Source organism: Loxodonta africana, chromosome 5, assembly GCF_030014295.1.
Source record: "Loxodonta africana isolate mLoxAfr1 chromosome 5, mLoxAfr1.hap2, whole genome shotgun sequence".
Taxonomy (NCBI): domain Eukaryota; kingdom Metazoa; phylum Chordata; class Mammalia; order Proboscidea; family Elephantidae; genus Loxodonta; species Loxodonta africana.
The window spans coordinates 134,698,608-134,770,696 of record NC_087346.1 but is presented as its reverse complement, the minus strand read 5'-3'; the positions used below and the strand labels follow the sequence as shown (position 1 = coordinate 134,770,696).

Sequence of the window (72,089 nt, the reverse complement as noted above, 5' to 3'; positions counted from 1 at the left end):
TACCAGAACCTGCCCAGCACTGATTCCTGGCCTGTTGTGCTGGCCCTAGTACGTGCCACAAACGACCCATCCTAGCCCCTCCCCTTCAACCAGACCTACCCTGCTGCACCATATCTGAGTGACTGGCCCTGCGCACTGGACAAGGAGGTGAAAAATATCATGACCTTAGATGAGCAAACAATAAAGAACACACATCCCGTCTGCTCAGACATAACCTAAGAAAATAAAAAAACAGGACAAAGCAAACAGATCTACAATCAATAAATGAAGAAAATAACTACTGAATATCCTGAAGGCAGCAGACAATATCAAAACATATTAAAAAACAGGACAGGATGGTTCCAGTAGGTGTCCAAAATAAAACAGTAGATGACTTTCCAGTAGAAGAAAAGGCAGGCACTAGAACTACCAGACAGGGAATTCAAATCTCTAATATTCAGAGCTACCCAAGAGTTGAAGCAAAAAGCAGACAAAAATGAGTAAAAAATAGACAAATTCATGGAAAATAAAGGCAAAAAACCCAGAAAAATTCAGGAAAATAATAAAGGAACAAAATGCCAAAATAAATTCACAACTAGAAATCACACAAAAGCAGCAAGTAGAAATCCAAAAGATAAACAAGATTTCAGAAATGAAGGCTTCTGGCCAACATGGCATTATAGACAGAAGCACCACACCATCCCTCCACAGCAAAGACCTAAATAACTAAGTAAAACAGAGACAAACGTCATTCCTGGAACCTGAATGAAAAGATAAAGAACTCAGCCAAACACTGAATGGAATAAGAAACTGACAGAGAAGAGAGGGCGAGGAGGAACACGTGCAGCGGTACTCCATCAACTAACACAGCACGGATTTGCCGTCTTGGACTCTTGTCAGAGATTGGCAGACAGGGATCATGGGAAAGCAGCTTCACGGAGCTCCCAGCAGAAGGCAGAGCACCTGGTAACCAGTGATATATACTTTCCCACCCCCATCCTCTCCCAGCTGCTCTCCCTCCATGCTTCCTGGCTGGCAGTGGTGGCTCCACCAGCCGGGAAGTGCAGCATCTGTGCTGTTTGGATTTTCCCTGTCCATGTGGAGATCAGCAGACAGTATGGGAAAGCAGCTTTTTTTTTATGTGGAGATCAGCAGACAGTATGGGAAAGCAGCTTAACTAAGTTCCCAGCAGGAGACAGAGCATCACATAACCAGGGATATATGCTTTCCTAACACCCACCCTTCTTCTCCCCTCCCCGCCTTTGGCCACCTCTGCATCCTGCCAGCCGCAGTCTTTTGGCTGGAAGGCAAATGCCTCGTCCCCGGGCCGCTTGGATTCACCCCATCTACACTGACCAGCTCCCTGAGTGTCATTCGTCTGTTGTTACTTTTTTTCTGTTTCTTTTGGTCTCTTTTGTGCCTCCCACCACCTCCCCCTCCTTCCTCTCAAACACCTGGCTCCATGTGCCATCTTTCCTTCTTATTGAAAGTTTGTGAAGCACCACTCGCCTGGGGAAACACTCCGCCGGCTAGCAAAACCATGCTGGTTGGATTCCTGGGGCTTTTTTTTTTTTTTTTGATTTGTTTTATTCTGTTTGTTTTCTTTTTATTTTCATGGTTTGGGAGCCCCTTCTAGCCAGGCTGCACTTCACAGCTTAGGAGCCACTTCTCCAGTCTATGCAGCCCCTAGGGGGATTTCTTTTTTCTTTCTCTCCCTGCTTTTTTCCTTTCTTTCTTCATTTCTCAGTTCTTGTCTCTCTGTACTTACCATCCTTTCCTGTCTCCTGAATACCTGGTGCTGTGTGACATCTATACCCCCTCTAGCCAGGCTATACTGTGCGCCCTGGGGACTACTTCTCCTGTCTTTGCAGCTGCACTTGTGGGACCCCTGGGGGCTTTTCTTTCTTTCTTTTTTTTAATTTTATCAGTCATATTTTTCTTTTTCCCTTTTTCTTTTGGTTTTTCTTCATATCTCGGTTTCTGATCTCTCCACTCCAATGGCAAGCTTCCTCAGCACTCTTCTGTTGCCTGTTTGTTTGCTTTTGGCTCCTGTTTCTCTCTCCACTCTCTCCTCTTTCCCATAACGATATTAGCTCCACACATCACAACTTTGCCACTCTTTCCTGCCTACTTGCCCGTGTGTGGAACATCACACCGCTGAGCAGCACAGACATGGCCTACCGGAACCTGCCCAGCACTGATTTCTGGCCTGCCCTGTTGGTCCTAGTACATGCCACAAACAACATATCCCAGCCCTTCCACTTCAGCTGGACCTACCCTGCTGCACCATAGCTGAGTGACTGGCCCTGCTTATTCGACAAAGAGTTGAAAACATCACGACCACAGATGAGCAAACAACAAAGAACACACAGCTTGCCTGCTTAGGCATAACCTAATAAAACAAAAAAGCAGGATGAAACAAACATCTATAATGAATAAACAAAGAAAATAGCTACTGAATGTCCCAAAGACAGCAGACAATATCAAAACATATTTTAAAAAAGGACAGGATGATTCCAGCAGGCATCCAACATAAAGCACCAGATGATTTTCCAGTAGAAGAAAAGGCACTAGAACTATCTGCCAAAACCCAGAGCTACCTGACAGGAATTTATATTTCTAGTATTCAGGGCTATCCAAGAGTTGAAGTAAAAAGCAGACAAAAATGAGGAAAAAGCAGACAAAAATGAGGAAAAAACAGACAAATTCATGGAAAATACAGACAAAAAATGGAAGAATTCAGGAAAATAATACAGGAACAAAATGCCAAAATAATTCATAACCAGAAACCATACAAAAACAACAATTAGAAATCCAAAAGATAAACAGTAAGATTTCGGAAATGGGCAGTGTCATAGAAGGGCTGAGGAGCAGGTTTGAAATGACAGGATCAGCAAAATTAAAGACAAACACTTGGATACAATGCTGTCTGAGGAAAAAAATCAGAAAAAAGAATTGAATAAAATGAAGAAACCCTGATAATTATGTGGGATACAATCAAAAGCAACAATTTACGAGTGATCAGAGTTCCAGAACAGAGGGAGAAAATGGAAAACACAGAGAGGATCATTGAAGAATTGCTGACAGAAAACTTCCCTAATATCATGAAAAATGAAAAGCTGACCATCCAAGAAACTCAACAAACCCCATATAGGATAGACCCCAAAAGAAAATCACCAAGGCATATCATAATCATGCTTGCTAAAACTAAAGACAAAGAAAAAGTCCTGAGAGCAGATCGAGAAAAACAAAAAGCCACATACAGAGGAGAAACAATAAGGCTAAGTTCTGATGATTTATCAGAAACCATACAGGCAAGAAGGCAACAGGATGACATATACAAGACCTCAAAAGAAAAAAATTACCAACCAAGAATAATATATCCTGCAAAACTCTCATTTAAATATGGTGGTGAAATTAGGACATTTTTAGATAAACAGAAATTAAGGGAATATGTGAAAACCAAACCAAACTTACAAGAATTATTAAAGGGAGTCCTTTGGTCTTAGAACAAACATCAGACCACAGGCTGAATCAAAGATGCAAGATTGTATCAGCCAGATACCAACCTAGGAAACGAACTCCCAAGTACTACCCAAAACCAAAAGAATTGCAACAGGAAACCAGAGACGTTAGTCTATAAAAGACAACAATGTCGGAACAATAAAAGGGGGAATAAACAGTGTAGGTTTAGAATTTTCTAATGGAGAGGAAGGCAAGGTGATACCAAGTAATAATCAATTGGTTCAAACCTAGTAAGATAAAGGTAAATTTCAAGGTAACCACAAAGAAAATTAACAAACCTACTCATCAAAATAAAGAAGAAAAACATAAAGTCTCGATAAAAACAAAATCTACAAAAACAAAAGACAAGGAAAAGAAATCTACAAACAAAAGGAAACCAGCACAGGATGGTAAGAGTAACAAAGAAAATGTCAGTACCACAAAAAAAAAAAGCACTACAAAATGACAGCAACAAACTTACACCTATCAATAATGACACTGAACGTAAATGGCCTAAATGGACCCATAAAGAGACAGAGAGTGACAGAATGGATAAAAAAAAACAGGATCCATCAATAAGCTGTCTACAAGAGACACACCTTAGAAACAAAGATATAAATTTATTAAGAATCAAAGGGTGGAAAAAATGTATCAACCAAATAACTATCAAAAAAGAGCAGAAGTGGCAATACTAATCTCAGATAAAATAGACTTTAAAACAAAATCCACCATAAAAGACAAAGAAGGGCAAGATACAATGATTAAAGGGACAATCCATTGTGAAGACTTAACCATAATAAACATCTACGCACCCAATGACGGGGCTCCAAAATACATAAAACAAACTCTAACAGCACTGAAAAGAGAAATTGATAGTTCCACAATAGTAGTAGGAGACTTCAACACACCACTGTCAAGATCTAGAAAGAATCTCAACAAAGATACAGAAGACCTAAAGGGCACAATCAGCCAACTCAACCTCATAGACATATATAGAACACTCCACACAACAGCTACAAAGTACACATTCTTTTCCAATGCATATGGGACATTCTCCAGAATAGACCACATCTTAGGCTGCAGAGCAACCCTCAACAAAATCCAAAACATTGAAATAATACAAAGTATCTTCTCTGACCACAACACCATAGAGGAAGAAATTAATGACTGGAAGAGCAAGAAAAAAAAATCAATTACATGGAAACTGAATAACACCCTGTTTAAAAACCACTGGGTAATAGAAGAAATCAGAGATAGAGTACAAAAATTCCTAGAATCAAATGAGAATGAAGTCACATCGTACCAAAATCTTTGGGACACAGCAAAGGCAGTCCTCAGAGGTCAATTTATAGGAATAGGTGCACACATCAAAAATGAAGAAAGGGACAAAATCAAAGCATTAGCTATGCAAGTTGAACAAATAGAAACAGAACAGCAAAAGAAGCCCACAGCCACCAGAAGGAAGGAAATGGTAAATATCAGAGCAGAAATGAATGAAATAGAAAAACAATAGAAAGAATCAACAAAACCAAAAGTTGGTTCTTTGAAAGAATCAACAAAATGACAAACCCATGGCCAAAGTGACAAAAGAAAAACAAGACAGGACACAAATAACACAAATAAGACATGAAACGGGGGGCATTACAACAGACCCAAGTGAAATAAAAATGATCATAAGAGAGTAGTATAAAAAACTATACTCTAACAAATTTGAAAACCTAGAGGAAATGGACAAATTTCTAGAAACACATTATCTACCCAAACTAACACAAAATGATGTTGAAAGTCTGAAAAGGCCCATAACAAGAAAAGAGATTGAAAAGTCAAAAAAAAAAAAAAAAATACCCTGGTTCAGATGGTTTCACTGGAGAATTCTACCAAAGATTCACAGAAGAGCTTACACCAGTACTACTAAAACTATTTCGGAACATAGAAAAGGATGTGATACTTACAAATTCATTGTATGAAGTCAGCATAACCCTGATACCAAAATGAGGCAAAGACACCACGAGAAAAGAAAATTACAGACCAATATCTCTCATAAATATAGATGCAAAATTCTCAACAAAATTCTAGCCAGCAGAATTCAGCATCATATCAAAAAAGAAAAAAATACTCCATGACCAAGCAGGATTCATACCCGGTTTGCAAGGATGGTTCAACATTAGAAAATCAATCGACGTAATTCACTACATAAATAAAAGGAAAGAAAAGAATCACATGATCATCTCAACCGACTCAGAAAAGCCATTTGACAAAGTCCAACACATATTCATGATAAAACCTCTCAGTAAAATAGGTGTAGAAAGGAAATTTCTCAACATAATAAAGGGCATCTATGCAAAGCCAATAGCCAACATCATTCTTAATGGAGAGAGACTGAAAGCATTCCACCTTGAGAAAAGGAACAATACAAAGATGCCGTTTATCACCACCGCTATTTAAGATTGTGCTGGAAGTACTAGCTAGAGCAATAAGGCAAGAAAAAGAAATAAAGGGCATCCAAATTGGTAATGAAGAAGTTAAACTGTCCCTATTTGCAAATAATATGATACTATACACAGAAAACTCAAAAGACTCCACAAGAAAACTACTGGAACTAATAGAAAGATTCAGTAGAGTCGCAGGATACAAGGTAAACATACAAAAATCAGTTGGATTCCTATACACCAATAAAAAGAACAATGAAAAGGAAATCAGGAAAACAATACCACTTACAATAGCCCCTAAAAAAATAAAATACTTAGGAATAAATCTAACCAGGGATGTAAAAGACCTATACAAAGAAAACTACAAAACACTACTGCAAGAAACCAAAAGAGATCTACATAAATGGGAAAACATATCAAGTTCATGGGTAGGTAGACTCAACATTGTGAAAAATGACTGTTGTACCCAAAGCGATTTACAAATACAATGCAATCCTGATCCAAACACCAACAACATTCTTTAAAGAAATGGAAAAACTTATCATTAACTTTATATGGAACGGGAAGAAGCCCCAGATAAGTAAAGCACTATTGAAGAAGACGAATAAAGTGGAAAGAGTCACGCTACCTGACCTCAGAACCTACTATACAGCTACAGCAGTCAAAAAAGCCTGGTACTGGTACAATGACAGACACACTGACCCATGGAACAGAACTGAGAATCCAGATATAAATCCATCCACCTAGGGTCACCTGATCTTTACCAAAGGTCCGAAGTCCATCGAATGAGGAGAAGACAGTCTTTTTAACAAATGGTGCTGGCAAAACTGGATGTCCATCTGCAAAAAAATGAAACAGGACCCATATCTCACACCACATACAAAAACTAATTCAAAATTGGTCAAAGACCTAAAAATCAAGCCAAAAACTATGAAGTTCATATACGAAAAAATAGGATCAACACTAGAGGCCCTAATATATGGCAGTAATTGGATACAAGCCACAATGAACAACACACAAACTCCAGAAGATAAGCTAGATAACTGGGATCTTCTAAAAATTAAACACTTATGCTCATCAAAAGACTTTACCAAAAGAGTAAAAACAGAACCTACAGACTGGGAAGAAAATTTTGGCTATTACGAATCAGACAAAGGTCTAATCTCTAAAACAACAAGAAAACCCACCACGGCTACCACAAAAAGACAAATAATCCAATTAAAAAATGGGCAAAGGAAATGAACAGACACTTCCCCAAAGGAGACATTCAGGAGGGCAACAGACACATGAGGAAGTGCTCATGATCACTAATCGTCAGAGAAATGCAAATCAAAACCACAATGAGATACCGTCTCACCCCGGCATTACTGGCATCAATCCAAAAAACAGGAAATAACAAATGTTGGACAGGCTGAGGGGAGATCAGTTATGCGCTCCTGGTGGGAATGCAAAATGATACAACCATTTTGGAAAACCTTATGGCGCTTCCTTAGAAAGCCAGAAATAGAAATACCATATGATCCAGCAATTCTACTCCTAGGAATATATCCTAGAGAAATAAGAGTTTTCACAGGAACAGACATATGTTCATTGCAGCATCGTTCACAGTAGCAAAAAGGTGAAAACAGCCTAGATGCCCATCAACAGATGAATGGAAAAACAAACTGTGGAGTATTACACAACAATAAAGAATAACATGAATCTGTTAAGCATCTCATAACATGGATGAATCTGGAGGGCATTATGCTCAGTAAAATAGGTCAATTACAAAAGGACAAATATTACGTGAGACCACTACTGTACTGAAAAGGTTTACACACAAAAAGAAACAATCTTTGATGGCTACGAGGGAGGGAAGGGGAAGGGTGGGGAGGAAAAAAACACTAAATAGATGATAGATAAGTGGTAACTTTGGTGAAGGGCAAGACAGTACACAATACTGGGAAAGCCAGCACAACTTCTACAAGGCAAGGCCATGGAAGCTCCATAGACACATCCAAACTCCCTGAGGGGCTGTGTTGCTGGGCTGAGGGCTGTGGGAACCATGGTCTCAGGGAACATCTAGCTCAATTGGCGTAACGTAATTTATAAAGACAATGTTCTACATTCTACTTTGGTGAGTAGCGTCTGGGGTCTTAAAAGCCTGTGAGCGGCCATCTAGGACACTCCACTGGTTTCACCGCTTCAGGAGCAAGGAATAATGATGAAAACAAAAAATACAAGAGAAAGATTAGTCCCAAAGGACTAATAGACCACATCTACCATGGCCTCCACCAGACTGAGTCCAGCACAACTAGGTGGTGCCCAGCTACCACCACTGACTGCTCTCACAGGGATCACAGTAGAGTATGGCCCCCAGACACTCTTTCAGATCGGTAATGAGGTCACTCCTGAGGTTCACCCTTCAGCCAAAGATTGGACAGACCCATAAAACAAAACAAGACTAAAGGGGCACACACCAGCCCTGAAGCAAGAACTACAAGGCAGGAGGGGACAGGAAAGATGGTAATAGGGAGCCCAAGGCTGAAAAGGGAGAGTGTTGACATATCATGGGGTTGTTAACCAATGTCATAAAACAATATGTGCACTAACTGTTTAATGAGAAACTAGTTTGTTCTGTAAACCTTCATCTAAGTACAATTAAAAGAAAAAAGGAAGAAAGCAATGGGCCATTAAAACAGGCAGGAAAAAAGAAGTGACCAAAATGGACATCAAAAGTGACTCTGAAACTTGCTTTTGAATGTCAAGTAACTAAAGCAAATGGAAAAAATGCTGAAAGAGGTGAACAGAAGATTTCAAAGGGCAACTCAAGAAGACGAAGTAAAGTAGTATAATGACATGCAAAGATCTGAAGTTAGAAAACCAAAAGGGAAGAATAGGCTTGGTATTTCTCAAAAGAACTCTAGAAAAAAATTCAAGGCTGGAGTTGCAACAGTGAAGGATTCTATGGGCAAAATACTGAATGGTGTAGGAAGCATCAAAAGAAGATGGAAAGAATATACAGAGTCACCATACCAAAAAGAATTGGTCAACTTCAACAATTTGAAGAGTTAGCATATGATCAAGAACCGTTGGTCCTGAAGGAAGAAGTCCAAGTTGCACTGAATACCCTGGTGAACGACAAGGCTCCAGGAATGGATGGAATGCCAAATGAGATGTTTCGACAAACAGATGCAGCACTGGAAGTGCTCACTTGTCAATGCCAAGAAATTTGGGAGACAGCTGCCTGGCCAGTTGACTGGTAGAGATCCATATTAGTGCCTATTTCAAAGAAAGGTAATTCAACAGAATGAGGAAATTATCCAACAATATCATTAACATCATAAGCAAGTAAAATTTTGCTGAAGACCATTAAAAAGCTGTTACAGCAGTACATCGACCGGGTATTGGCAGAAATTCAAGAGAGATTCAGAAAAGGATGAGGAACTAGGGATTTCATTGCTGATGTCAGATGAGTCTTGGCTGAAAGCAGAGAATACCAGAAGATGTTTATCTGTTTTTTATTGACTATGCAAAGACATTCGACTCTGTGGATGAAAACAAATTATAGATAACATTACAAGGTATTCGACTTTGTGGATGAAAACAAATTATAGATAACATTACAAAGAATAGGAATTCCAGAACACTTAATTGTGCTCATATGAAACCTGTACATAGATCGAGGTAGTCATTCAAATGAAAGAAAGGGATACTACGTGTGGTTTAAAGTCAGGAAAGGTGTGCATCAGGGCTGTATTCTTTCACCATACCTATTCAATCTGTATGCTGAGCAAATAATCCAAGAAGCTGGGCCAAATGAAGAAGAACACTGCATCAGGATTGGAGAAAGACTCATTAACGATCTGCTATATGCAGAATTTTATTTTTTTTATATGCAGATGACACAACTTTTCTTGCTGAAAGCCAGGAGGACTTGAATCACTTACTGTCGGAGATCAAAGACCACAACCTTCAATATGGATCACACCTCAAAATAAAGAAAACCAAAATCCTCACAACCAGACCAATAAGCAACATCATGGTAACTGGAGAAAAGATTGAAGTTGTCAAGGATTTCATTTTACCTGGAACCACAATCAACACCCATGGAAGCAGCAGTCAAGAAATCAAAAGCGGCATTTCTCTGGGCAAATCTGCTGCAAAAGAGCCCTTTTAAGTGTTGAAAAGCAAAGATGTCACTTTAAGGACTAAGGTGGGCCTGACCCCAGCCGTGGTGTTTTCAGTTGCCTCAAATGCATGTGAGAGCTGGGCAATGAATAAGGAAGACCGTAGAAGAATTGACTCCTTTGAGCTATGGTGTTGGCAAAGAACGTTGAATATACTTTGGAGCCAAAAGAATGAACAAATCTGTCTTGGAAGAAGTACAGCCGGAATGCTCCTTAGAAGGAAGGCTGGTGAGACTTCATCTCACATAATTTGGACTTGTTATCAGGAGGGACCAGTTGCTTGGTAAAATCAAGTTTCCGCAAAAAAGAGGAAGACCCTGGGGGAGATGAATTGACACATTGGCTACCTTACGGGCTCAAGCATAACAATGATCATGAGGATGGGGCAGGAATGGACAGAGTTTCATTCTGTTGTATATAGGGTCTCTTTTTTTTTTTTTTATAAGTTGGAACCGGCTGGTCAGCACCTAACAACAACATATATATACTCAAGCTGTTGCCGTCATGGTGATTCCAACTCATACTGACCCTACAGGACAGAGTAGAACAGCCCCATAAGCCTTCCAAGGAGTAGCTGGTGTAGTCAAACTGCCACCCTTTTGGTGAGCAGCTAAGCTCTTAACTATTGTGCCACCAGGGCTCCATATGTAGAGAGAGAGAGAGAAAGAGAGAGATTTATCTCAAGGAAATGGCTCATGTGGTTGTAAATGCTGGCAAGTTCCAAGTCTGTGGGTCAGGTGTCAGGGTCAGGCTAGAAGCTTCTCCTGACTCATGTAGCTCCAGGGGCTGACAAACCCAAGATCCACAGCTAAGATGGCAGGCTGCTGGCCCAAGAACCCAGAACTGGAGATCAGATGCTGACAAGCCAAATATAGGGTCCAAAGCAGAGCAAAAGCCAGTGAGCTTTGCCAGAAAGTGCACAAATATTGGATGTAGGCCACACCCTCAAGGAAACTCCATTCCAACTGATTGGCTACTCATAGCAGATCCCACCATGGAGGTAATCCACTATATCCAAAGTCATCATGGAAGTGATTACATGTTTATACGACTGCCAAACTACATCAGAACTGCCAAACCACTGAGAATCATGGCACAACCAAGTTGACATACGACCTTTACAATCACATTACCCAAAGGGGTGCAGTTTGTGTTTACAAAAAGGTTATTTTAAATGTATTGAGCATATCAGCAGCTTGTCAGGTAAATCAAATTAATATATTCCTGACACACATTTTAAGTGTAATTCTAATCTATGTCAATGCATAAATACATATTCAATAGAAGTTATCGATGTAGATGGACAGACTTATCCTATGTTCTACATATGTAGCATAGCAGGGTTTGTGGTGTGTGTATTATTATGTTGATACAATCCAGATTTATCATTTCTGTTGCATATACTTGTGTTACCATTTACAGTGACAAAGCCCTTTCCTTATGGTATCTTTCTAAATTTACCTAACAATCAACAACCTTTTCAACACATGTCTATCAACTTCAAATTCAGCATCTTCACCAACTTTCCACACTGAGATATAATGCTGTAACATAATCTGTGAGTTAGGTAAGGCGGATCTGAATATTGCTCCCATTTAAAAGGCGATGGCTTAGGTGGTTTATCTAAGCCAGTAAGTGATAGAAATAAATAGATGGATAGCTAGGCAGATGAAATCTTTAAATACGTCTTAAATTCTGAAGTGTACACACACACATACAATTCAAGTAATATTGACAGTTAAACTAGGTACTATATTTCTACCTCTTTCTCTCACCCTCAGATTACCCCAGTTAAGGCTGGTCATACTTCCTAGACCCTTTTTCTATCCATTTAAAACCTACAGCTATTCTCTGATATTTCGTAGTACTGCAGTCACTCATAGTTAGCCTGGGATAAGGATTTATAACAAGTTTATGAAACAAAAGTAAATATATTGTTTAGATTATATTACAGCATTATATCTCAATGTGGAAAAGGCGCTAAAGATGCTGAGTTTGAAGTTGTTAGACATTTATTGAAAAGGTCATTAATTGTTTGCCACTATGAGTATTACTCTTGAGAGGACCATTAGCTACATATGCTAGGAGCTAAGGCAAAGTAAAAGATCACACTGCCAACACTGACTTGTGAGAAAATACACACCCTTTTTTTTTTTTTTTGCCGTAGCTCTGCTGATATTTGGTTTTATAACTTTTATCGTTTATGGCAGGAGCCCTGGTGGCAATAACAGAAAGGTCGATGGTTCAAACCCACCCAGCGACTGTGCAGGAGAAGAGACTTGGCCATCTGATCTGCTCCCATAAAGATCACAGCCAAGAAAACTCTCTGGGGCAGTTCTGCTCTCTCGCATGGGGTAGATATGAGTTGGAATGGACTCGATGACACGCAATAACAGCACTGTTTATGGCAGTTTAATAGAAGGGTTGCATTGCATGTGGAGTGAATATGAGATGCCCTAGAAGACTGCTGGGCGCTGGGGAGATATTTCTGTGCAGGCTGGGTGCTCGGGAATTAGTCATGTCTTTCTTTGTCATTTCTTTCCCAGGCCTGGTGGACCCAGACTTAGCAGAGAACAGAAAGGAGATTCAGGCCACCTGAATGGGTTTCAGAGTTCAATTCAGAACTGTGACTTCCCTCCTTAGCTTTAAATTATTATTGTTATTTATTTATTTAATATTATTGTTAATACTCCTGGGTGGTGCAAATGGTTTGTTTTTGGCTGCTAAACGAAAGGTTGGCAGTTTGAATCCATAAAACGGCACCATGGAAGAAAGCCCTGGCAACCTGCTTCTGTAAAGATTAAACCTGTTGCTGTTGAGTGGATTCTGACTCATAGGGACCTCATAGGACAGAGTGGAACTGCCCAGTAGGGTTTCCAAGCAGTGGTTGGTGGATTTGAACTGCTGACTTTTTGGTTTGCAGCCATAACTCTTAACCACTGTGCTACTAGGGTTCCCTGTAAAGATTATGGCCAAGAAGACCCTATGAGCAGTTCTACTCTGTAACACTTGAGTAGCCATGAGTTGGAATCAACTTGACACAGTGGGTTTGGTTTTTATTATTAATTAACTTTAAAGAATGTGATCAAATGTTACATAATGTAACACCTGACCTCTTACTTTAAATCTCTATGGTTAAAAAAGTCAAGTGAAGTGCAAACTATTTCAGCCATTAAGGATGAACAAGATTTCCTGAATGTGGTTTTCCTTTGAAAAAGGCCGGCTGGCAGGGTGGTAGCTGACAGGGGAGATGGTGCCCAGGGTCCCGTTTTAGCCTTTTTCTGTTGAGTAGAGGTCTTCTGGAGCACCTGTACCAGGGCCAGTGCAGCCTCCAGCCTCCAGTGCAGCCTTAACTGGCCCAACTACCTCCACACCAGCAATGGCGTTTGCTTGGGAAAGTCAGAGATCCACTTACCACTGAAATATTCAGGGAGTTATTTGAACTCCAAATCCCAACCCCTCAACCCAGAAAGGAGATATTTCTTTGAAGGTTTATTGTTAAAAAAAAGTGGACATACAACAATCTTAGAAGTTGTTGTTATTTGCCATCAAGTCAATTCTGACTCATGGAGACCCCACGTGTGCAGAATAGAACTGCCTCATAGGGTTTTCACACTGTGACCTTTCAGAAGCAGATCACGAGGCCTGTCTTCCAAGGCACATCTGAGTGGGTTTGAACCTGCAACTTCTCAGCTAGTAGTAGAGCACTAATGTATTCCTTCATATCATCATTTAACAAATTTTTGGGGCCCTAACTGCGTGCAATGTTCTGTGTTAGGGTAGAGCAGTAGAGAGGACTGTTCTACTCCTGCTCTCAGGACCTCTTATTCTCTGGAGGAGGAAACAGGTTGTTAAAAAAAAATTTGAACAAGATCATTTCAGAGTGGCTGAAGTGCTATGAAGGAAATAAAACAGGGTGACAATAGCTGGGGCAGAGAGATGCTCTTGAGACCTGAATGATAAGGAGGAGTGCCCTTGTGTAAATCTGGGAGTAGGGAGCGAACGTCCCAGGCAGAAGGGATGGCAGGAGCAAAGGTCCTGGGGTGGGAATGAGTGTTGGAAGCAGAAAGAAGGTCAGTGTGGCCAGAGTATGTGAGCCAAGGGAGGGAGGGACAGGAGGCGACATTAGGGGGCTAGGCAGAATTTGAGGGTTGGGGAAGTATCTGGAGTTTGTTCCAGAAGCAGGGGTGGGAGGAGTCATTTGTGGGTTTTCAGCAGGCGAATGAGAATGGACTGTGGGGGGCAAGGGTGAAAGCAGGTAGGAAGAAACTGAGGCAGGCCACCCTGTCTGCCCTGAGGAGGCAGGGAATGGGGGTCCCCACTGATCCTGTGTAGGTCAGGAGCCTCAGTTCACTTCTGATACCTGCAGTGAGCCACATCTTTCTCCACGCTGGTGAGATGACGAGGCCTGGGGCAATAATCTTGGTCCCTGCTGGTTTCCCCAAGGCCCTCTGTGGCAATAGCTTTTAGTCTTGTTTGTATTATGGTATGTCCTTGTAAAGCCTCGGGCTTGGTGCTGATGACCTCAACTGCTTAGAACCTATGCAGTAAGAAAAAGTTTTCTGATCCCCCAAAGTAGACGTTATTAAGTCTAGGAAGAAGTCATGCACGTAAGTAGATCTATCAGGCCCTTTTCAGGTTTACTAACTCTTGCTTTACATGTGGTTTTAAACACTGTGTTAGTTGAAGGGATAAATGAATGAGGTGGCCTAATATCCAAAAACAGATTAGAAAGAGCAAAATGATGAAGATGATGATAATGATGGCGATGATGATGATAAAGAAGGGATGGTTACTGCCAGATATAGTTTTAGTGAGAACTCGGCCAATGTCTCTGAATGGCCTTACTGCTGAAGCTACACAGCCAGGGAGACACAGAAAAATTATTTTAAAAATACATACACATAGGTGTACACTCACAGGAACACTTTTAGATTTTTTGAAATGTGCCTGTCTGAGCCTAGTTAGTAGAATGGAAAAAAGCAACTCTGAGACACTTAAGGAGTTATGGGACAGTCACTGGATTCTGTAAAATGATCACAGTTCATCAGCTTGCTCCCAGCAGGAAAGTGTGTGCCTTTCTGTTTTTAAAGCTTTTCACAAAGTTTGTTAAACATTTTTGCGGCCTTTCGAAGGCTAAGCTGAATCTAGGGGAATTTACCTCTAGGAAATTCTAATTCTCAGATGGTGATACTGTAGAGAGACAGCGTAGCTTTGAGGTAAAAGCGCAGATGCTGGAGTCCATGGTTTAAACTGCCTGATTTTAAATCCTGGCTTTGCCACTCCCTGTGTGACCTTCGGTAAGATCCTTAACCTCTCTGTGCCTCAGTTAGCTCCTCAATAAAATGAGGATAATCAACTTACCGCATCGGGTTGCTTGAGGATTAAATGAGTCGATTTGTGGAAAGCACTTACAACAGTGTCTGGCACAGAGCAAGCAACATATGTGTTAGCCCTGTGGATGATGATTATGTGACATGAGACAGAGCCAGTAAGTGGTGGACCCTGTATTCAAATTCAGCAGTCTGACCCAGAGCCTATCCTCTTCACCATACCCCCCAGTCTTAGTTACCTAGTGCTGCTGTAACAGAAATACCACAAACGGGTGTCTTTAAGGAACAGAAATTTATTTTTTTTTATAGTTCATGAAGCTTGTTATTGTCATTAGGTTCCATTGAGTCAACTTTTGACTCATAGTGACCCCACATGACAGAGTGGAACTGTCCCGTAGGGTTTTCGAGGCAGAGAAAAAGAGGAAGACCCTCAATGAGATGGATGGACACAATGGCTGCAACAATGAGCTCACACATAGCAATGATTGTGAGGATGGAGCAGGACAGGGCAGTGTTTCGCTCTGTTGTCCATAGGTTCGCTGAGTCAGAATCGACTCGATGGTACCTAACAACAACGTCAATCTTTATGCAAGCAGATTGCCAGATATTTCTCCTGCATAGCTCCTGTGTAGTTTTCGAACCAGCAATCTTTCTGGTCAGCACCCGGGTGCTTAACCATTGTGCCACCAGGGATAGAATGCTAGAAGTCTGACTTCAGCGGGGGCCTGGGTTTGCAGATTGATCTGCTCCATCTTCTTCAGATAGCCTGTCTTCCCTCATACGTGCTTGCTTGCTTGGAAACCCTGGTGGTGTAGTGGTTAAGAGCTACAGCTGCTAACCAAAAGGTTGGCACTTCGAATCTACCAGGTGCTCCTTGGAAACTCTACAGGGCACTTCTACTCTGTCCTGTAGGGTTGCTATGAGTTGGAATTGACTCCATGGCAGTGTGTGTGTGTGCGTGTGTGTGTGTGTGTCACTGTGTCTATCCTACTCTTTATATCACTCAGAAGTGATTAGGGTTAGGACAGGTCATTCACTGATAAGCCCTAATCAACATAACAAAGAATTCTATTTCCAAATAGGCTATATCACAGGTAGAGGGCTAGGATTCTAACATATATTTTGCGGGTACACAGTTCAATTAATAACACCCCCCATACAGCTCAAGAATTTATCAGAAAGCAAAGCACCGTAACCAAGAAAGGGAACATTACCAGCACCTCAGATACCATTCACAAACTAGGAACAGGAAGATACTATCCCAGCCCTGTTACCAAGACTCACACACCCGTCACAAAAGAAAGCCTCCAGGACTGAACCTGTGTTTGCCTTTTCAATCGGAACATAAAAGGGAGAGCGTCTTTCTCTTTTCAAGCTTTTTGAAATCTGGGTCTTTCGACATTAGCTGCTTGTGGGAGTGATATGAAGGCATGTGATGGCAATTAGGTCTGTGCCTCACATCAAAGTCCACAGTCAGTGGGGGAGGCTCATCGGGATGAATGTCCAATTAAGGCTGGCTCCCTGGACCCCATGTTAGTGGCATCTGCAGCCTGCCTTGCCTCGTGCCAGGGGCTGGAGGCAGAGCTGCCCTCGAAGAACACCATGTGGTGGTGGCTTCCTGCCTGCGATTTCCCTGCACTCTGCCTTAGAAGTCACTCAGTGGAAAGGTGCTAGGAGACCACTGTCTCCAAGGGTCGGTTTTTTCAAGTCCAGCACCCACTAGCAAAACCATCATCCTTCTAATAAGAGCAGGCCAGCCTGACCGGATTTCTAATGCCCCGCTCATGTGTCCACCAGCCTTTGGGCTTATGTGAACAGCTTCCTGAGGCTGCTGAGTCCCAAGATTCCAGATAAGTCTAATCAATGCTTCCCACTCCTTTTCTCCCAACCAGTGGTTCCCTGTGAAAACCACAATGGCAATCACACATAGAGTACTTACTACATACCAGTTCTGTGTGCTTTGCATATTTTAGTTCAGTTTAATAGATCCGGGACCATTATTCCCATTTTACACATGAGGAAATAGAGGTAGGGAAAGCAAGGGGCAGAAGAGGGAATTCATCTCAGGCTGGTGGACACCAAAGTCTGTGAGTTCCACAGGGCGTGGCTCTGCGGGTTCCTGGAAGCAGCGCTCCTGACTTCCTTCCCCTGAACAGTGGACAGAGCTCTTGGCTTTGGAAGGAAACCCAGCCTAGTTCCAGTGGGGTGCTTCCACTTATTAGTTACAGCAGCTGGACAGCTAGTAAGCTCGCTAAACCTCACTGCCCTCAGCTATAAAAACAGGACAGCGCTGCAGAGGGACAGGGCGTGCATGGGTTTTAGAGTAAGACCCTGTGTCATGCCCCCTAACCCTCCAACAACCCCTCAGCTGTAAAGGGAGCTACTCTGAGCCCCAGGAAAGGCTTTTGTGTGTGTGTGGATTGGTGACAACGTCCCTCACTTTGGACAGATTGAATGCTTTGTCTTGCAGTGCCTGACACATAACTGGGTAGCTGCTATTATAAGCATCATGATGGGCTCTCCCCGGGACAGACAGGATGGAAGAAGGATATGAAGAGACACAGCGAACACACAGGGCAGAGCAGGACCCTGAAATAGGGGCCCAGGAGGGAGCCGTTCTCAGGGCAAGAGCAAGCTCTGGCCCCTTCCTCAGCAGTCAGATACAGTACAGCCCTTTCCCATTGCAGACCCAGCTGGCCAAGTCTCTAATTTGTTAAGAGTCCAGCCTACCAGGACAGAAAGTACTTCCAAAGAGTGATAAGGCCAAACAATCCTGCCTTTGTTTGGGAAGGAGTTCCCAAGTGACTTCTATCTCAAAGTCCCTGGCCTCTTCAGCCTCAGAGAAGCTAGACTAGAAGGTTTAGGTTCTTGAGGAGGAGAAAGCAGGAGACAGACCTGGAGCCCACGGAGCCCTCCGCTTGCTGGGCTTTTGGTGGCCAGAGCTGGAGAGGGGTGGGAGGGCGCGCGCCAGCCGGGGGCCAGGGCGCGAGGGGCTCCACTGGGCGCCAGGACGTTTGCTGCCATTCGGGCGATTGGGAAGCGTCTGAGGCACTCCCCTGGCTGGGACGCACAGCAGGCGAGGCCACGATGGGCTCATTAAGCTGGCAGGTAGGCAGTGCCGTGGCGATGGCGGCGGTGGCGGCGGCGGCAGGCCGTCCTGGAATGTGCGAGAGGCGTGATGACAGCAGCTGCCGCCGGCCTCTTTGCGCAACACCTTCGCTATATATACCCAGAGCACTGCACTTTACCTGCGTGCCTCCTTCAGACCATTACCTGAGACAGGGGCGCTGGTGAGTATCGCTGCTGGAGCAAGCCAGTTTTCTTCTCCCCTCTCTCTCTCTCCAGCTTTAAGGGACCTTACTTTACTTTTTAGCTATCTGTCCATGCTGGACCTCAAGGAACTAGGCTTTGAGGTGCAGAAGAGAAAAAAATAATAAACGTTTCCAAAATTTCCAATTGTTTTCTTCTTAATGTTACTGCCACTGCTACTATTACTGCTACTGTTGTTATACTATTACTAATAAAAAAAATAACTAACGACAGAGTAATTCATGGGTCACGCTGGTGATTCTAGAATTAAGTTCTGTTTGGGGAGAGAGGGTGGGGTAGTGGAAGGCACCACCTAGGGGTCGAGGCATTTGAGTTCTTTTTTTTGGCTGAGTCACTAAGAAGCTGTGTGACCCAAGGCAGGTCCCTGTTAGCCCGTGGCCTCAGTTTCCCCTTCTTTGCAAAAAGGGGAATGGATCTTCTCGGTCTTTGCCACATTTTGTGTGGCAGTCCAGTGGTGATTCTTCCTCTCAGGACTTCCACGTGCTTGTTTGCAGAGTTATTTACCTAAGGTGACTGTGGGAGACAGTCTTAGTTTGCTGTTCGCATCTGGGCAGGAAGAATCAGCCAAGAGTTTGTTTTTCAGCTGTTTGGGGAGAAAAGAGCCCACAGGTAATTTCTCAGTGTTATCAGTGCTGAAGGGTAGTAGGCAGGTGGGCTAGAGAAGTGGCTGGCAAGGAGATGTGCACAGAGGCAGTTGGTTTGGGGAGGGGGACTGAGCATCGCTGAGCCAGGAAAGAGATGGACATCGATTAGTATGGGCTTAATTCAGGTTGTCTGGGACAACCTGAATTGTAGATGGCACCGGAGGAGGAGAGTTTGAATCTCTTGCTTTCCTTGGTGAGGAGGCAGCTTTCTCAAACATGTTGATTTCCTGACGACAGCAAATGAATTCCATCTCCTATAATCCCTTGTCTCTCCCTGTTTAGGTTCACCCGACGTTCCTGTGTTAAGGGGCTTGCTCTAGGCCTTGTTTTTCTTTCTTTCCTTTTTTCCCCTGTGCTGACAATTCTGTAACTCGTTCGGCATTGAGTATTCTTGCATAAGTTGGGCCTTGTTGGAAAGACCGTTGTTTCAGGTTGTTAAGGTGTTCAAATCTCTTTACAGGTGCCAGCCAACCCGCTGGTAATTTCTTCTCTATTTTTGTAACTTTGGGAACTGGTGTAAGAAGGGCATGCTCTGTAAACGGTTTGTATCCTAAATAAAGGCCCCCTATGCCCACCTCACATCACACAACCATCTCATTGAAACAAGTCCCTGGCGGTATGAGGACAGGGGTCTGGGCTATTGCTGTAGAAAGGTGACACACACATAGGCTGAATTCAATTTAATAAAGAGAACAGCCTCTTGGGATCTGAATGTTTTGGAATGCACTAAGATTTTAATATAAATTTCAGCCGTCTTCCATCCCACCCTGGGGACAGTCCTCAGTGGAATGGCAGGTGTCAGCAGGGAGGTGTGTAGTGAGGACATCCCAGGCGGCAAGAGAGGCCCAGGTGACATCCACCCGTTGAAACTCTTGATGAATTAAACTTGCAGAAATAGAACTGCAATAGGTTTAAGATGTTTCTGGTTACAAATTAACCCTTTTAACTCCCATAACGTTCTTGTTTTGTGCTGTCCAACTCATAGCAACCCTACAGGACATGTAGAACTGCCCCATAGGGCTTCCAACGCTAAAACCAGATGGCCAGGTCTTTTCTCCCAAGGAACCTCTGGGAGGTTTCAAAATGCCAACCTTCCGATTAGCAGTCAAGCCCTCAACCATTGCTCCACCAGGGTTCCTTAACCCCATAATACAATGTGTAATGATTATTTTAAAATACAAATTAAATAAATACAAATTAAAATGCTCTATGAGGGTATGGTTTCGTAATGTGACCCAAGTTTAAACTAATAGGATAAAAGTCTTTTTACAGTCCTATTAGTGCATCACATCAAAAGTCTAAACTAAAGCCGTTTATCCATGTGAAGTCCAGGCCATTGCTTCCTTGTCTCCTCTGCCCCAAGGCACCTTCCCCATATCTCTCACCGCCACCATATCCTTGGAGATTATTTTTCCTCGTGATGGCTACAGGAAACCGAAGAAAAGTTGCCATCATTCACTTGGGAAGCCTTGGTCATCCTTTGACAGAACAAGAAAATATTTCGTGAGCGTATTAAGATGGACATTGGAATCAGAGGTTGAATTGACAAGGGGGTGAGATTGTGGAGGTAACATTGGTACCTACCTCAGGTACCAAGTGCTCAATAGACACTCATTGGCTGTCTCTTATGTACCAGGCTCTTCCTGATTACTGGGGATACAGTAGTCATCATTCCTGCCCTTGTAGAGGCCACCAGCTGATAGAAGAATGTAGATCTGGGTCTGGGTCTCTCCACAGGAACCCCTGCCTGGGCCTGGCCCATGTGCCTTGGCTGCTGCTGGTCTGGGCACAGGTGGCCCCAGCACAGTTTCTGGAAAGGCCCAGGCAATGCTGCTGGACAGCCAGTTTAGGCGGGGAGAGCCAGAAACTGCTTGGTGAGAGAGAATAAGTACCTTTTGGCATTAGGTATGTATGTGGGTGCAGGAAGTTGAGGCAAGAGAGTTATCAGCACAGCCAACTTGATTGTAGAGACCAGTGGTGGCAGCAAAGGAGCAAATGTGTGATCACAGGAGACCTGGAGGACTAAGAATAGCCACTAATCCTCCTCCTGGGAAGACATTATTACCTTTTCTTGGCTTCCTCTGGGCAGGTAGCAAGCCGGCATAAGGCATTAGGGGAAAGGCTGTGAGAGAGAACAGGAGGGCAAAGCTAGAACAGGGGTCTGGTGATGAGAGAAAAAGGGTCTCTGGTGGTAACTAAAGCCCCTTCCCTGGGGGAGCAGGTTTAACACAGGCCAGTGTCTGCCTCATCCCTGGGAATAGTGACCTCAGATTCCTGCTGTGGCCTCTGTCCAGCCCATTCAATACCACCTCCCCTGCTCAGCAGAGACTCCTCAGTGGCTTGGCATAGGCTGAATCCAGGTCTCTGGCATTCCAGAAGCCCTTGTGAGAACACAGCAGCCCATCATTACTGCATTCTTGGCTGACATTTCCAGCCATCTGAATGAGTAGGCAAGGGTGACCCCTGCAGACACACCAGCCCAGCCAGCTCTCCCAGAAACTCCCAGAGCCCTAACTAGGCCTGGACCCAAGGCTCTGGGTGCTGTGGGGCTTTGATGGGGTCCAGAGAGTTCCTGGCTGTGAGGTCTATGGAAAGGCTTCCACCTTTGGAGCTCTGCCTCTAGGTAGCTGTGAGTCTTCAAATAAGTTTCTTCTCTCTGTGAGTCTTGCTTTCTTTATCTGTAAATGGTAAAGAACCCCTTCCTTGTTATGACACCTGATGAGGCCACAAAAACTTCACAGGACATTCCCTTGTCCCAAAACAATGCTGGCTCTTTTCTGTGTATTTGAGTTCATGTATTACACAAATAGAGAGAGGGTCGTCTGGGTGCCCAGCACTAGGGAAACCTGGAGGTTAAACTATTCATTGACCATGATGGAGTTCAGTCATTCATTCCTCCAGGTCCTGTGCTAAGGGCCTCGCCTACAATTCATCCTTGCAACAGCTCTGTGAGGGAGATGATGGTATCGTCCCCATTCTTGAGACGATGAAACTGAGACACAGAGTCACATGAGTGAGTAGCTCTCTATGTGCCAGGCACTGTGGTATCAGCAGAGGTAGGGAGGCTGGGGGCCAGGAGGATCTCTCACACAGCTGCCCAATCCTAGGGCTGACAGCAGGGAGTCAGCTTCAGGTCCCCCTTTACCCCAGGGCTGTAGGGTTGGCTTGCAGAGAGGGCTGGGGCTTTGCCGCAAGAGGGCCAGGTGAAAGAGGCCTGTGTGCCCATGCCAGGGGGGTAGCTGGCAGCATCCTTCCCTCTGCTGCCCTCACCTGGACTGAGTTGCCAGGTGTCCTATATTTCCCTGCTTCCAGGTCCCCAGAGAGACAGCTTGAACTGAAGGGGTGGTGAGGCGGAGGGGAGTGGCTGGCAGTTCCAGAGCACGCTGGATGGGTCAGTTGGCAGTACCAAGGCATATGGAACTGGGCTTCTTTCTCTTCCCTGCCGCGTCTAATACAGTGAACTCCCAACAAACAGTGGTGCGGTAGAATGTAGGAGAAAATGAAGCACTAGGGAGACAATTGCTTCATCAGGGAAGTGTTTGTGAAGAGGAGACAGGCATTGATGCAAAAACAAATGGTTGCAAGAGTAAGGAAAACAAGACTTCCAAGAGGAAGTAGGCAGTAAAATAAATTTGCTTTCTACTTTCAGCGCAAGCCTTGCATAGAGTTAAGTATTTGCGACATTTTAGTGTGTTGGATCCCTTGTCATCGCATCCTGTTCCTCGCTGAACAGTTCAGTGCCTGAGGTGTCTGAATTCTATGCCTCTGTGCCCTTTGCTTGTAGTACTATAAAATGTTGGTCCGTGGAGGGGACTGCTTTTGCTTTCTCTAGACAAGTTTTATTTAGTCCTTGAGAGGAAATGATTCTGAGCAGTCCCAGAAATCTAGTCAGCACGACTTAACGTCAGCAGACTATCACCTTCTTATACCTTCCACGCTGGATTGAGGAGAACTCCATCCTGGGGCCACTGTGACATCCAACTGCAGTCTCATGATGAAGTTGCTCCATCCGACAGACCTTGGCCAACCCAACTTGCAGATGGTAACCAGGGACAACTATCCATCAGTGAGATTCAGGTGGCACAATCTCCTGGGCACTGAAAGAAAAGCTGAACAGTTGGTTTCTTCCCTCTAAGAAATGAAATTCCACTTAGGAAGTAGATTTTAAGTATAATATGCCTAAGAGATAGAAAAACCATCCTAGAGTTAATTAAGATTATAAGAGAAAGAGAGAACGTAAACATTCACAATATTTTTGAGATTTTTACAACAAAGTACCCCTAAGAGCAGAGGGCCATGTACATGAACCTCTGGATGTCTGTGGGTAGCCCAGAACAGCTCTTTGCAAAAGCTTAGAACATTTTTTTGTGTCCTGTTTTCATTTTTAATTCATGAAAATCTTGTGTTCCATGCCATACTATACCTGTGCTTGTTTTTGTAGGATGATAACTGACCATCACGCGGGGCCAAGCACTGCTATAAGAAACATAACACATTTAATCCTGACAATAATCCTTCGTAAGTATTGTTATTATCTCCATTTTGCATATGGGGAAACTGAGGTCTAGAGAGACTTAGGAACTAGCCCAAAGCCACACAACAAATGGCAGAGCTAGTATTTGAACTCAAGTAGCTGGCATCTGAAGTCCAATCTCTTAGACTTCTAGACCAGAGGTTCTTTTTTTTTTTCATTATTGTGCTTTAAGTGAAAGTTAGCAATTCAAGTCAGTTTCTTATACAAAAACTTATACATGCATTGTCATATGACGCTATTCGCTCTCCCTACAATGTGACAGCACACTCCTTCTCACCACCCTGTATTTCCCGTGTTCATTCAACCAGCTTCTGTCCCCCTCTGCCTTCTCATCTCACCTCCAGACAGGAAATGCCCACATAGTCTCATGTGTCTACTTGAGCTAAGGAGCACACTCCTCACCAGTATCATTTTATGTCTTATAAACCAAAACCAAACCCAGTGCCATCGAGTCGATTCCAACTTATAGCAACCCTATAGGATAGAGTAGAACTGCACCATAGAGTTTCCAAGGAGCACCTGGCGGATTTGAACTGCCAACCCTTTGGTTAGCAGGCCGTAGCACTTAACCACTACACCACCAGGGTTTCCATTTATGTTTTATAGTCCAGTTTAATCTTTGTCTGAAGAGTTGGCTTTAGGAATGGTTTTAATTTTGGGCTACAAAGAGTCTGGGGCCCATGACCCCTGGGGTCCCTCCAGTCTCAGTAAGGCCTTAGAAGTCTGTAGACCAGAGGTTCTCAGTCTTCAGGGGACAGTTTTTTGGAGGGTGTGCTCACTACTGGCATTTAGTGAGTAAAGCCAGGGATGCTGCTAATATCCTACAATGGACAGGCCAGCCCCCCTCAACAAAAAATTACCCAGTGTCCAACGTCAACAGTGCCAAGGTTGAGAAACCATGTTCTAATGAGCTTCCTCCATGTGAATCTTATTTCCCAAATATAAATCATCTGCCCGTTAAATTACTTAACATTTGCTTTCTCCAATAATATTAGTAAAATCAGTGCTCCGGGAAGAGATACATGTTTCTTTCATGGCTTGCCCCTCCCTCCCCACCTCCTTCGCAGTGCTTCCTGTTGGGGTGTAGGAAGTGAGCATGTTGTGGGTCTGGGCCCCAACTTCATTGACAGGTAGACCTGGGTGTAAAACTGGCTCTGTCACTCAGCTACTGGGTGACCATGAACAAATTGCTTAATCTCTTTGGGTTCCAGGTTTTCCCTTTTGCACATTGGGAGTGATCATGATGCCTTTCTTGCATAAGAAACGAATGAAATAACATATGTCAAGCACCAGCACAGTGGCTGATTCCCATTTGGTCCTCGATAAGTAGTAGTTGTTCTTATTAGAAAGCAATTAAAAGATGTTACTTAGAGTGGTGTGTGATGGAGTGCCAGGTGAGACACACAGGTAGTACAGTAATGCTAGAAGCACACAGAAGAGAAAGAACAGAAAGGGCCAGAAAACTCAGGCACAGGAGGAGGGAGAACCTGGGCTAAGGCTGAGGGATAGACAGAAAGATGTAAGGAGGGCCTTCTATGCGGGGAATGGAGCACTCAGCTACTCGCCGAAAGGTTGGTGGTTCAAATCCACCCAAGGCACCTGGAAAGAAAGTCCTTGTGAACTCTTTCTGAAAGGTCACAGCCACTGAAAACCTTACGGAGTGCAGTTCTACTCTGAAACACAAAGGGTTGCGTGAGTTGGAACTGACTCGAGGACAACTGGTTTGTTTTTTCTTTTTTTGCCTGAGCAAGAACGCAGAGGTGGGACTGTCCAGGATCCCAATATTAAGCCAGTGAGACCAGAGGAGAGAGCTCAGATGGGGAGCAATGCAAACACCAAACCCACTGCCATCGTGTCAATTCTGACTCATAGTGATCCTACAGGATAGAGTAGAACTTCCTCATAGTGGGCTCAAATGAGGAACAACCCCCCCAAAACAAACCTATTACCATGGACTCGATTCTGATTCATAGTGACCCTGTAGCAACCCTACAGGACAGAGTAGAACTGCCCATAGAGTTTTGAAGGCTATAATCTTTATGGAAGCAGACTGCCACATCTTCCTCCCAAGAGCAGCTGGTGGGTTCAAACCACTGACCTTTTGGTTGCCAGCCGAGCTCTTTAATCACAGCACCACCAGGGTTCCTTAGATGGGGAACGGTGGGTAGTAGAAGATGGGTGGGTTATGCAGATGGGAAGCCAGATTACACCCAAATGGTTACCTCTGGGTATTAGGAAAGTTAACCTGTGGAGAGACACTGGGGACTAAACCAGTTGGACAGGCTGCTGCCTTTGCCCCAGCAGGAGGTGCTGAGGCCCAGGTGAGGGAGGTGGCAACAGGAGCTAAAGACGGCCTCGGCATGAGATGCTCCCAGGTAGAATCAGTAGGTCCTGGTGCCTGGTCGGATTTGGAGGCACTCACGGACGGCTTTGAGATTCTCGTAGGATGATGGCACGAATCACACCAACAGGAACGCTCCCCATAGGGGAGCATATGAGGTGAAGGCGAAAAGAATGAGTTGGTTTTAGGTCAGGTTGAATTTAAACTGATGGCTGGTATCAATGGCCTGTGAGGATTGGCTATACAAGGCCTGGAGGTTGGAATGCAGACAGGAGGGGTAGACTTTTTTTGTACAGATACCTGGAGTGGGAGGTGCTGCCTCCTTTCTGCCTTTTTGGATTCTGTATACAGTAAGTGGGGCCCTGACCTCCCCCAGCAGAGTGTGGAAGCCTCTATATGTGCCTGGAATTGGGCCTTTAATCAGGACCATCTCATCTTTGACGTGTGACTCACTCTTTCTTGCCACACAGTCACTCAGGTGTTTCTGCACATCACACAACAGGATGTATCTTTGTGGGCTCCAGGTCATGTGGTGATTGAGGCAAAGCATAGAATCATAGAGGCAGAGAACCGTGGTGCGGCCTTGGACCAAGTGGCTTAGGCCCTGTTCAGTTTTCTCATCTGTAAAATGAGAATAACTCTACCTCACAGGGCTGCTAAGACGAGTGACAGGAAACCAATTCACTTAAGCTTCCTAATAACCCAAAGAGGGAGGCACTGTTATAAAGCCCATTTTACAGATGGGGAAATGAAGATATGGAGATGTCAGCTGATTTGCCCAAGGTCACAATGTGCAGAGCTGGGTTTGAGTGTGGTTCTAGAGTCTGAACCTCTATGCTATGTGTATACCCAGCATAGTGCCTGACTGAAATTGAGAGTCCCAAAATTTCTTTCCTCGAGATACCATTGCTAAGGATCTCTTTATTAGAGTCAGAAAGGTAGAGAAATTTTAGCTGTAGTCAAAAAAAGCACACTAAATGAGCCTTTTTAAAACTTCTGTGCCATTTCCAGAGCCCTGGTGGTGCAGTGATTAAGCATTTGGCTGCTAACCAAAAGGTCAGCAGTTTGAATCCACCAGCCACGCCTTGGAACGCATATGAAGCAGCTCTACCCTGTCCTGCAGGGTCACTGAGTTGAAATGAACTCAATGACAACAGGTTTGGTTTTTTTGGTTTACGTCATTTCAAACCTAGGCCAATTCACCCACCGTGGTGGCCTTGAGCTGTGATTGGAGTCACCCCAGGTCAGCTTCTCCTCCCCAACCACCCCGGTCTGTGCCACCTCCCCTGCCCTGCCCCAGCTTTATAGCTGCCCCTCAACACACCCCAGGAAGGAAATGCATCCCACAGGCCTTGAACAGTAGGCTTTGTCCTACATTAAATTGTCAGCCCTGAGAAGAAGGCTTTTCACTGAGCTGCAGGGAGGACTCAAACCTCTGTGACAGGCACTGGATATAGGGCATTAGAAAACAGCCTGCCTTCAGAAACTGGGAGGCACGCGGAGGGCCCCAGCCCAGGAGCCTGTGGAGGAAGGCTCTAAATTCAAATGTGCCTGGATTCAAGGTTCTTTCTACCACTTGAGAGTTACTTAACCTTGGTCTCTGTGCCTTCATTTTTTTTTTTTTGTCTGCGTATTGGGGAGAATAATAGCACCCCTCAATGTAAAGTACCTAGCATGCCCTGGCCCATGGTAAACTCACTCTCCGGTAATAAATATTGACTCTCTGATACTTAGAAAGGAAACCCTTGTGGCGTAGTGGTTAAGTGCTACGGCTGCTAACCAAAGAGTCAGCAGTTTGAATCCGCCAGGCACTCCTTAGAAACTCTATGGAGCAGTTCTACTCTGTCCTATAGGGTCGCTATGAGTTGGAATCAACTTAACAGCACTGGGTTTGATTTTTGGTTTTGGCTACTTAGAAAATATGGTACTATTGTGAGTGGGACCTGAAAATCTGCTCCTGTAAAGATAACAGCCTAGGAAACCCTATGGGGAAGTTCTATTCTGTCTTATAGGGTTGCTATGAGTAAGAATTAACTCATCAACACCCAACAACCACATTATGAGACAGGTGAGGTGCTGGGGGCTCATTAATAAACTGAAATGAAACCTGTGTGAACCGATGGAGCAAGGCAGGTATTTCTGATGATTTTCTGAGAGACAGTATTTCTAGGTCCCTAATTAAACCCTGGTGGTGTAGTGGTTAAGAGCTGCGGCTGCTAACCCAAAGGTTGGCAGTTTGAATCCACCAGGTGCTCCTTGGAAAATCTATGGGGAAAATCTACTCTGTCCTATAGGGTCGCTATGAGTCGGAATTGATTCGATGGAAACAAGTTTTGGTTTGGGTTAATTCCTAGAAGTGAAATTCCTGGGTACAAAAAATGCAAGTCACTGTAGACATACTACCAACTATTTTTTAGAACTTCCTGTAGTATTCTTCTCATCACAGTTCTCCAGCATGGCACAGCATATGTTTTTTTCTTTATTGCTATTTTAATAGTTGCAACTTAAGTCTCACGGTTGTTTTAATTTTCACATCTTGTGTTGTAAATGAGGCTGAACTCTTTCTTAAGTAAGTATTTCAGCCATTTGTACTTCCTGTTCTATGAATTGTTTGTTCCAGTCCTCTTGGACTGCATTGTCTGATGTGTGTTAAAGGACAAGGGCTGCAAGCAGTGGGTGGCCAGGTGTGTCAAGAGCTGCATTTCCTCTTCACATACCTGAGAAACCTTTGCGGAAAAAGTGGGTCATGAAGAAGTCTGAATAGAGTAGAATGGAATGGAAGGGGAGGGGGAAGGAGGAGAGGGGTCGGGAGGCAACAAATATGGTTCTGACAAAGGGTCTTCAATGCAGACAGCATGGCATAGTAATAATAATAATAGCTCTGTGCCAGGCGCTTTCCAGGTATCATCATTAATCCCATAACAACTCTGCAAGTTACAGAGGATTATTCCCACTTTATAGATGGGGAAACCGATGCTCTGAGGCATAAAGTGACTTGCCTAAATACAGACCGAATAGCAAGCATCACGGCTGGGATTTGAACCAGGTCCAGGGTGTTATGCTTTTGACTCAGGTTAAGCAGGTAAAATGTAAATCAACATATACCTATACATTGTGGCTATGGAGTAGAACAGCTGCACAGGGTTTTCAAGCCTGTGACCTTTCGAAAGCAGATCATCAGGCCTATCTTTCCAGGGTTGAACCGACAACCTTTCAGCTATTGGTTGAGTATTTAACCATTTACACCACCCAAAGACTCCTAAAAAAAGGGTTAGCAAAACAAACAAAAAAAAGAGCGCTAAATAAGGTGGCTGAAAATAATTCTTAATTTTGAGAATTTTTACTTATTAAAAGATACCATTAAGAGAGAAAACAGACAGGCTACAGACTGGGAAAAATTTATTTGCAATGTATGACACCAGCCAAAGGCTTATATCAAGGATATAAACCTAGAAGGAAAGTAAGAGATGAAAAGAAAGAGTGAAAGGGAGAGGTGGATGTAAGAAGGAAAAAAGAAGAAAAGTCAAACAGTTGAGTAAAAAAATGGGGCCTATACATGTACATAACAACGTACATACACATTATATATTATACTTCCTCGAGATGAGGCAGGTTGATGAGCAGACCAACTTTGATGTGAAAATCAGCCTGTTGGAGGATTGCGAGGACTTGGCATACCATGAGCTGATGACAATGGATGTGTTTGAATTCTGTTTCTGACTGAAGGAGAGAGTCAAGACAGAGAGGGCAAGGCAGAAGTTGGAGGATCAAATAATTGTACATATTTGAGGCTGGAGCAGAAACACGCTGGAAGAAGTGGTCTGATTTACTGGCAGCCTAAATGAGTGGTTGGAAGAGGAATAAAATGTGCCACTGAAGATTCCAAACTTAGAAGGTGTAGCATGACACCCACACTTCCTCTCCTCCCCACAAAGGGTAGCATTACTACCACTGGTTCTCCCCATCATGGCGGTTCCCGTGTCACACCAACTGGACTTCACCTGACCGTCTTCTAGGCATGTGCCTCCTATTGGTGATGGCTTCTTTAAGCTCTCTTTTTTTATCCACAGACAATGGCTCCTTGGCCTGAGTTGGAGAATGCCCAGCCAGACCCCAATAAACACGTTGAAGGGGTCACTAATCAGCAGTCCACAACACCTGCGAAAGGTGAAAAGGCCACTAAAAGTAAGTAGCGCTCATTCAGCTGAGGACTAGTCTCCTATGAGGACCCGAGGGGATTCAGGTCTGACTCCCGTGTCTTGTTGCTTGTTTGGGCAGGTGCCTCTGGAAGCCCTGTAACCAAGATGGAACTTCTGCCTTCATATTCTACTATGGCACTGATTGAAGATCCGTCAGAGGTGGTAGACCCATGGGACATGCCTGCACTTAAGGACACGGGGATCAAGTGGTCAGGTAAAAATAAGGCCAACTCATTCCAGCTGGGGCAAGGTGGGAGGGCTGCTGCCCATCGCAAGTATTGGCATCACTGGTTTACTCTTGTGTGTCTCCCTCCCCCTTTTCATTGTTCTCATGTCTTAGATTAAGGGTCCTGGCCAGGGCTGCCGCCTGGCTGTCACTAAAGTTTAGAATTAAAACATAACATGTTGTTCAGGGAGCATTTGTTCCTACAGCAAATTTGTTTTGCAACAAATGTGTCAGACACTGCTGTTATAACCAAGACAAACACTGAATTATAGTGTTGGCAACCAAGTTTCAGGTACTGTGGGAGATGCTCTGGGCACAGCTGTGACCAGACGAGGTCTTTGCTCTCAGAGAGCTCCTCGGAGGGCTCCTCACCTGAAGGTGGGCATCAGAGGAGACTTTTGGAAGAGTTTTGCCTCCGTCATGGATATAGCACACCTCATCCATGTGCTCACATCCTATAAGGCACTTGAACCTGCAGTAGCTCCTGGCTCCTATACCAGTATGTTGGCACCTATGGAGGCACCAAGGGAAGATACAGTTGTTACTATTGTTGTTAGGTGCCATGAAGTTGGTTCTGACTCATAGCGACTTTATTTACAACAGAATGGAACACCGCCTGGTCCTGCGCATCCTCACAGTCACTGCTATGTTTGAGCCTATTATTGCAGCCACTGTGTAAATTCATCATGTTGAGCATCTTCCTCTTTTTCGCTGACCCTCTACCTTACAAAGCATGATGTCCTTCTCTAGGGAGTGGCCTACCCTGATAACATGTCCAAATTATTTGAGACAAGTCTTGACATCTTCACTTCAAAGGAACATTCTGGCTGTACTTCATCCAAGACAGATTTGTTTGTTCTTCCAGCAGTCCATTATATATTCAATATTATTCGCCGACATTATAATTCAAAGGCATCAATTCTTCTGTGGTCTTCCTTATTCATTGCCCAACTTTCACATGCATATGAGGCGACTGAAAATACCATGGCTTGAGTCAGATGCGCCTTAGTCTTCAAAGCGACATCTTTGTTTTTTAACACCTTGCAGCAGATTTGTCTAATGCAATCCATCATTTGATTTCTTGACTGCTGCTTCAGGGGCATTGATTGTTGATCCAAGTAAAATGAAATTCTTGACAACGTCAGTCGTTTCTCCATTTATCATAATGTTGCTTACTGGTCCAGTCATGAGGATTTTTGTTTTCTTTATGTTGAGGTGTAATTCATACTGAAGGCTGTAGCCTCTGGTCTTCATAGTAAGTGCTTCAAGTCCTCTTCACTTTCAGCAAGCAAGGTTGTGTCATCTGCATAATGCAGGTTGTTAAAGAGTCTTCCTAAATCCCGATGTAATGGTCTTCTTCATATAGTCCAGCTTCTCTGATTATTTGCTTAGCATACAGATTAAGTATGGTGATAGAATACAACCCTGACGCACATCTTCCCTAATTTTAAACCACGCAGTATACCCTTGTTCTGTTCGAATGATTGCCTCATGGTCTATGTACAGGTTTTGCATGAGCACAAGTAAGTGTTCTGAAATTCTCATTCTTTGAAATGTTATCCATAATTTGTTATGATCCACACAGTTGAATGCCTTTGCATCTTCCTTGTATTCTCTTCTTTCAGCCAAGAGGTATCTGACATCAGTAATGATATCCTTCCTTCCAAGTCCTCTTCTGAATCTGGCTTGAATTTCTGGCAGTTCCTGTTGATATACTGCTGTAGCCACTTTTGAATGATCGTCAGCAAACTTTTACTTGCATGTGATATTAATGATATTGTTCTATAATGTCCACATTCAGTTGGCATACCTTTCTTTGGAGTGGACAGATAAAGATACAATTAGACAAGCGAATGTGCAGCCAGAATAGCTGGGGTGCAGGTAAAGCTGCATTTCTTTTCCAGGTGCAGGGTGTAAGGTTTGTCTGTGGAGCTGGGAGGGAAGGGAGGTTGGAGTTAGGAAGGAGGAGAGCTGAGAAGGAGGAGAACTGGGCTGGGAAGGAGGAGAGCTGGGGGGGCAGGGCAGCTGCGATAGGAGGGATCTCACCTCTCCTACTCTCACTTCCTAATCAGGAAGAGGAGATATTGAGGCAAGGCCTAGAGAGAAAAGATGGGGGATGCTGAAGGAGGCAGGAAGAGGTGAGGACCATGCAGGTCTTTAAAAGCGACTGGAGAAAATAGCAGTCAAGGACAGAGCACCCCAGAGAGGGACCAGGGCCCAAAGGCCCTCCAAGATTTCTGTCATGAAGCCACATTCTAGAAAATGCTCTGCTATTATCCCTAATCCAGCATTTAGCAGGTAGCAAGTGTTCTTACCTGCCTCACTCAGCAATAGTGTGGCTCAGCTGGGTCTGGAGCTTGATTTGCCTGTGTCCCAGACTGAACACCTCCTCCCAAATGCAAATCCTTTGGAGCCACTTCACCAGGGGGTTAGCTAAATGGACTACAGTGGTGGCTGCTTTGAAAATTGTAGCCATGGATACATTGGATCTGTTGGCCTTCCTACACCCAAGAGCTCACCGCTCCACCTGACTGGCTGTCCACAGGAGGGGAGGCAGGGTGTTCTGAGCTCATTGCTAAACGTCTCAGTATTTCAGACACTAAAAGCCTTCATGCCCCCCCCCCTTTTTTTTTTTTTTAACCCCCAGAGAGAGACGCCAAAGGAAAGATTCTATGTATATTCCAAGGGATTGGGAAATTCATTTTACTTCTGGGATTTCTCTACCTGTTCGTGTGCTCCTTGGATATTCTCAGCAGTGCCTTTCAGCTGGTTGGAGGTATGGATGGATGTGGGAGGTGTCTAATTGAATTGGGTTCAGACGGAACAACTCAGCAAGCCTGCTCAAGCTGCAAGATGCTGGAATGGTTTTGGAATAGAAGCCACTTAAGAGTTGATCTTGCAAAGTCTATGCCCCCATTTTACAGAAGTGGAAACTGAGGACCCTAAAGGGGCTATAACTTGCCAAGGTAGCTTAGGCAGGAGCCAGGTCTGGAGCCAGTGCCAAGCCAATGAATCCTTGACCCTGACTGACCCATGTCTGTCCACAAGCCCCAGGCAGGAAGCTGTTTGCATGTGAACTTTCCATTTGAGGGATCTATGATATCTTTGGGCCTCCCTATCCGAGGGAATTATAGGATAATCGTTGCGCTCTTAGGCTACAACCGGGCTTTTGCTGGGGGAAGGACAGGGTTCCTCGGTCTGGGGGAATCTACAACCATTGCAGTTGTCTAAACATCTAAGACTGAGTATAGCCAGGTGCTGTAATGGGAGCTCTGAGGGTGAAGTTGCCTTGTGTATGGTAATGTTTGTACTTCCAAGGGTACATTGAGAGCCTACCAGGTGCAGGCATTTTCAAGGGCATAGTTTATTCCTCCCCAAAGCATTTTGCATTTACAAAGGAGAAGACTGAGGCTCAGGAAGATCAGTAATTATTCCCAAAGTTCACAGCAGAATTCAAACTCAGTTCCAGGAGACACCAAAGGTACAGACACCGTGTCTGTACCTCTTTGTTCATCTCTTCTTTGTGACCTGGAGAAATTGGGGAGGGGGGTGCTTGTTGGAGAACAGGAGAAGGGAAGCCACCACTTCTGGTCCCCCTGATCCAATGCAGCATTAGTGAGGGTCTTCACTGTGCCCTGGAGTAACTGTGTAATCTCAGGGAAGTCACACTACTTCTCTGTACCTCAGTTTTCTTTATAAAACCAGAGGAATTGACTGGATAATCTTAGAGGTACCTTGAAGTTTTGAAAAAACAGGCTTCTATTATGAATTTGAAGCCCTTGTGGTACAGTGGTTAAGTGCTCAGCTGCCAACCAAAAGGTTGGCAGTTCAAATCCACCAGCTGCTTCGTGGAAACACTATGGGACAGTTCTACTCTGTCCTGTAGGGTTGCTATGAGTCAGAATCAACTTGACAGCAAGAGGTTTGATTTTTTTTTTTTTTTTATGAACTTAGGCTGGCTGGGGCTGGGGATGGATGGAAAAAATGAGAAGATTCACTCAGATTCACTCCTGGAAGATGAATCTTCTTCTGAATTGGGACTGCATTGCAGAGACCTAGAAGAAGAATTAGGGAGTCAGGAGGCTCACTGGCATCCCTCAAACCAATTGATGCCAGGTCCATGATCAGAGAAGGCTAGAGAAGAGCTTTCTGAGGGAGTTCAAACCCTCTGGTTGAAGAATGGGAGAAGGTAGTGTGAAGAACAAGATGAATGGTAGGGAGCTAGGTCAGAGATGGAGATGGGAGGGCATGTGAGGGACAGCCAGCAGGCTTGGTCTCTTGTGGCAGCTGGGCAGCTGGGAAAAAGCATGGAAGGAAGATTCATGGGGCTGGAAACTGGGCTTCCAAACCTCATGGCCAGGTGACCTTAGATGAAGACTTCTGTTGACCCAGCTACTACTGAACCAACTGTCATGTGGTTGTGGATTTGTTTATCAGGAAAGGTGGCTGGACAGTTCTTCAGTGACAACGCTATCCTGTCCAACCCTGTGGCAGGGCTGGTGATCGGGGTGCTGGTGACCGTCTTGGTGCAGAGCTCCAGCACCTCCTCATCCATCATCGTCAGCATGGTGGCCTCCTCACGTGAGTCTGGGGACCCATGAGCCCATGTTTCTAAGAGCTGTGCACCATGTTTCTAAAAGCTGCGAACCCATGTTTCAGACATTTACCTGTCCACTGGAAAGGGTGGAAAGGCTCTTAATGTATATCTAGACCTTGTTACCATTATTTTCCTATTTTCTCCCACTGTGATGAGCTCCACCCTCAGTCCCAGACAGCCTTCTAATTGGGCTTTGATGATTGAGCCTGACCCCAATACTTGAGGACTTAGCTCTGAATTCTGTAGAACTGCATGTTTAGTCCAGTAGTCACTAGCCATGCATGGCTATTTATTTTTGAATTTTAATTAAATTTAAAATATAAAATATTCCCCAGGTACACTAGCTACATTTCAAATGCTTAATAGCCACATAGAACCTTTCCATCATCACAGAAATTTCTATTGGACGCCATTGGTCAATACTAAGAATAAAGACATCTAATCACATCACACATTGGCTCTGGGACAACAGAACTTGAGGAGATGGCATTCCAAACTGGTGTTTGCTCCAACTAAGTTGAGATAGGTTCTTTTAAGGCAGACCAGTTTGCACTGGTTAATTTTCAGCCACTTTGAATTATTTAGCGTTTTTAAACTCTCCCCAGCCAGGCCTTCTCAGACTGGAGTCACATCTTGGTGATCCCTCTTCTTGTGGCGTGAAGTAATGGATTGCTCCCATGGGGAAGAGTCCCAAACTCCTGCTTGTTAATTTCCTACTCTTTTCTGAAAATCTTTGGCCAGGTCACTAATGAAGAGCTATTTCCTCAATAAAAAAACCCGTTGCCATCTAGTCAATTCCGACTCATACCGACCTTATAGGAGAGAGTAGGACTGCCCCATAGAGTTTCCAAGGAGCGCCAACCTTTTGGTTAGCAGCTATAGCTCTTAATCACTGTACCACCAGGGTTTCCATTTCCTCAATAACCTAAGCAAAACCAGCGTATTGTCCAAAACTTACCAGTGAACTAACTAGTGGGTCCAAACTTTTGCTTCAGGGTAGTATTTGCCTATGAAATATAAACATAGCAAGGTGCCTGGTACATAGAAGTATAAAACCAAAACACATTGCCATCGAGTCAATTCTAACTCATAGCAACCCTGTAGGACAGAGTAGAGTTGCCCCATAGGGTTTCCAGGGAGTGGCTGGTGGATTCCAACTGCCAACTTTTTGGTTAGCAGCCTTAGCTCTTAAGCACTGCACCACCAGGGCTCCACATAGGAATATAATCACCCCAAACTTCTCCTTCTGTTTCCTAGTCTTTTCTGAAAATCTTTAGCCAGATCTCTAATGAAAAGCTACTTCCCCAGTAATGGAAGCAAAACCAGCACTTTGGCCAAAATTAACTAGTGCATTAATTCACTAGTGAATTGACTAGTGGGCCAGATGAGAAAAAAGGCGTTACTTCTTCAAAATACTTTACTTCCAATATGTCAGAAAATTTTGATAGAAGACTGATTTTGTTCTTAAACATTGGCTGTTTCCTGGTCTCTTTAATCTGGCCTTGTACCTTTAATAGGGAGGAGAGAGAATTTTAGAAAGGCATTTTTAAACTGGGGTCCAAAGAAAGGTTCAGGGGATCTGTGAATTCTCCAAAATTGTGTGTCAGATTTTTTCTTTTGGTGACGCATGTGCGTATTTCTGTGGTGAGCCGCCCTAACTTTTCAGTTCATCAGACTCACAGCAAGGTGCATAACCTCAAATAAGTTAAGAACGGCCACTTTCAGGGATTACCAGCTTAAACGAACCCAGTCTCGCCTTGGGCCCACGGCTATCTAGAACACAGCCAGGCTGCTTTCCTGAACTTTTGTTGTTCTTAGGCCTGACTCATCATGACCTTATGCACAACAGGATCGGACTGTTGCAATCCATAAGGTTTCACTTGGAAGTAGATTTCCAGACCTTTCTTTCTGGTCAGCCTTAGTTTGGAAGTTTTGCTGAAGCCTGTGGAGCATCACAGGAGCCCTCCATTGACAGATGGGTGGTGGCTGTGTATGAGGTGTATCGGCCGGGACCCAAACTCAGGTCATCCACATGGAAGGTGAGAACTCTACCACTGAGCCACCACTGCCTTCCTTCCTGAACTTGCTCATCTTCTTTTTCACCCACCAGTGTTGACGGTGCGGGCTGCCATCCCCATCATCATGGGGGCCAACATTGGAACTTCCATCACCAACACCATTGTGGCGTTCATGCAGGCAGGCGACCGGAATGAGTTCCGAAGGTAGGAAGCTCCGGATCAGCCTTTGCCACTATCAGGCCTATTGTTCCATATTAGCCAATGAAAACATGTATTCCCTTTGCTGGGATTCCTAGAAGTAGCCATGGTGGGGTGTAGTTGGGAGTTGAGATCACATACAGTTAATTACACTCCCTTGGCTCAGCTTCTTTATCTGAATAAAAAAAAAAAAAAAGCAAGGCTAATAATAGTATCTGTCACAACAGTATTGCCCTGAGGATTAAACCTGATCATGTATGGATGTGCTTAGCAAGGTGCTTGACGCATAGCCAGGGCTCAGTAGAGAGAAGCTCTAGCTCTAACCCTGCCTGCTTTGTGGTGTAATTAAATGCAGGCCAGTTAGGGTGGGACTTATGGTCCTGCTTAGTCATAAATAATTATAACCTCCTGTAGCTTCCATTTTTGGCCAGCTCAACCCTTGCCACTTTTTCTTTGCTCTTCACTTACATACCAGTACAAGGCAAAATACAGCTTTTGTGGCTTCATAAGATGTAAAAATGGGAGTGGTTTGAATACAGGCAAAGGGAGCTTATTTCTTCCAAAAAGGTTAATGTGGAAATGAAGCACATTTTTTTGGCCTCTTTGATGATAATGGGCTTTTATCAAAGTTCATTAAAATACATATAAAGAACAATGAGCAAGGCAGACTGAGGATATTTGCAGCTTGTCTAGGTGATGCTGTCACTGTGTGGGCCAGGCAGACGGCATTAAAGCGGGTGGGTTGGGGAAACTACAAATGGCATCCTTTGTGTAGATTGGTCCAAGACAGTGGATGTCCTCAGAGATGTCCTCATTTCCCCAGAGCCTTGGGAACCTCCTCGGTCCCTGCTGAAGTGTGAGGCAGGGTCGGCATTTCTCTGCCCATTTTTAAAAATAATTTATTTGTTATCGTTGTTGAAAACATACACGGCAGGACATCCACATCAACAATTTCTATGCTCATTTTGTGAATGTGGAAACTGAGGTTCAAAGAGGCTATGTGACTTCACTGCAGGGCATAGCTCAGACTCACTCCAGGTCTTCTTACTCCAGATCTTGGATTCCTTCCACCGTTTCACCAATTTTTTACTCAGGGTAGCATTTACTTATGAATTACGAAATGTGAAAACATGATACCTACCAAGATTACTGATATATAGGAACATACTTGACTTAGCTAGGTCCTGTTTGGAGATATTTAAATAGATTGTTTTCAATAACATCTTTGGTGATGTGCTTTTTCTTTCTCTCCTGGACTATTTCCTTAGATAAATTCTTAGAATCATACTATCTCAAACATCTCTATGGTTCTTAAAATATTTTACCAAATTACCGTAAAATATTTGTATCCCTTTACACACACCAGCAGTGTGTGAATGCCCCTCCCTTAAATCACCCTCTCCAGCAACAAAAAGTTATTTAAAAAAAAAAATCTTTGCTAACGTGATAGGTGAAAATTTGCCCTTGTAATTTCTTTGATGACTAGTGAAGCTCAGCATTTATTCCCCCTTCATATTTTTTTTTTCCATGGTTATTAGCTGTTGCCTCTACTGTTCATGTCAATTGTCAAGTTTGTACTTACTGTTTGGGAAGTTTTTTTTTGATATGCAGATGTTTTTTAAAGGAAATTTTTCATTGAAGAAAAAATCTAGATCAGAGTCTCTTAACCTGGGCATGAATGGGGTAGAATTCAGGGGGATCTGTGATCCTGCTCAGATAGACACAGAGAGTGGTACACATGAGTCTTGTATCCTGTGAAGGCTATTCGTGGAGACTGTTCATGTGTTTCATGAGATTCTCCAAAAGAGCCATGACCTTCAATTCTTTCTTTAAAGCTAAGAATTCTCTTGTGTAGAGGATTTCTGTGGTTACCATTGTACAGGTTCCCACATTTCCAAAGGAAGGTTGTCTACATTCAATGTGTGTGATTCACAAATGGTCTTGATGTAATTCTTTGAAACAGCTGTAAGAGAACATGTCTCCTCTAAGCATAGAAGGCTCCCAGCCGAGTGCTCTCCGATCTGATAGGAAAAGCTCTGCCTAGGAGTGGAGACAAGGGTCCTGGGCCCAGAGCCCATGCAATGGTCTTCATGTCCTCTGGGCTTGCCAGCCCTCGGTTTCCTCATCTGTTGAATGGGGATATTAGTACCACCCATTTTGGGATCACCGTAAGACTGAAAATGAGATTTTACACATGTATACAGATATGGGACCCCTAGCAGATGGTAGCAGGTGCTACAAATAATGACCTCCCTAGATCGTGTCCACTTGCTTACTGACTAATCTGGCTTGGTGGCATTCTCCTCGTATAGGGCTTTTGCGGGGGCCACTGTCCACGACTTCTTCAACTGGCTGTCCGTGTTCGTGCTTTTGCCCCTGGAGGCTGCCTCCCATTACCTGGAGATCCTGACCAACCTTGTGGTGGACAGCTTCCAGCTCCAGAATGGCGAAGATGCCCCAGAACTTCTGAAAGTCATCACAGATCCCTTCACAAAGCTCATTATCCAGGTAAGCCGGCTTCCTTCAGAGAGGAGAAGACTCTAACTGCCCCCACCCCAACCAGCCGGACGGACATGGTAAAGAGTGGGTGAGTCTGTAAACACAGCTCTTGACTACCTCTGGAACAAGCCAAGGAAGGTGGGGCTTTAGGAATACCTGAGAGAGTAATTGGCCTTTCCTGTTTCCTTGACCTCAACACCTGTGTCATCTTTATTTTGAGGGAGGGGATATATTCCTTAAGAGACTCAAGGACTTCCCATTGGATATCTGGGGATACTCTGGTGCTGCGATATTCGCACTTCTATTCTCAGTACCAGTGGGCTCACTTTCATTGACTCAGAGAGAATGGTAGGGGCGGGGGCAGGGAAGCAAATAGTTGCCCTTGGGACAATTCCAACTCATGGCAACTTCATGTGTGTCAGACTAGCATTGTGCTCCATAGGATTCTCAATGGCTGATTTTCAAAAGTAGATTGCTAGACCTGTCTTTGAGGCACGTCTGGGTGGACTCAAACCTCCAGATGAGTCCATTAATTTTCGTTGACCATGGTATATATGGTATACCACCCACTTTTTCCAGCTTTCAGTTTCTTTGACAGTATACTTTTACCACTGTATTTCCTGCCCTCCAGTGGGGACTTGGGAGCCCTGGGGGTGCAGTGGTTAAGTGTTCGGCTGCTAACCAAAAGGTTGGCAGTTCGAATCCACTAGCTGTTCCTTGGAAACCCTATGGGGCAGTTCTATTCTGTCCTATAGGGTCACTATGTGTCAGAATCAACTCAACGGCAACGGGTTCTTTCATTTGTTTGTTTTAAATGGGGACTTGTATAATGGCAAAAGGTGAAAGAAATGTTAGTTGAAGCAAAAGAGCTGGAGTCTAAGGTAGTGCAACCAGGAAGTGTGATTGGGTGAAAATTTTATCTCTTTTGGCTTTCGTACCTCTAGATAGGCCTTATAAGCATACTTATGGTTTTCTGTGGTGCAGTGGTCAAACGCTTGACTGCTAACTGAAAGGCTGGTGGTTTGAACCTACCAGCTGCTCTGCAGCATAAAGATGTGGCAGACTGCTTCAGTAAAGATTACAACCTTGGGGCAGCTGACGGGGCAGCTCCACTCTGTCCTACAGGGTCGCTATGAGTCAGAATCGACTCCACAGCAGTGGGTTTGGTTTGATTTGGTGTGACAGTTAGGGAGCCCCAGTAGCTTTTGTTTTGTTTTTGTGTGTCATATTTGAAAACACATAAGTTCCCCTGTAACCTAATGGGAGGCGCTACAACAAACATTGGCAACCAAGGTCTGGTGGTACAGAAAGGCAATCAGATTGGGGAACCTTAAAAAGTTCTGTGGTAACCAGGTAGTACCAGTAATACTTCTCAAAATCCATATTACCAACCAAAAATTTAAACACACTCCATGACTCAGCATGCTTCCATTAGTGAAAACACATGGTATCATAAATAAATAAATAAATAAAGGAGAAAATAATTAGACCTTGAAAGGGTTAATAGTTTGCACCACCTATGGAAACTCTGATGGCATAGTGGTTACGTGCTATAGCTGCTAACCAAAATGTTGGCAGTTTGAATCCACCACACCAGGTGCTCCTTGGAAACTCTGTGGGGGCAGTTCTATTCTGTCCTATAGGATTGCTATGAGTTGGAATTGACTTGACGGCAACAGGTTTTTATGGACTCCAGAGAAAATAAGCAACCCACTTACTCCACTACTAGCCAAAGAGAAAGTTTACTGCCTGCCTTTGCTGCCAGTGACCATCTCACCCCTCTTGTCACTAGTCATTGTTAGCTGCAGTTGAGTTGGCCCCAGACTCATGACATCCCCATGCACAATGGGATCAGACCATTGTGATCCACAGAGTTTTTATTGGCTGATTTTCAAAATAGATTACTAGGCCTTTCTTCCTAGTCCGTCATAGCCTAGAGGCTGTGCTGAAACCTGTTGAGCATCATAAAAAAACACGCAAACCTCCAATGACAGCAGGGGGTGGCTTCGCAAGAGGTGCATTGGCCGGGAATCAAATTCTGGTCTCCCACATGGAAGGCAAGAATTCTACACTGAACTACCAATGCCTCTCGCTAGGATCTTTCCATGTTGCTGAAGCGAAAGTAGGCTTTGTGGATGTTGCTTTTGGGAGAAGACACCAGCTTGGGCCTTGCTCTGTCCCTTACTCATCCAGCTCCCTATCCTGCTCCCTAGAAATCAGTTCCTTCAATCCTACAATCATCCATTGATTTATCAAGCACCTGCAAACTTCCACCCTGGGAGTGCAGCCCTGAAGGGACTCACAGTTTTGTTAACGCCTCAGAAACTTTCTAACAGCAACCTCCTGCGTTTCCTGCACAAAGCAGTTCTGAGACAGCGCTGATTCTTTTTTCTGTTGCCTTCCTTAGCTGGATAACAAAGTTATCAACCAAATTGCGATGAAGGATGAAACAGCCCAAAACAAGAGTCTGGTCAAGATTTGGTGCCAGACTTTTACTAATGTGGTAAGTTCCTAAGAATAGCATCTGAACTTTAAGCATTCATTCAAGGAAGGCAACTAAAAGGCAAGGGGGAAGAAAAAAAAATTAGCTCCTGAAAATCGAAATTGACCAGCGAGATTCCACAGTGAGGAATTATCTGATGGGTTAGGACAGACAGATGGGACAGACAGGTGCCCTTTTGCCCCATCCCACAGCTCGGATACATATTCCTGCCTTACCTCTGGCTGCACCTCTGATCCCACTTATGGAGAGACCCATGGAAACAGTGCATCCTCATGACCTTCAGGTGCTAGCAGATGGTGGCATCTCTCTCACTTGCCTCTCTGGAAGGTTCCACGAGAAACCTACGTGTTCCTTCTCTGAAGGCCCACAGCATCCTTGTCAGGGAAACTTGCGTAGCCTGCTTTGCAGCAGGGTTATAGCTTATCCTTGTTTATAGGGCAGATATGTGTGTTTTTGAGAGGTGCTAAGGCTGGAGGATGAAAAGAAATACAGGAAGTAGGTATGAAGTTTGCTTTTGTCTGTCCCCACTTGTTCCAAGAGCTTTTCTAATAAAGATGGAACAGCAACAGCAGCAGGCAGAGACCAACAAGCTTCAATGAGACGTTTTATAAAGGTTCAAAAGTCATACTTTATACTGATGACAACTGGTACTTTAAAAAAATTAAAATAACAAGTCCTTAAAATAAAACAAAAGATAGGATTAAGCCATTGTGGATGCCAACATGTATAATATCTCCCTTCTGGTCCCCGCATTGCCTGCCACTCCCCACCAAAAAGAATGTTGGGGACCACACAATTTCTTATGTTTGCTGTCCAGACTGAGAAGAATGTCACCGTCTCCTTGCGCAAGAACGGCACCTCCCTTTCCCCGCGTTTCACGGATGATGTCCAATCCTGGACCATGGAGAATGTGACCTACACTGAGAACATCGCCAAATGTGAGTGGAACTCAGTAGGGCATCGGCCCCTGGGATGGGCTGTCTAGGAGGCTGACAGGTGTTTCTTGTCTGTGTGGCACCCCAGTAAATGAAGGAAAGAAGGGCAGTAAGGCTTAGGGACTGAGGTAAGTTAGGTTCCACAGTTAAGAACAAAACTGAGACTTGAAACCCGGTGCTTCTGCCAGCTCCAAAGTTCATGCTGTCTGTACCATACAACCTCTGAAGAACTTTGGGCAAACAGTCTGTTCCATCCTGATTATGTACACATTTGTAGATCCTGCTTCTCTAATTAAGATATACCTATTGCTATTGAGTTGATTCTGACTCACAGTGATCCTATAGGACAGAGTAGAACCGTCCCATAGGGTTTCCAAGGAGCAGCTAGTGGATTTGAACTGCTGACCTTTTGGTTAGCAGCTGTAGCTCTCAACCACTGCACCAGCATGGCTCCAATACATAGTGCCCAGAATTAAACATAATTCTTCGGGCGTGATTTACCAGAGAATCAAGTGAGCTTATCGCCTCCCATATTCTCAGTACTATATATCTATTGATATAATCATGTTTTGCTGGAATTACCATGGGGACACAAAGACTTTGAAAAACAGGGGCTTTTACAATTAGCAATATACCCTGTTCTGACTTTCTCATTCAACCCCACCTTGCTCCTCAAATGCTTTGTTGAAAGTATTCTCCATATCATAAGTAAACAACTGCATGAGATGTAGAGGTAGGACTGAGCTGGAATGTGAAGTTGTCCCTGATTAGCTTTGTGACTTTAAGGACCTCACTTTGTCTTCCAATCTCATGAGAAAACATCTCTATAAATTGTGAAGCATCATATCAAAGAAATACACACTGGTTTTGAATCCCAGCTTCACCACCTTCTGGAAGTATAACCTTGAGTTTAAGCTCTCCGAGCCTGTGTTTCCTTATCTGCAAAATGGCAATAATTAAAGTGCTGCCTTGTTGGGTTTTGTGAAGCATAGATTATGTGAGTGCTTGGCACATAGTACATGCTCAATAAATAATAGATGCTGTTTTTTTTTTTATTAAAGTTATAAGTTGTATTAACTATGGATATTATCCTATCACTGAGAGCATTGTAATTCAGGATAGACCTTGAAATGTTCTTTTTGACAAAGAATGCAGTGTTGTTCCTCTTCAATTTGTCATTCCTGGCATAGTAGACCATATGATTGTCTGATTTTGAAATGGCCAGTACCAGTCCATTTCAGCTCCCTAATGCCTAGATAACAATCTTCAAGTGTTCCATTTCATTTTTGACAACTTTCAGTTTTCCTAAATTCATACTTCACACATTCCCTATTCCGATTACTAATAGATATTTGTAGCTGTTTTTTCTCATTTTGAGTTGTGCCAGGATAATACCCACACTCATACCAGGAATACCAGTTAATATGACTATTAGCCAAATAGTCACCAACCAATAATACGAAAGATGAAGAAATAGAAGATTTTTACCAACTTATGCAGTCTGAAATTCATCAAACATGCACTCAAGATACATTGATAATTACTGGTGATTGGAATGTGAAAGTTGGAAAAAAAGAAGAGCAATCAGTAGTTGGAAAATATAGTCTTGGTGATAGAAATGCTGGAGATCTCATGATAGAATTTTGTAAAACCAATGACCTATTCACTGGAAATGCCTTTCTTTAACAACATAAACAGCAACTGTACATGTGAATCTTGCTGGATGGAATACACAGGAATCAGATGGACTACATCTGTGGAAAGAGACCATGGAGAAGCTAAGTATCATCAGTCAAAACAAGGCCAGGGGATGACCGCAGAACAGATCATCAATTGCTCAGCCAAAAACCAAACCAAACCCACTGCCGTCGAGTCGATTCGGACTCATAGCGACCCTACGGGACAGAGTAGAACTGCCCCATAGAGTTTCCAAGGAGCACCTGGCGGATTTGATCTGCTGACCTCTTGGGTAGCAGCTGTAGCACTTAACCACTACACCACCCAATTGCTGATATGCAAATTCAAATTGAAGCTTAAGAAAATGGAAATGAGTCTGCCAGAGCCAAAGTAGTATATCCCACCTGAATTTAGAGTCCATCTCAAGAATAGATTTGACACACTGAGCACTAATGACCAAAGACCAGACGAGTTGTGGAATGACATCAAGGACATCATACATGAAGAAAGCAAAAGGTCATTAAAAAGACTGGAAAGAAAGAAATGACAAAAATGGATTTCCGACGAGACTCTGAAACTTACTCTTGAATGTAGAGTAGATAAATCCAACAGAAGATGTGATGAAGTAAAAGAGCTGAACGGAATATTCCAAAGGGCAGCTTGAGAAGACAAAGTATTATAATGAAATGTACAAAGACCTGGAATCAGAAAACCAAAAGGGAAGAACATGCTCGGCATTTGTCAAGCTAAAAGAACTGAAGAAAAAAATCCAAGCCTCAAGTTGCAATAGTGAAGGATACTGAACGATGCAAGAAGCATCAAAAGAGGATGGAAGGAATATACAGAGTCACTATACCAAAAAGAAATGGTCGACATTCAATCATTTCAGGAAGTAGCATATGATCAAGAGCTGATGGTATTGAAGAAAGACGTTCAAGCTGCACTAAAGGCATTGACGAAAAACAAGAATCCGGGAATTGATAGAATATCAATTGAGACATTTCAACATCATGGATGCAGCACTGGAAGTGCTCACTTGCCTATGCCAAGAAATTTGGAAGACAAGTATCTGGTCAACTGACTGGAAGAGATCTGTATTTGTGCCCATTCCAAAGAAAGGTCCTCCAAAAGATTGGGAAAATCATCAAACACTGTCATTAATACTACATGCAAGTAAAATTTGCTGAAGATAATTCAAAATGATTGCAGCAGTGACAACAACGGGTTCAGGGTTTGGATTGACAGGGAACTGCCAGAAATTGAAGCCAGATTCAGAAGGGGACATGGAATAAGGGATATCATTGCTGATGTCAGATCGATCTTGGCTTGAATGCAGAGAATACCAGAAAGATGTTTATCTGTGTTTTATTGACTATGTAAAGGCATTAGACTGTGTGTATCATAACAAATTATAGATAACATTGCAAAGAATGGAAATTCTAGAACCCTTAATTGTGCTCACAAGGAATTGGAACATAGGCAAAGAGACAGTCGTTTGAACAGAACAAGGGGATATTGCGTGGTTTAAAATCAGGAAAGGTGTGTGTCAGGGCTGCATACTTCACCATGCTTATTCAATCTGTATGCTAAGGAAATAATCCAAGAAGCTGGACTATATGAATAAGACCATAACATCAAGATTTAGGAAGACTCATTAATGACCTGCGTTATGCAGATGACACAACCTTGCTTGACGAAAGCAAAGAGGACTTGAAGTACTTACCGATGAAGATCAAAGACTACATCCTTCAGTGTGGATTACACCTTAACGTAAAGAAAACAAAAATTCACACAACTAGACCAGTAAGCAACACCATGATAGAGAAAAGTTTGAAGATATCAAGGATTTCATTTTACTTGGATCCACAATCAATGCCCATGGAACCAGCAGTCAAATAATCAAAAGACACATTGCACAGACAAATCTGCTGCAAAAGACCTCTTTAAAGTGTTAAAAAGTAAAGATGTCACTTTGAGGACTAATGTGCACCTGGCCCAAGCCATGGTATTTTCAGTTGCCTCATATGCTTGTGAAAGCTGGCCAATGAAGAGGGAAAACCAAAGAAGAATTTATGCATTTGAATTACGGTGTTAATGAAAAATATTGAATACACCACGGACTAGCAGAAGAATGAATAAATCTGTGTTGGAATCAATACAGCCAGAGTGCTCCTGAGAAGCAAGGATGGCAAGGCTTCATCTCAAGTTCTTTGGACGTGTTAACAGAGGGAACCAGTTCCTGCAGAAGGACATCATGCTTGGTAAATAGAGCATCAGTGAATATGGGCCCAAACATAGCAATGATTGTGAAGATGGTGCAAGGCCCAGTAGTGTTTTGTTTTGTTGTACTATGAGTTGGAACCAACTTAACGGCACCTAACAGTAACAACAACAATAACAACAACTTTAGAGTTATTTTGAAAAGTAGCTTAGCCCACCAATAAAATAGATGCTTAAATACCTTCCTTAGAATTACTCTGTAATGAAGAGTCTTTCCTTAATCCTATGTCTTTCGTATAGACACTTCTATGTATTCTCATAGAGATTACTATAGGGAGTTAGTATTCAGCTTCAAAGACAGTTTTGGCTGCTGGAACACTGACTTAAACAAGGTGAAAGTGTTTCTCCCTCGTATAACCCAGGTATAAGCAGTTCAGGGTTGGCATGGTAAACTTGTGGTAACCTGGGAGCCAGTTTCCTTCTTTTTTTTTTAATTTTATTTTTTGTTGCTGTAGAGAATATACACAGCAGAACATACACCAATTCAATAATTTCTGTATGGACAATTCATTGACACTGATTATATTCTTCAAGTTATGCAACCTTTCCAACTGTCCTTTTCTGAGTTATTCCTACCTCATTAACACAAATTCACTGCTCCCTAAGTTTCATATCTAATTTTTTGCATTGCTGTTGTGAATTTGATCCTGTAATAAATAAATAAATAAATATATTTTTTAAATTTTATAGATAGTTGTTAAAAGAGCACAATGCTCAAAGCAGACATTCTTGTTAGGCTAAGCTACTATTTGGATTTAGGAAGACTCCAGGGGATATTTTTGGTTTAAAGTTTAATGGTTCTCTCAGGGCAATAGTTTTGTGGCTTTATCTAGCCTCCATGGCTCTAGAAAGTCTGGATTCTATGAGAATTTGAAATTCTGTTTTACATTTTCCCCCTTTTGATCAGGATTCTTCTATAGGAAACTCCTGATACTCTGTATTCCTGGGGTGTTGTCCACTATACATCTTATCTCTGCTGTTGAGAAAGGGAGAAGAAAAAGAACAGGTCACATCTTCTGTCTAGGAGCACTGCCCGGATGTGCACATGTTACATCCACTGAATTTCCAATCACCAGAACATAGCCTCAAGTCTAGACTTAGCTGTAAAGGAGGCTGGGTAATGGGGTTTTTATCCTGGGCTGCCATGTGCCAAGCTAACAACTTGTGTTACTATGAGAGAGATGGATGTTGGGGAATAAATAGCAACATGTGGCCATGGGTGGCTGTGTCCTGACAAGGTTTTTCTGTGGTCTCTGCAGGTCAGCACATCTTTGTGAATTCCAACCTCCCAGATGTTGCCATTGGTGCTATCTTGCTGATAATCTCCCTGCTGGTCCTCTGCGCCTGCCTGGTCATGATTGTAAAACTCCTCAACTCCGTGCTCAAGGGGCAGGTCGCTGTTGTCATCAAGAAGACCCTCAATACTGGTAGGCATTCTGACTCCCTTATTCTGGGCCTTCCAGTGTCACTGGCCACCCGCACAGGAATCTTTTTGATTGCCATCGAGCAATGGACTCTGCATGGAATTTCTCTCTTGGATCTGTGAACCTAAAGACACTAAGATGTCAATCCCCCTTGAGATTTTCCTTGGTGTCTTGGATGTAGACCTGGGGAGCAGGCACAAAGTTCATCCCATGTTGGCAAGGTCCTGAGACGGAGCCAGCTAAAATTCAGGGAACCATGAATTAGGCCTTCTTTCCTGGCTGGTTTTCTATATGCCCAGGCTTTCCTGGGTCCACTGGGGCCCTTAGGAAGAGGGTAACAAGTGTCCACCTGGTCCCAACTTTACTTCTACTTTTGGGGAGAATATGCTGCTCTGGATAAACACACCCACATCTGAAGGAAGCCAATGAGATACCACTGGCCAAGTAGAACTCCTGCTGGGTGTGGTGTCCTAGCCAGTGACATCATCATCCTGTGAAATCTCCATGAAATGGGGCCAAAAAAATCTGCCTTACAGGTTGTCATGAGGGTGAATTAGGTGACTTTGGGGGCTTCCTGAGTGTGGGGAGCCCAATCCTCTGCCAGCACTGTGAAAGGCTAGTTTGTCCCAAGCTGCTGCATGTTCTTGATTCTCCTTTAGGTGAAAACAAAGGTGTAGAGTGTGTAATAAGGGGAGAACAGGCTTGGAAGGAGATTTCAAGTCTAGGTGCTTTGAGTGCTTTGTGGGAGGGTATTTGGGTGGATGCAGCATTTCTAACCTCTGACCTCCAACAAATCTGTTTTTGTCTTCCCCACATAACACCACACCCACATAGTGAAAATGCAGGATGAAAGGCAGCAGGGAATGAAGCTGTGCACTCTCAGACCATGGTGTGGGGTGGGGAGGCATCTGCATAACCTAGCCCACTAGCCCAGCCCCTGGCCTGGGCTCCTCCAGAGTAGTCAGCCCACCCTCCATCCTGTGCCTTCTGTCTTCCAGATTTCCCCTTTCCCTTTGCCTGGTTGACTGGCTACCTGGCCATCCTTGTGGGGGCGGGAATGACCTTCATTGTGCAGAGCAGCTCTGTGTTCACGTCTGCCATGACCCCGCTGATTGGTGAGTTTCCCACTTTCTCTTCCCCTGGCTTCTCCCTCTGGCTGCCATTGCCATCTCCCATCATCCCCTGGAGCTGATGCTATGGTCTTTGTGTTTTTTTCCCCAGGCATCGGTGTGATAACCATTGAGAGGGCATACCCACTCACACTGGGCTCCAACATTGGCACCACCACCACTTCCATCCTGGCTGCCTTAGCCAGCCCAGGCAATACCTTGAAGAGTTCACTCCAGGTAAAGACATACTACATGGGCAAGGGTTTTGTGGGATTTGGAGGATATAATCATGTAGCTACACCCCTTGGTCTTGCAAGCTGATGGTTTCTAAGAAGAATAAGGCTTTTGTCTGCTAGATTCAAAAGGTGGAACTAAGGTGTGGAAGAGAAGCCACAGGGAGTAAAGTCCAGGAGCTCAATCTTAGAACGATCAGAGCTATTCCCCTTGGGGAGGTAGCAAGACTCCCATCATTGGCAGTGGCTTAAACAAGGGTTGAATGACCACTTGATAGAGAGACAGAAAAGAGTGTTTAGGCAGCGCAGACACCGCCTCCCAACTCCTTGCCCCCGTCTTGGGCAGAATCCACCTTGTCAGTCACCAGTCAGCCAGGGGCCTGGGCCTGGCATTAGATGAAGAATCAGAGCACCTGCCTTGGCCAAATCCAACTAGCTGACCTTGAGCAAGTTATATCACCCCTTTGAAGTCAGACTTCCAGGGATTTGAATCCTAGCCCAACATTTACTCGCTATGTGATCTTGGACAAGTGGCCTAAACTCTCTAAGCCTCAATTCCCTCATCTGAAAAATGAGAAACATAATGCCTATCACATTAGGATTATTAAAATGATTTGATAAAGTTATTATCTAAACTGCTGCCAGTGGAAATACAATGTGAGTTACAAATATGAGCCACATATGTAATTTAAATTTTTTTAGTAGTCGTATTTTTAAAAAATTGGGGTGAAAATATATATAATACATTTGACAATTCCACATTTTTTACATGTACAGTTAGTGAGTAGTCACATTTTTAAAAAGTACAAAGGAATTTGGATGTTGAATTTTAATAATGTAGTTTAGTTAACCCAGTATATTATCATTTCAATATGTAATCCATATAAAAATTTGTGAGATATTTTAAATTATTTTTTGTGCTAAATCTTTGAAATCCCACGTGTGTTTTGCACTTATAGCCCATCTCAGTTAGGACTGGCCACATTTAAGTGCTTCATGTATGTGTGGCTAATATGGAACAGGGATAGTCCAAAGCCCCTAGCACGCCAGTAAAGACCAAGTGTGTGGGCTCTGAGCCAAGCTACCTGGATGGAATCCCACCTTTATGATATCCCTCCTGTGTGTTTTTGCAAAAATAGATCAACCTCACAGGTATATGTCAAATGGGGATAGTATTTGCCACCTCATGGGGTGTATTTTGAGAATTAATTGAGATAACCACATAAAGTGCCTAGAACAGTGCCTGGCACTCCAGAAACATCTATGCAGCTACTATTACAATCTTTTTTTTCCAGTACATGTTACCATCCTTTCTCTGTCTCATCTCTCCCTAGAATGAGTCTATTGAGCCACAAAATCAGCTGCTCTGTAAGCCTTTTCTCCCACCCAATCCATGAATGGACAAGCATGACTTGTCTTTCAGTAGGAATACAAGCTTGATTTGGGGTATACGAATCAAGGAAGTTCATTTTGTTCTCAAAATTTTCTCTGCTGAGCAGTTAAGAGGCAGAAGCAGCAGGGCCAAGCAATAGGCAAATTCCTGAAGTTCATTGTTAGAGGACCTTGAAGGACAGGGAGAATTTCAGTGGATTGAATGGGGGAAGCATTCCAGGCAGAGAGGACTGACCAAGAGTGTTGCAGGGTACAGGCCTGAATGGGTGGATTTTATTTTTTCTTTTAACCTTCTGTCCCTCTGTCTAAGCAGGCCAGGAAGATGACCTGGGGTGGGGGCAGGCAGTGGGGACAAGAGTATACAGAAATTTATTGTCTTGTAGGGTTGCTATGAGTTGGAATTGACTTGACGGCAACAGGTTTTTGGATGTGAAGATCATTTTTAGAAACTGGCTGATGGGGCCCATCCAAGATCCAAGAGAAATTTGATTTAGAATGTAAAACAATGCAATTCAATTCAATTTCAAAAGAGAACTTCCTTACTGGGTTCCAAAACAAAACCCAATTCTCTTGTTGCTGTTCTTATATGCCATCAAGTCAGTTCCGACTCATAGCGAGCCTATAGGACAGAGTAGAGCTGCCCCATAGTATCTCCAAGGAGTGGCTGGTGGATTCGAACTGCTGACCTCTTGGTTAGCAGCTTTAGCTCTTAACTACTGTGCCACCAGCGCTCCCCAGTCCTCTTATTAAGTCTTTGCTGGCTTTTGAATGCCAACTACCATCTTTTGAACTTTTTATTATTCCTACTCACTATTTTATTTACCATAAAGCAAGCTACCTTTTTAATTTTGTAATCAAGGTACAAATGCTAAGACAACAGCTGGATTTTTATATATAAAAGAAAAAATATATATCACTGCTACCCTAAGCAATGTAAATAATATTGCCAATACCTCTAAAATCTCCCTTAAGTTTCTTCCCATTCATTACCAAACAACTTGCCTTCCCACCAAAGAGTAACTAGGACTCTAACGTCTTTCATCATAGGTTAGTTTTGCCTGTTTTTGAGCTTCATATAAAACGGAAATATATAAGGTAGCCCCGACTTAACGACATATTCGAGTAATGAGGAACTACACTTAGGACATTAGTAATATATACTACTATATATTACTGTGTGTTGCAGTGTGTAATTTGCTTATGTTATCATTCTCAGATGTAATGTTTCCCACCCCCAAAGACAAATAAAGATCAGATTAATAAAGATACTGATAATAAAAGGCAACAACTTAAAACCTAAAAAAAAAAACAAAAAAGAAGTATTCTATTTATATCAGAACCAACTTAAGATGGAGTAGTCATCAGAATGGAACCCTGTCTTAAGTCAGGAACCACCTGCAGAATGAACTCTTTTGTGCCTGGCTGCCTAGGTCTGTGAGCTTCGTCCATGCGGCATGTATCAGTAGCCTACTCGTTTTTATTGCTATGTAGTATTCCACTGTATGATGAGATGTATATCACCAAGCTACCTTTTAAAATGAAATAATTTGTGGCGACATTACTATTCAGGAACTCCTCAGAGGAGATGTTGGAGAAAAAATGAACTTTCTTGATTCTTACGCCCTGAATCAAGCTTTTGTTCCTACTTGGAGACAAGTCACATCTGTCCGATTGTGGATGGACAGTTGTATAGGTGCCCCATTAGCCGGTCTGGGCTGATGCTGACTCCCAGCTGAACCTTGTTCCCTTGCTGAGCTCTTGTTGTTGATAGGATGACCTTCTCCCCTCCCCCGACCCCGGCCATACAACAGACACACCTGTTCACCTGCCCAACCTCTCGTATTTCAGATTGCCCTGTGCCACTTCTTCTTCAATGTCTCCGGCATCTTGCTCTGGTACCCGATCCCGTTCACCCGCCTGCCTATCCGCCTAGCCAGGGGCCTGGGCAACATCTCTGCCAAGTACCGTTGGTTCGCCATCTTCTACCTGGTCTTCTTATTCCTCCTCCTCCCACTGATAGTATTTGGCCTCTCACTGGCTGGCTGGCAAGTGCTGGTGGGTGTAGGTGTGCCCATCATCTTCCTGCTGCTCCTGGTGGTGTTCATGCGGCTCCTGCAGTCCCGCTGCCCACGTGTCCTGCCCCACAAGCTCCGGAACTGGAACTTCCTGCCCCTGTGGATGCACTCACTGAAGCCCTGGGACTACCTCGTCTCCCTGCTTACCAGCTTCTGCCAGACGCGCTGCTGCTGCTGCTGCCGTGTGTGTTGCAAGCTGTGTGGCTGTCCCAGGTGCTGCCGCTGCAGCAGATGCTGTGAGGACCTGGAGGAGGGGCAGGAGGACTCTAAAGATATCCCCATCAAGGCCCCCTATGCCTTCGATAACATGGCCATGAGCAGAGAGGCCCAGGATGAGGTCAAGTCCCAAGTTGATACCATGGATATGAAAAACACCCCCAGCAGCACAGCCTTTTAGGGGGCTGTGAAGAGATGGAGGAGGGACCCCAAGTCCTACACGCTTATGCCACATCTTTTACTGAGAAATGGAGTTGACATCAGTCCTGACTTTCACTCCCCTTAGCCCAATACATCACCCCCAGGGTTGTTTTATCTCAGCCACTGCTCCCTTGGTCCTCCTCTCCCAGGAAGGAACAGGACAACACCCAATGAGAATTTGACACTGAAACCTTGCTAGAGAGATGATCACATCTCTATACATCAAGGGATTGGTCACTAGGACCTATTTTCAGATTCCAGCCATCCTTTTCAGAACAGAAAAGCTCAAGGGAGGAATTTACGGAAGGTTCTCAGAGGTACATATGTAACTAAGTGTACTTACGCATACAAACACATGCATACACATATGTTCTTCTTTATTGTGGTAAAGCTCAACCATATCTCTCTTCACTAAAGACTGGCTTCAACTAAGAGGAGGCTCAAGGACAGCTGCTCCCAGGCACCCTTGCTCTAATCAGCTCAGTTCAGGAGAAGTGGGATAGTAGTTTGTTTTTCATGAAGACTTAGAAAGGACCACAGGTGTGGGTCTTGCCCAGTTCCTAGTACTCCTCAAATACACTGTCAGCATCTCCTCACCTGGGCAGGTGAGGCTAGTCCAACCAGTTTAACTGCTGTGTCCTTGCTCTCAAATACCGATTGTTGTTCATTTTTACCTTGAGACAGTGAGGTAGCTTAGGCTCTGTGCCTAGGAAGTTTCCAGAATGGGAGCCTCTGAGCTACAGAGGTTCACCATGTGCTTTGTCTTGCCTGCTGCTGCAGTCTTCTAAGTGAGAGAGAGAGAGGCCCTGTTCCCAAGCTGGGCTCCTTTGGAGAGACTCATTATCTGCCTGAAGTACCTCAGGCTCTTCATTTGCCTAACCCAGAAGCCAGATTGACAAATTGTGGCAAAAGCCTAATGGGACAGGTAAAAATCACCCCCTCCCCCTTTTCTGTCCACCACTTGGTGTTGGATCATTTGGAATAAGATATGCAAGTGCCCCAAGTCCCTCCCTCTACTGCTGCCACCTAGAATCCCAGGAATTATCTGAGTATAGAATAGTTCTCTCTGCCTACCTCTCACTCTTTTGAGCAACTAAGTTCCTGGATCAGTTCTTAGTGGTCAGCTTCCAACCATCATCCGTCCACTCATGCATCCATATATTGGAATCTAAGCCAGAACCTCTTTCCAATTTTTCTCCTACTTCCCCATAGATGAGCTTCTATGTCCTGCCCACTCTCCATGCCCACTAAGCTCTGAACTTTTCTCCGAGGGGAGAAAACAGGACATAGCTGGGCTGCCCACAGAACCATGGTCATCGGGTAGCTGTGTGTCTGGGGGTATGCCTTCTGGAATCCCATGTCGTATTTATAGCGTTTCCTCCACTGTTCCTTGCCCTCAACAACCCACTTCTCAACACTTCTCATGAGCTGCAGTGGTGTCTGGGAAGAGGAAACAGAGCATCTGAGCTCCCCCATTCCAGCTTCACCATCTTATCAGGTTGTGATACCAAACTGAGCCTTCCCCAGACCCTCCCCCTTGTAGATAGCAATTCCCAAACGTACCATTTATACTGTTTATAGCCGCAAACCTGTACAGCATTTTTCATAACTTATATAGTATATGGCTACCATGATTTGTGTTTTATAATGCTCTTATTTGGAAATGGGGCAATGAAATGTAAAGAAAAAACACTGTCTTTGTATATTTTGTAATGTCGTCTTTTCACCAAGCCTCCGTCACCACACCTGTGCCGCCTGTGTAAGTGAAACCCAGGTGGGGGCTGTGGCCATCTTTGCACTCTGGTGATTTTTTAAAATTGAATTTCTATACTTGCGTTGTTTTTTGTTTTGCTTTGTTTTTTACTTGTTGTGGGAAGGGAGAAAAAAAAAAAAAAAAAGATCAAACCCAAAGTGAGTGTGTTGCTTTCAGTTATTATGAAATAGGGGCCTGGATTTTTTTCCTAAAATTATGAGTCTCTTCCCTCACTTTCACTAACCACTACCTATACCATGGCCAGTGACATGATTTGTGGGAACCCTTGTTTAAAAAGCAGGAGGAAAAGTGCCTTTATAGTTATTAAAAATATAGAGTTTCCTTTCTACAGTCTCTCTCAATCTGTCAAGGCTTTTTTTTTTTTTTTTTTAATTCCTTTTTTACAGCTTTCTAAGCGAAGAAAAATCACAACTGAATTATTGTCATGAACTTGATGGTTCATCTTTATATTGTGCAATGCCAGTTTTAAATGCAACATAGGAACTTTAACTCATATGCAGAATCATTGAAATGATACAACTCATTTCATAGATTATTCCCACTAGAACAGCAGAAACACTGCACAAAATGAACTCAGCTGTTTTTGTTTCATTTCTTGATATCCACGCATTCTGCCAACACTCTCTCTCTTCATCTTACTGATGAATAAGGAAGGGCTGAAAGGAAAAGGAATGGTGGTTAGCCTATGTCTTCATTTTCACCGTGATTGGCTAATACAGGGAAGTAACCCATGTGTGAAAGGATGTGATAGGTGTCCGTTTGTCATGTAGCAGCCCTGGATGGTGCCAATGGTTTGCTGCTTCTTAGTCTAGTCTTTCCACTGACGCTAGGTCCATTTTGAGCCACATGAGATTTGTCCCACTCATCCTAATAATGAATCCAGGGCCAGTTCTGGCCTCTCTGTTTTGGGTTGATAGTAGTTTCTTGACTTGCATTTCATTTTGGAAATACTGCCAAACCAAACCCACTGCAGTTGAGTCAATTCCAACTCATTTTGACTGTATAGGACAGAGTAGAACAGCCCCATAGGGTTACCAAGGCTCTAATCTTTAGGAAAGCTGACTACCACATCTTTCTCCTTCAGAGCAGCTGGTGGGTTCGAATTGCCAACCTTTTGGTTAGCAGCTGAGTGCTTTAACACTGTGCCACCAGGGCTCCTTTATGGAAATACTTAGAGGAAGAAAAATGTAAAGAAGCAAGGTTAGTGTATCTTACACAGCTGCTATGTTCATTAAAAACCAAAACCAAACCCACTGCTGTCGAGTTGATTCTGACCCATAGCAATCCTGTAGGACAGAGTAGAACTGCCCCATAAAGTTTCTAAATAAGATGCATATTAGTCCCTATATTTTGATGTCTAACTATATACCCCACCACTTGTCTGTCAGTTTATCATGCTGTGATGTTGGAAGCTATGCTACCAGTATTTCAAATACTAGAATGGTCACCCATGGGGACAGGTTTCAGTGGAGCTTCCAGAGTAAGACAGACTAGGAGGAAGGACTTGGTGATCTACTTCTGAAAAAAATTGGCCACTGAAAACCTTATGGATAGCAGCATAACATTGTCTGATATGGTGCTGGAAGATGAGCCACTCAGGTTGGAAGGCACTCAAAATGCGACAGGGGAAGGGCTGCCTCCTCAAATTAGAGTTGACTGTAATGACGCGGATGAAGTCAAGCTTTTGGGACCTTCATTTGCTGATGTGACATGCCTCAAAATGGGAAGAAATAGTTGCAAACACCATTAGCAATCAGAATGTGCAACGTTCGAAGTATGAATCTAGGAAAATTGGAAATTGTAAAAAATGAAACGGAACACATAAACATCCATAACCTAGGCGTTAGTGAGCCGAAATGGACTTGTATTGGCCATTTTGAATCAGATAATCGTATGGTCTACTATACCAAGAATGACAAATTGAAAAGAATGTGGAGTCACATTCATCATCAAAAGAATATTTCAAGATCTATCCTGAAGTACAATGCTGTCAGTGATAGGATAATATCCATACATCTACAAGAAAGACCAACTAATATGACTATTATTCAGATTTACACAACAACCACTAATGCCAAAGATGAAGATATTTACCAACTTCTCCAGTCTGAAGTTGATCAAACATGAATCAAGATGCATCGATAATTACTGGTGATTGGAATGTGAAAGTTACAAAGGAGAAGGAACAGTACTTGGAAAATATGGACTTGGTGATAGAAATGATGCCAGAGATTGCGGGATAGAATTTTGCAAGATCGACAAGCTATTTGTTGGGTATACCTTTTTTCAACAACATAAACAATGACTGTATATGTGGATGTTACCTGATGGAAAACGCAGGAATCAAATTGACGACATCTGTGAAAAGAGATGATGGAGAAGCTGGGTATCATCAGTTAGAACAAGGCCAGGGTTTTCACTGATGAACAGACTATCAATTGCTCATGTGCAAGTTCAAGTCGAAGTTGAAGACAATTAAAACAAGTTCATGAGAGCCAAAGTATGACCTTGAGTATATCCCAGCTGAATTTCAAGACCATCTCAAGAATAGATTTCACACACTGAACACTAATGACTGAAGACCAAACGAGTTGTGTGATGACATCATATATGAAGAAAGCAAAGGTCATTAAAAAGACAGGTAAGAAAGTGTACTTTGCAGCTTTTGGGTACAGTGTTCTATATAAGTCTATGAGGTAAGAAGGACTGGAAGAGATCCATCTACATGGCCATTACAAAGAAAGGAGATGACACAGAATGAAGAAATTATCAAATAATATTAATATCACTCACAAGTAAAATTTTGTTGAAGATAATTCAAAGATGATTGCAGCAATATATCCACAAGGAACTGCCAGAACTTCAAGCCAGGTTCAGAAAAGGACATGGAACGAGGAATGTCATTGCTGATATCAGATGGATTTCGGCTGAAAGCAGAGAATACCAGAAAGATGTTTGCCTGTGTTTCATCGACTATGCAAAGGCGTTCAACTGTGTGAATCACAACAATTATGGATAACATTGGGAAGAATGGGAATTCTAGAACACTTAATTGTGCTCATGAAGAGACTGTACATAAACCTAGAAGCAGTGGCTCAAACAGAGCAAGGGGATACTGCGTGGCTTAAATTAGAAAAGATGTGCGTCAGGGTGGTATCCTTTCACCACACTTATTCAATCAGTGCCACAGTGCTTCAACTGTTAAACAAAAGGTCAGCAGTTTGAATTCACGAGCTTCTCCTTGGAAACCCTATGGGGCAGTTCTATTATGTCCTATAGGGTCACTGTGAGTCGGAATCCACTCGCAGGCCATGGATTTGGTTTTTTTGGTTTATTCATTGGTCTTCCTGTTGTTAATTTCTACTTTGATGGCATTGTAGTCAGAGAAGATACTTGTATTATTTCAATGTTTTGGATTTTGTTGAGGGTTGCTCTGTGGCCTAAGATGTAGTCTATTCTGAAGAACGTTCCATGTGCATTGGAAAAGAATGTGTACTTTGCAGCTTTTGGGTACAGTGTTCTATATAAGTCTATGAGGCCAAGTAGCCTGATCATGCCCTTTAGCTCTTCTGTATCTTTGCTGAGTTTCTTTCTAGATGTTCTGTCCTTTACCAAGAGTGGTGTGTTGAAGTCTCCTACTATTACTGTGGAATTATCAATTTCTCTTTTCAGTGCTGTTAGAGTTTGTTTTATGTATTTTGGGGCCCTGTCATTAGGTGAGTAGATGTTTATTACCATTAAGTCTTCATGATGGACCATCCCTTTAATCATTATATAGTGCCCTTCTTCGTCTTTTATGGTGCATTTTGTTTTAAAGTCTTTTTTATCTGAGATTAGTATTGCTACTTCTGCTCTTTTTTGGGTAGTTATTTGCTTCATATATTTTTTGATTTTTAATAAATTTACATCTTTGTTTCTAAGGTGTGTCTCTTGTAGGCAGTATATTGTTGGATCCCTTTTTTTTTTTTTTTTTTTCAATCCATTCTGTCACTGTCTGCCTCTTTATGGTGCATTTAAGCCATTTTCATTCAGTGTAATTATTATAGGTGTGAGTTTATAGCTGTCATTCTATAGTGATTTTTTTTTTTTTTTTTTGTGGTGCTGACATTTTCTTTGTTCCTCTTACTCTCCTGTGCTGAATTCCTTTGGTCTGAGGATTTCTTTTGTTTTTGTAGATTTTGTTTTTATTGAGATTTTATGTTTTTCTTCTTTATTTTGATGAGTGGGTTTGTCAACTTTCTTTGTGGTTACCTTGAAATTTACCCTTATCTTCCTAGGTTTGAACCAGTCTATCATTACTTGGTACCACCTTGCCGTCCTTTACATTAGAAAATTCTATCCCTACACCTTTCATTCTGTTTTATTGTTCTGACATTGTTGTCATTTACAGATTAACCCCTCTGGTTCCCTGTTGTAATGCTTTTGGTTTTGGATAGTCCTTGAGAGTTCGTTTCCTGGTACAATCACATGTCCTAGATTCAGGCTGTAGTCTGATGTTGGTTGTTCACCCTTTAATAATTCTTGTAAGTTTGGTTTGGTTTTTACATATTCCCTTAATTTCTGTTTATCTGAAAATGTCATAATTTCACTATCGTATTTGAATGAGGATTTTGCAGGATATATTATTCTTGGTTCGCAATTTTTTTGTTTCAAGGTTTTATATACGTCATCCCATTGCCTTCTTGCCTGCATGGTTTCTGCCAAATCATCAGAGTTTAGTCTTATTGTTTCTCCTCTGTATGTGACTTTTTGTTTTTTCCTGAGCTGCTCTCAGGGTTTTTTCTTTGTCTTTGGTTTTAGCAAGTGTGATTATGATATGCCTTGGTGATTTTCTTTTGAGGTCTATGCTATATGGGGTTCGTTGAGTTTCTTGGATGGTCAGCTTTTCATCTTTCATGGCATTAGGGAAGCTTTCTGTCAGCAATTCTTCAATGATCCTCTCTGTGTTTTCCATTTTCTCCCCATTCTGGAACTCCAATAACTCACGAATTTTTGCTTTTGATTGTATCCCACATAATCCTCAGGGTTTCTTCATTTTTCTTTGTTCTTTTTTCTGATTTTTCCTCAAACAGAGTTGTATCCAAGTGTTTGTCTTCATTTTCACTGATCCTGTCTTCCATCATTTGAAACCTGTTCCTCAGCCCTTCTATGACACTGTGCATTTCTGAAATCTTGATGTTTATCTTCTGGATTCCTAATTGTTGTTTTTGTATCATTTCTTTTTGTGAATTTATTTTGGCATTTTGTTCCCAAATTATTTTCCTGAATACTTCCTTTGTGTGTGTGTGTGTGTGTGTGTGTGTGTGTGTGTATTTTCCATGAATTTGTCTATTTTTTCCTCATTTTTGTCTGCTTTTTGCTTCAACTCTTGGATAGCTCTGTATATTAGATATTTGAATTCCCTGTCAGGCAGTTCTAGTGCCTTTTCTCCTATGGGCAAGTCATCTGGTGTTTTATTTTGGACACCTACTGGAACCATCCTGTCCTGTTTTTTAAATATGTTTTGATATTTTCTGCTGACTTCAGGATATTCAGTAGTTTATTTCTTCATTTATTGATTGTAGATCTGTTTGTTTCATACTGCTTTTTTGTTTTATTTGGTTATGTCTGAGCAGGTGGGCTGTGTATTCTTTGTTGTTTACTCATCTGTGGTCATGATACTTTTCACCTCCTAGTCCAATGGGCAGGTCCAGCTGAAGGGGAGGGCAGGAGTGGATTGTTTGTGGCACATACTAGGGCCAACAGGGTAGGCTGGGAATCAGTGCTGGGCAGATTCCAGTAGCCTGTGCCTGTGCTGCTTGGAGATGTGAGGTTCAGTGCATGGTGCAGGTAGGCATGAAGGAGGGGGGAGGTTTTGATGTGTAGAGCTAATATGGGTATTGGAAAGAGGAGAGAGAGGAAAGAGAAACAGGAGCCAAAAACAAACAAATGAATGGACAAACAAAAAGAGTGCTAAGGGAGCTTACCATTGGAGTGGAGAGATGAGAAATGGAGAAAAACACAAAGGGAAAAAAAGGGGGGAAAGAAAAAATAATAACTAGATAAAAATTTGGAAGAAAAAAGAAAGAGAGAGAGAGAGAAGCCCCCAGTGGTGCCACCAGTGTGGCTGCAAAAAACTGGGGAAGTGGCTCCCAGTCTGTGCAATATAGCCTGGCTAGAGGGGTGATATACGTCACACAGCACCAGGTATTCAGAAGACAGGCAAAGAAGGTAAGCATAGAGAGAAAAGAACTGAGAAATGATGAAATACAGAAAGGGGAAAAAAGAGAGAGAAAAAAAAGAAAGAAAAAAGAAATTCCCCAAAGGGATTCCACCTATGTGGTTGCACAGGTTGGGGGAGTGGCTTAGGCTGTGCAGTGCATCCCAGCTAGAAGGGGCTCCCAAGCCACAAAAAGAAAAAGAAAATGAGCAAAGAAAAAAAGAAAAAAAAACCTACGGGATCCCACCAGCATGGTGTTGTGGGCTGGGGGAGTGGTTCCCCAGTCCAGCAGTGCTTCACAGCCTTTCAAGAGGAAGTAAAGATGGCGCACGGAGCCAGGTGTTTGAGTGGAAGGAGGGGAGGTGGTGGGAAGCATGGAAGAAACCAAGAGAAATGGAAAAAAGCAACAACAGCAACAGACAAATGGCACTCAGGTAGCTGGCCAGTGTAGGTGGGTTGAATCCAAGTGGTCAGGGGATGAAGCAGTTGCCTCTGGGCCAAGAGACTGCAGCTGGTGGAAAGCAGAGGAGGTGGGCTAGAAGGGTGGGGGTTAGGAAAATGTGTATTGCTGATTATCAGGTGCTCTGTCTCCTGCTGGGAACTTCATAAAGCTGCTTTACCATACTCCCTGTCCACTGATCTCTGATGTGGGTGAGGTGAATCCAAGCAGCAAAGAAGCTGCACTTCCTGGCTGTTGAAGCCACCACTGCCAGCCAGGAAGCACGAGGGTAGAGCAGTGGGGAGAGGGTGGGGGTGGGAACGCATGCATCACTGGGTACCAGGTGCTCTGTCTCCGGCTGGGAGCTCTGTGAAGCTGCTTTCCCATGCTCCCTGTCTGCCTATCTCCAACAGGAGTCCAAGACAATGAATCCATGCTGCGTTAGATGATAGGGTACCTCTACACATGTATCTCCTTGCTCTCTGTTCTCTGCCAGTTTCTTATTCCATTCAGTGCTTGGCTGAGTTATTCATCTCTTAATTTGACATTTTAGGTTCCAGGACTGATGTTTGTCTCTGTTTTGCCTAGATTTTTGGATCTTTGATGTGAAGGGATGGTGTAGTGCTTCTGTCTATGGTGCTATGTTTGCCAGAAGTCTTTTTGTTTATTTAATCTGTATGCTGAGCAAACAATTACAGAAGCTGGACTGTATAAGATTGTGGCATCAGAACCGGAATAAAACTCATTAACAACCTTCGATATGCAGATGCCACAACCCTGCATGCTGAAAGCAAAGAGGACTTGAGGCACTTACTGATGAAGACCAAAAACTACAGCTTTCAGTATGGATTACACCTCAATAAAAAGAAAACAAAAATCCTCACAGCTTGACCAATAAACAATATCATGATAAACGGAGAAAAGATTGAAATCGTCAAGGATTTCATTTTACTTGGACTGACAATCAATGCCATAGTAGCAGCTGTCAAGAAATCAAATGACATATTGCAGTGGGCTAATCTGCTGCAAAAGACCTCTTTAAAGTGTTAAAAACAAGGGTGTCACTTTGAGAACCAAGGTCTGCTTGACCCAAGCCGTAGTATTTTCAATCACTTCATATGCATGGGAAAGCTGGACAATGAATAAGGAAGATCAAAGAAGAATTGATGCATTTAAATTACGGTGTGATACTATGGACTGCCAGAACAACAACAACAAAAAAATCCATCTTGGAAGAAGAACAGCCAGCACGCTTCTTAGAAGGGGGGATGGCGAGATTTTCTTAACTACTTTGGACATGCTATCTGAAGAAACCAGTCCTTGAAGAAGAACATCATGCTTGGTAAAGTAGAGGGTGAGTAAAAAAGAAGACCTTCAATGAGGTGGATTGACAGTGGCTATAACAGTGGGCTCAAATACAGCACCAGTTGTGAGGATTGTGCAGGACTGGGCAACTTTTCATTCTCTTATACATAAGGTTGCTATGAGTCAGAAGTGACCCCATGGCACCTAATAGCAATAACTATATGCCAAACCCCTTAGAGTGAGCCAACCCTGGGTTAAATATTTACACATATTATCTCATTTTTATAATCATAGGAAGCCAATATTACTGTCTCACTTTCCAGACGAAATTGACAATGAGAAAAGTAAAAAGTTGGTAATAAATGACAGTGGCAGGAGTGGAACCCAGCTCACCAAATGATTACCAGTTGCTGTTGAGCTGATTCCAGTTCATGGTGGCCCTGTGTGTGTCAAAGTAGAGCTGTGCTTCATAGGGATTTCAATGACTGACTTTTCAGAAGTATGTCATAAAGCCTTTCTTCTGAAGTGCCTTTGGGTGGACTAGAGCTTCCAACATTTTGCTTAGCAACTTAATGCATTGACAGTTCACAACACCAAGGGACTGCCTCCAAGTGATTACAAAGACCAAATTCAGCATCACCGACTCAACCCTAAGTGCATGAATTCTCTGGCCTAGAGAGAGGTGTTACTGGTTTATAGTCCTCTTGCGCACATTTTTTTCATTTAGATGAACTCTTCCTTAACATTTTATATTATTTTATTTTGACCTCCATGGGGTGGTGGGCAGGGCAGACTTCTCAGAATTGACTTGGACAGTCACACAGGACCCCACGCTCAGAAGTCTCTTGTGCTTGGCTCCATGCTCTGCCTTTAACTGGCCCTGAAATTCTTCAGCATTTTTATCTTTCAACTTGTGTTTTGTAAGGTTGAAAATGAAATAGTTCTAGAGTGTATAACAAGCAACATTGTCCTCTACCCCATTCTTCCCCATACTCCCACCAGGCTTCCCAAAGGCAACCCGTTCCAACTCTTTTACTGCTTCCCTCTGGTATTTATAAGGAGCCCTGATGGTACAGTAGTTAAGTGCTCAGCTGCTGGGTGAAAAATGTGTGACACAGTCTGCTTTGGTAAAGATTTAAAGCCGTGGAAACCCTATGGGCCAGTTCTACTCTGCCCTATAGGGTCTCTGAGTCAGAACTGATGCAATGGTTTGGTTTTGGGTTCTGGTGTTTAAATCCACAGTTATCATGATTATAATGGCTTTTTCTTTTTTTGACCTTTTTAAGATAGTAATTTTTTTCTTCTAAATTTTATTTATTTTGTTGTTGTTGAGAATATATACTGCAAAACATACAGCAATTCAACAATTTCTACATGTACAATTTAGTGACATTGATTACATTCTTCAAGTTGTGCAACTGTTCTCACCCTCCTTTTCTGAGTTGTTCCTCCCTCATTAACATAAACTCACTGCTCCCTAAGGTTCATATCTAATCTTTTTTTTTTATTGTGCCTTAGGTGAAAATTTACAGAGCAAATTACTTTATCATTAAACAATGAATAGAGGAATTGCTTTGTGACATTGGTTGCCAACCCTCGATGTGTCAGCACTCTTCCCTTCTCCACCCTGGGTTCCCTGTTTCCATTTGTCCAGTTTTCCTGTCCCTTCCTGCTTTTTCATCTTCGCTTTTGGCCTGGTATGCCAGTTAGTCTCCTATGCATGAATTGAACTACCAAGCACTTTCCTCACATGTGTTATTGTTGGCTCTAAAGCCCTGTCTAAATATTTGGCTGAAGGGTGACCCTCAGGAATGACCTCAGTATTGAGTTAAAAGGGCGTCCAGGGGTCACACTCTAGGGGTTTCTCCAGTCTCTGTGAGACCAGCAAGACTGTTTTTTTTGTGTGTGTGTGTATGTGGATTTTAATTTTGTTCTACATTTCTCCAGGTCCATATGGAACCCTCTGTTGTGATCGCTGCCAAAGCAGTCAGTGGTGGAGTCGGCTACCATCTAGTTGTGCCGAACTGTCTGGTGTAGGTTATGGTAGTTGTGATCCATTAGTCCTTTGGATAAAACTTTCCCTTGTGTCTTTGGTCTTCTTCATTCTCCTTTGTTCCAGACAGAATGGGACCAGTAAATATATCTTGGATGGCTGTTGGTAGGCTTTTAAGACCCCAGACGCTACTCACCATAGTCCGATATAGAACAATTTCTTTATAGACTAGGTTATGCCAATTGAGCTAGACGACCCCCCGAGACAATGGCCCCCAGCCCTCAGCCCAGTAGCTCGGTCTCTCAGGGAATTTGTGTTTGTGAGGCTTCTATGACTTTGCCCTGGTCAAGTTGTGCTGACTTCCGCAGTATTGTGTACTGTCTTACCCTTCACCAAAGTTATGACTTATTTACTATGTACTTAGTATTTTTCACTCTCCTCTCCTCCCCTATCTTGAAACTATCAAAGATTGTTTCTTTCTGAGTGGAAACATTTTCATGTGTTTTTATAATAGTGGTCTTATATACTACTTGTCCTTTTGTGATTGGCTTATTTCACTCAGGATAATGCCCTCCAAATTCATCCGTGTTGTAAGATGTTTTAAAGATTCATCATTGTTCTTTATCGTTGCTTAATATTCTATTGCATGTATGTACCTTAGCTTGTTCCATTCATCTGTTCATGAGCACTTAGGTGAATTTGTCTTTTTGCTATTGTGAATAATGCTGCAATGAACATGGGTGTGCATATGTCTATTCATGGGGTGGATTTTATTACTCTAGGATATATTCCCAGGTGTGGAATTGCTTGGTTGTATGGTATTTAAACAGATGCAGCACTGGAAATGCTCACTCTTCTATGCCAAGAAATTTGGAAGACAGCTACCTGGCCAACTGACTGGAAGAGATCCTTATTTATGCCTATTCCCAAGAAGGATGATCCAACCAAATGCAGAAATCATTGAACAATATCATTAATATCACATGCAAGCAAAATTTTGCAGAAGATCATTCAAAAGCAGCTGTAGCAGTACATCGACAGGGAACTTCCAGAAATTTAAGCCGGATTTAGAAGAGGACATAGAACCAGGGATAACGTCGCTGATGTCAGATGGATCCTGACTGAAAGCAGAAAATACCAGAAAGATGCTTACCTGTGTTTTATTGACTACACGAAGGCATTCCACTGTGTGGGTCATAACAAATTACGGGTAACATTGTGGAGAATGGGAATTACAGAACACTTAATTGTGCTCATGAGGAATCTGTATGTGGATCAAGAGGCAGTCGTTCGAATAGAACAAGGGGATACTACATGGTTTAAAGTCAAGAAAGGTGTGAGTTGCCAAGTGGATCAAAGACCTAAACAAGAAGACTAAAACGATAAAGATCATGGAAGAAAAAATAGGGACAACCTTAGGAGCCCTAATACAAGGCATAAACAGAATACAAAACATTACCAAAAATGATGAAGAGAAACCAGATAACTGGGAGCTCCTAAAAATCAAACACCTATGCTCATCTAAAGACTTCACCAAAAGAGTAAAAAGACCACCTAGAGACTGGGAAAGAATTTTCAGCTCTGACATCTCCGACCAGCACCTGATCTCTAAAATCTATATGATTCTGTCAAAACTCAACCACAAAAAGACAAACAACCCAATCAAAAAGTGGGCAAAGGATATGAACACGCACTTCACTAAAGAAGATATTCGGGCAGCTAACAGGTACATGAGAAAATGCTCTCGATCATTAGCCATTAAAAAAGCCATTAGAGAAATGCAAATTAAAACCACAATGAGATTCCATCTCACTCCAACAAGGCTGGCATTAATCCAAAAAACACAAAATAATAAATGTTGGAGAGGCTGCGGAGAGATTGGAACTCTTATACACTGCTGGTGGGAATGTAAAATGGTACAACCACTTTGGAAATCTATCTGGCGATATCTTAAACAGTTGGAAATAGAACTACCATACAACCCAGAAATCCCACTCCTCGGAATATACCCTAGAGAAATAAGAGCCTTCACACAAACAGATATACGCACACCCATGTTTATTGCAGCTCTGTTTACAATAGCAAAAAGCTGGAAGCAACCAAGGTGTCCATCAACGGATGAATGGGTAAATAAATTGTGGTATATTCACACAATGGAATACTACGCATCGATAAAGAATAGTGACGAATCTATGAAACATTTCGTAACATGGAGGAACCTGGAAGGCATTATGCTGAGCGAAATGAGTCAGAGGCAAAAGGACAAATATTGTATAAGACCACTACTATAAGATCTTGAGAAATAGTATAAACTGAGAAGAACACATACTTTTGTGGTTACGAGGGGGGGAGGGAGGGAGGGTGGGAGAGGGTTTTTTACTGATTAATTAGTAGATAAGAACTGCTTTAGGTGAAGGGAAGGACAATACTCAATACATGGAAGGTCAGCTCAACTGGACTGGACCAAAAGCAAAGAAGTTTCCGGTATAAACTCAATGCTTCAAAGGTCAGTGGAGCAAGGGCGGGGGTTTGGGGACCATGGTTTAAGGGGACTTCTAAGTCAATTGGCAAAATAATTCTATTATGAAAACATTCTGCACCCCACTTTGAAATGTGGCATCTGGGGTCTTAAATGCTAACCAGCGGCCATCTAAGATGCATCAATTGATCTCAACCCACCTGGAGCCAAGGAGAATGAAGAACACCAAGGTCACAAGACAACTAAGAGCCCGAAAGACAGAAAGGGCCAGATGAAGCAGAGACCTACATCATCCTGAGACCAGAAGAACTAGTTGGTGCCCGGCCACAATCGATGACTGCCCTGACAGGGAGTGCAACAGATTACCCCTGAGGGAACAGGAGATCAGTGGGATGCAGACCCCAAATTCTCATAAAAAGACCAGACTTAATGGTCTGACTGAGACTAGAGGAATCCTGGCGGTCATGGTCCCCAAATCTTCTGTTGGCCCAGGACAGGAACCATCCCCGAAGACACCTCATCAGACATGAAAGGGACTGGACAGTGGGTAGGTGAGAGATGCTGATGAAGCGTGAGCTAATTATATCAAGTGGTCACTTGAGACTGTGTTGGCATCTCCTGTCTGGAGGGGGGATGGGAGGATAGAGAGAGTTGGAAGCTGGCAAAATTGTCAGGAAAGGAGAGACTGGAAGGGTTGACTCATTAGGGGGAGAGCAAGTGGGAGTACAGAGTAAGGTGTATATAAACTTCTATGTGACAGTCTGACTTGATTTGTAAATGTTCACTTGAAGCTCAATAAAAGTTAATAAAAAAAAGAATAAATAAGACTATTTTAAAAAAATATGAAATGCTTAGGTATATATCTGGTGAATTTGATCAAGATCTTTACACTAAAAAAAAAAGAAAGGTGTGAGTTGGGGTTGTATCTTTTCACCATACCGATTCAATCTGTATGCTGAGCAAATAATCTGAGAAGCTGGACTATGTGAAGAATAACAGGGTGTCAGGAATGGAGGAAGACTCATCAACAACCTGCGTTATGCAGATGACACAACCTTGCTTGTTGAAAGTGAAGAGGACTTGAAGCACTTACTGATGAAGATCAAAGTCCACAGCCTTCAGTATGGATTATACCCTAACATAAAGAAAACAAAAATCCTCACAACTGGACCAATAAGCAAAATCATGACAAACGGAAAAAATACTGAGGTCATCAAGGATTTCATTCCCCTTAGATCCACAATCAAAACCCATGGAAGCAGAAGTCAAGAAATCAAGTGATGCATTGCATTGGGCAAGTCTGCTGCAAAAGACCTCTTTAAAGTCTTGAAAAGCAAAGATGCCACCTTGAAGCCTAAGGTGCCCCTGACCCAAGCCGTGGTGTTTTCAATCACCTCATATGCATTTGAAAGCTGGACAATGAATAATGAATACCGAAGAACTGATGCCTTTAAATTTTGCTGTTGGTGAAGAATAATGAGTATACCATGGACTGCCAAAAGCACGAAAAAAATCTCTCTTGGAAGAAGTACAATCAGAATGCTACTTAGAAGCAAGGATGGTGAGACTATGTCTCACATAGTTTGGACATAGTCCCTGGAGAAGGACATCATGCTTGGTAAAGTAGAGGGTCAGTGACAAAGAGGAAGACCCTCCAAGAGAGATGGATTGACACAGTGGCTGCAACAATGGGCTCAAGCATAGCAACAATTTTAAGTATGGCACAGGACTGAGCAGGGTTTCATTCTGTTGTGCATAGGGTTGATATAAGTCGGAACCAATTCAACGACACCTAAAAACAAGAACAGCTTTTTAAGGAAGCAACATATCGTTTTCCAAAGTGGTTGTACCATGTTGCATTTCCATTAGCAGTACACAAGAGTTCTAATCTTCACGCAACCTCTCCAACATTTGTTATTTTCTGTTTTTTTTTTTTTATTTGTGCCAGTAATGTCGGGGTGAGACAGTATCGCATTATAGTTTTGACTTGCACATCTCTATAATCACTAGTGATTCCAAGCATTTCCTCATGTAACTGTTAGCAGCCTGAATGTCTTCTTTGGTGATGTGTCTGTTCATGTCCTTTATCAATTTTTTAAATTGGATTATTTGTCTTTTTATTGTAGAAAAAAAAATTGTAGAGGTGTTGGGTTTTCCTATATATTTTAGAAATTAGAACTATTGGATATATCATACCTAAAAATTTTTTCTAAGTCTGTAGATTTTCTTTTTAATCTTTTGGTGAAGTTTTTTGATGAGCATAAATGTTTAACTTTTAGAAGATCCCATTTATGTAGCTTATCTTCTGGTGTTTGTGTATTGTTAGTTATGGTTTGTATCCTGTTTATGCCATGTATTAGGGCTTCTAGCATTGATCCTATTTTTTCTTCTATGATCTTTATAGTTTTTGGTTTTACATTTAGGCCTGTGATCCATTTTGAGTTAATTTTTGTGTATGGTGTGAGGTATGGGTCCTGTATCATTTTTTAACAAATGGACATCCAGTTTTGCCAGCACCATTTGTTAAAAAGACTGTCTTTTCCCCCATTTAATGGACTTTGGGCCTTTGTCAAAAATCAGGTGGCAGTAGGTAGATGGATTTACATCTGAGTTCTCAATTCTGTTCCATTGGTCAGTGTGTCCATTGTTGTACCAGTACAAAGCTGTTTTTGTCTACCATAGCTGCATAGTAGTTTCTGCTGTCAGGTTGTGCAAGGCCTCCTACTTTGTTTTTCTTTTTCAATAATGCTTTATTATCTGGGGTCTCTTTCCCTTCCATATAAAGTTAATGATTAGTTTTTCCGTCTCATTTAACAATGCAGTTGGTATTTGGATTGCATTGTGTTTGTAGATTGCTTTGAGTAGAATTGACGTTTTCACAATGTTGAGTATCCATCTTAGAGCACTGTATGTTTTACCATTTATGTAGGTCTCTTTTGTTTTCTTGCAGTAGCGTTTCGTAGTTTGCTTTATGTAAGTCCTTTACATCCCTAGTTAGATTTATTCCTAAGTTTTTTTTTAGGGGCTATTATAAATGGTTTTATTATAAATGGTATGGCTTTCCTATTTTCCTTTTTGTAGTTCTTTTTACTGGTGTATAGGAATCCAACTGATTTTTGTGTGTTTATCTTATATCCTGCTAGTCTGCTGAATCTATTAGTTCCAGAAGTTTTCTTGTGGAGACTTTGGGGTTCTTTATGTATAGTATCATATCCTCTGCAAATAGGGACAGTTTTACCCTTCCTTACCAAATTGGATGCCCTTTATTTCTTTTTCTTGCCTTAATACTCAAGCTAGGACTTCCAGCACAATGTTAAATAGGAATGGTGATAAAGGGCATCCTTGTCTTCTTCCCGTTCCTGGGGCTTGGGGAGGGGAATGTTTTCAGCGCCTCTTTATCCCATATGCATGTGAAAACTGGGCAATGAATAAGGAAGACTGAAGAATTGGCAAAGAACAATGAATATATATAGACTGCCAAAAGTATGAAAAAACCTGTCTTGGAAGAAGTACAATCAGAATGCTCCTTAGAAGCAAGGATGGCGAGACTACATCTCACATACTTTGGACATATTATCAGGAAGGATCAGTCCCTGGAGAAGGACGTCATGCTTGGTAAAGTAGAAGATCATCAAAAAAGAGGAAGACCCTCCAGGAGAGATGGATTGACACAGTGGCTGCAACAATGGGCTCAAGCATAACAATTATTGTGAAGATGGCACAGAACCAGGAAGAGTTTTGTTCTGTTGTACATGGGATTGCAATGAGTAAGAACCAACTCGATGGCACCTAACAACAACTGTTGGGAATGATGTTGGCTGTTGGTTTTGAATAGCCCTTTATTATGTTGAGGAA

At 42.9% G+C, this 72,089-nt stretch overlaps 1 protein-coding gene across 1 annotated transcript; it reads left to right on the top strand.

Moving 5' to 3' along the window:
* Window positions 1-29,761: 29,761 nt before the first annotated feature.
* LOC100666257 (sodium-dependent phosphate transport protein 2B-like) lies at window positions 29,762-54,084 on the top strand. The gene is made up of 12 exons (XM_003411380.3): window positions 29,762-30,448; window positions 30,542-30,676; window positions 33,336-33,464; window positions 35,126-35,269; window positions 37,396-37,507; window positions 39,814-40,009; window positions 42,408-42,503; window positions 43,321-43,441; window positions 48,655-48,822; window positions 49,818-49,934; window positions 50,041-50,165; window positions 53,402-54,084. Exons 1-12 carry the CDS (start codon window positions 30,337-30,339, stop codon window positions 54,023-54,025), a joined length of 2,079 nt encoding a protein of 692 aa, XP_003411428.1. The 5' UTR covers window positions 29,762-30,336; the 3' UTR covers window positions 54,026-54,084.
* The last annotated feature ends 18,005 nt before the right edge of the window (window positions 54,085-72,089 follow it).

Excerpts from the sequence above, each read along its gene's own strand:
- LOC100666257 (XM_003411380.3), top strand. The coding sequence starts at position 30,337 with ATGGCTCCTTGGCCTGAGTTGGAGAATGCCCAGCCAGACCCCAATAAA. Across the intron at positions 40,010-42,407 it reads TCACAAAGCTCATTATCCAG|CTGGATAACAAAGTTATCAA; the intron begins GTAAGCCGGCTT and ends TGCCTTCCTTAG. Across the intron at positions 42,504-43,320 it reads GCCAGACTTTTACTAATGTG|ACTGAGAAGAATGTCACCGT; the intron begins GTAAGTTCCTAA and ends TTTGCTGTCCAG.